Raw genomic sequence first — 58,602 nt, 5'->3', positions numbered from 1 at the left:
TAGTAGAAATTGAAAAGGTTGGAAAGTCACAATCTCACGCTATCGAGAATATGTACTATGTTCAGGGACTGCAGCACAACCTTCTTAGCGTTTCTCAAATGTGTGATAAAGGAAATAATGTGTTGTTCACAGCAAAAGCATGCCTGGTTACCAACTTAACATTCGGGAACTAGGTTCTTCAGGAAAAAAGGCACAAAAATATCTACAAAGTAGACATAATGAAGTCTCCTGAAACACATCACAAATGCATAAGTTCTGTTACAGAAAATAATTTTATATGGCATAAAAGATTGGACACGTCAACTTCTCACAAATGAACAAACGTGTTAGCAAGGAGCTATTTCTAGGATTGTCCAAGATTCTCCTTCAAATCAAAAAATGTGGTTAGTACATCAAAGCCTCTTAAACTACTACACATAGACCTCTGTGGTCCCATGAGGACTCAAAACAGAGGAGGAAAGAGGTATATTTTTGTTATTGTTGATGATTACATTAGATTTACTTTGACACTTTTTAAAAAAATAAGGATGAAACTTTTGATGTGTTTGTTATTTTTGTAAAAAATGGTACAAAAACAACTCAATCATGAAGTTCTAAGTATTCGATCAGATCATGGTACTGAATCCGAAAACCCAGAATTTCTCAAGTTTTATGCTAAGCAAGGAATAAATCATACATTCTCAGCCCCTAGAATACCACAAAAAAAGGAGTTGTAGAAGAAAAAAATAAAGCCCTAGAGGACATGGCAAGAACTATGTTAATTGCCAGTGGTCATCCCATGGGATACTGTGCTGAAGCAGTAAACACAACGTGCTATATCCTAAATCGGTGCATTATCAGATCAATTCTAAATAAAGCTCCCTATCAACTAATTAAAGGAAGAAAACCAAATCTTACCTATTTACGAGAATTTGGATGCAAATGTTTTGTACACAATAATGGAAAAACCTCTCTATGTAAGTTTGACATCAAAAGTGATGAATGAATCTTCGTTGGTTACTCCTCCCATAGTAAGGCTTATAAAATCTTAAACAAAACAACAAATTGTGTTGAAGAAAGTGTTCATGTAATCTTTGATAAAACTAATCACTTAGCCAAGGAAGGGATACAGGTTAATCAAGACAACATTGGACTAGCAAGAAATGATGATGAAGAGCAGGACACAACAAAGGCACCGAAAACTGATCCCAACATTTCAGAAGAACCAGGTGCTGAGAAAACTCAAAACACTAACTTAAAAATAAGGCAAGATGATCCTCTTAATCTTGAGAAAGTACAGGTGAAAGGGGGAACATCAGGAGAATTAATAAACGTAAGCGTATCGTCATCCTTCGCGAGCTTAAGGCAACCAAGCTGGAAGCAAAAATGTTCCCATCTATCTGAGAACATCATCACTCCATTAAATACAAGCATGCAAACTAGATCAAAAGAAAGAAATATGTGGGCATCTAATATGCTCAAATTACACCTCCTTAAAGAAGTATAAAGCGATCATTAATCAAATATAGAACCTAACGAAGGTTAGGGTCGATCCCACGAGGAATATGGTTTAGACTTTAGATCAATCTTTTATTATTTTCTTTAGTAATCAAGTTATTCCTATAAAAAGAGAAAATAAGGGGGGTTTATAAACTAATCAATAAATCAAATAGCAAACGTCAATGAACGTAAGTACTGTTTAATGTGATTTAAATCAATAGGAACTGAAAGTAGGGTTTTATGTGTTCCCCATGAATCCTTAACTAAGTAGACCCTTTTTTATTAGTAACTCTTTCCTAGTGTATTACATATACAATCGGTAAGTTAATTTCATCTAAGTCCTTGATCTGGCAAATAGGTGAATTTCACAACTCAACTTGATCCGTCTACGAGTGTATGTTTTACTAACCCTTACCAATGATTCCAGATTTAGCTATCCCTTGATCCTTTCAAGCTAATTAGATGAGGATGATTAGCCCCAAATCTCGTTGTTTAATCCCTTTTTTCATCCGTTACCTCCTTGATCCGGTAAGTAAGGATAAGGCGAGTTCTAACGTTGTCCACCATTAAAAGCAATCAAAAAAATGTAACAACAATACATGCATGCACACTACTCAAGAATTACTTTTTATTAAGTTCTACGTCGTTAATTCTTCATGGTTCCCACAATCCTAGTTGTGGAATTATCTATTCATAACTACGTGTTCACAATTAATAATATTCAATTTAAAAGAAATCATAAACTTACAATGAGAATTATGAAAACCTAAAAAGGTTCAATAAAATCCAAACGTAAAATATCGATAAAAAAACCAAAATTCAAGAATAAAAACTCAAAAGTAGTTTAAGCTATATTCTCAAACCCAAAAATGTACCTCCCATAATCTGAACCTAAGAAGTGTATTTATAGACAAACTTTCCTAAATAAATATGGATTTAGAAACCATAGGAAACTAAAAGTCGGTGTGAGTTTACTGCTCGTTTACTGCTCGTTTATATGGGTCGTAACAATTCAGACGAGTCGTAGACCTAGCTCGTAATCTTTCACATTGCACTAAGGAATTCTTCTTCTTCATGGTCAATTTCTACGGCTCGTAACTTTGTGGACGACTCATCAAAATGGGGTCGTAGACACTGTCTTTTCTACACCACTTGTAACTTCTAGCTACAACTGAGTCCTACGACTCGTATGAATGTAGACGAGCCATAGACAACACTCGTTTCCTTCACTTTGCCTTGACGACTTATGTGAACGACCCGTACATATGAGAATGAGTCGTGCCCTTTACTCGTAGTCTTCAGTTAAACTCTTAATTTTCTCTTCTTCCTTTTGATGACTGACACCTATGACCCGTATAATTAATGCCGAGTCGTAGGATGAGCCCATATAAATAGCAAAAACACATTCCTTCAATGTTGTGATTTATCAACCAATTCTTCGGCTTTGTTTCCTGCAAAAATAAGTACAACCAACATCAAATATGCTAACATAAGCTTAAAACACATGCACATTCTTAAGTTTTAAAGCATTAAAAGTACCGTAAATCCACGGTACATCAGCATCATCAATTTTCATTTCAATGCACGAACCTAAAAATATCAAATAAGCCTTACAAGATGATGAGTGGATCATAGGAATGCAGGAAGAATTAAACCAATTTCACCACAACAAGGTATGGAACCTGGTCCCTAGACTATCAAATCGAACAGTTATCGGCACCAGGTTGGTCTTCAGAAACAAAATTGATGATCAGGAGTGGTCACCAGAAACAAACAAAGAATGATTATTCAAGGATATAACCAAGAGGAAGGCATTGACTACGATGAAACCTTCGCCCTTGTAGACCGAATGGAGGCAATTAAGATCTTAATTGCATTTGCAGCATATATGGGATTCGTCCTTTATCAAATGGACGTCAAGAACGCTTTCTTAAACGGCTACCTTTAAGAAGAAGTTTATGTTCATCAACTGTTATGTCGGAAAAAGACGGTTTAAAATTAATTTCAATTTTATAGAGAAAAAATCAATTTTAGAAAAGAGGAGTCGCCACTTAATTTTTTAAAGAAATTAAGAAAACTTAATTGAAAAGACCTTAACAGATTTAAGTCTTAAAAATTCAAAGAAAAAGGTACGAGGTTCATATTTCCACTTTGAGAAGGTGTTAAGGATTCAAAATAGCCGCTAACGCGCGGTTATCCGAAGATTTGAAAATAATTTCACTAACTTTTAAAAATATTAATTTAAAAGGAAATGAAGACTTTAAAATTAAAAAAAATCAAACTTAAACATTGAAAATAATATACATGTATAAAAAATAAAAAATAAAGTAAAGTTTACCAAATGTCTAAGTAAAGGTAGAAAATCATCTAAAGAGTAAATTAACATGAATTGAATTATCTGTAAGGGAATCTAATTAAGTTAAAATAAATTAAAATTAATATCTAAGTAAGCATAAATAACATAAGTGAATAAATTATTACAACCTGAATTAATATAAATAAATAATAAATAACACATTAAAATATTATCCGACACTTAGTTTTTGTATGTCTAGACTAAGTTGTTGGGTTATCTGTGTTTTGGGCCTTAAGCACAATTTCACTGTATATTGCAGTTGTATATACACTGTATATAAAACTACAATATAATAATAATAATAACACAAAAATAAATTCCGTCTTATTAACATGGAAGGCCTTGGAAATCAACGGTAATTTCTTCATCGGCCAATTTCAACTTGTAATATATAATATGCAATATAAATTTAAACAAAAATTTTCGCCTTTTAAAATGGAGAGGCCTCGAAAACCGACGGAGAGATTTTTTCATTGGTCAATTTTAACTTACTAAAATATAATATATATTCACGGTTGATTTAAATAAAAATTTCAAAGGGTAAACAATCTTCTAAATACAAAGCAATAACCAAAGTGGGTCAACCCAAAATTAGTCATAGCAATAAAATATACATATATCATTAATGGTTTAAAATCCTTTAAGAAGTAATCTAACAATATGAAAAGTAATAGCAATAAGTATAAAAAAAATAAGAACAAGCAATGATACAATAAATGTGTGTCAATAAAATATCATATATGTGAAATTATGAATTAATTAATAATTTTACCCACTACATATATCACTTTACATAAAACAAAACTAATGCTCTATAACTAGGCAATTTATTAGAAAAAGAAGAAAATCTAAAATCAGTTCACTAGCAAAAGTTATAACTAAATGAAAACATAAATTAGTCCGTTCAAATAATAAACTTAAACTAAATTTCCGTCTTTTAAAACGAGGAGGCCTCAAAAACCGATGGAGAGATTTTTTCATTGGCCAGAGACTTGCAAACAGTTTAAAAAGGAAACAAACAAAAGTGAAGTAAAAGAATAACATTAAAGACGTTCAAATTAACTAAAAATGCCGAACAAAATGACCCAAACAAAAATAGTAAATAAAAAAAACTCAACGGAGAATCATGAATAATGACCAGAGAATATGAAAATACAGAAAACAATGTCTGGAGTTTGAACCCCTCCGTACAGATCTGAAACAGAATAAAATATACGTGAAAATGCAACAAAACATAGCAACAAGAACAACAAATCATAAAACAAAGTGAACCAACATTTATGTCTAGTTAGATTTGGGAGTGAAAGCTCAAACCTCACCAAAAATGAAGTGTGTTTGGCTAGAAAAGAAGATATTTTGGTGGTTTGGTGGTTGTTGGTTGGTTTTAATGGAGAAATGTGAAGGAGAGGGATAAAAGTAGTAAAAAAGAGTTAAAATTGGTGTTATTTATAGTGAGGGTGAGAGAGAGAGAGTAGAGAAGAAGAATAAATATTATGGGTATTTTTTTAGGAAGAATTAGAGATGAGAGAAAAAGTTTGAAAATAGTTGTATAGGTGTGGAAAATTGTAGTGTATAGATGTTGGACTTTTGTTGTAGTTGTTGATGGGTGTGATTTTTTAGGAAGAATAAGAGAGGAAAGAGAGAGAGAGAGTTTGAAAATGATTATATAGGTGTGGAAAATTATAGTGTATAGGTGTTGGACTTTTGTGGTAGTTGTTGATGAGTGTATTTTTTTAGGAAGAATAAGAGAGGAGAGAGAGAGTTTGAAAATGGTTATATATGTGTAGAAAATTGTGTGTGATTAGTGGAGTAGGTAAAATTATGTGGAAATTTTGTGTGATTAGTGGAGTAGGTAAAATTGTGTGGAAAATTTATGTGATTAGTGGGGTATGTATAATTGTGTGGATAATTTATGTGATTAGTGGGGTAGGTATAATTGTGGGAAAAATGTGTATGATTAGTGGGTAGGTATAATTGTGGAGAAATTTTAATATTTATCTGTATTTTAATATATTTCTAGACTGTGCTAAAAATACTAAAATGAATATGAACAAATATAACAAATGACATGTAAAAATGCAAATTAACGAGATATGATAAAAAAATAGCTATAACTAAAATTTTAAAAAAATAAACTGATAAAATCCTCATTTAAGGATAATTATCGATGAAATTGATTTAAAATTATAAAACTGCACTTTTGAACTATTTAACAAAATAAAAATTAAAAATATTAATTTTACAAAAGTCAAGCTAAAATTGAATGTCAACATCAACCACCAGGGTTCGAGAGTCATGACTATCCATACCATGTGTACAAATTTGACAAGGCACTATATGGACTAAAACAAACATCTAGGGCATGGTACGATAGGCTATCGAGTTTTCTTTTGTCTCATGGATTCGCACGCGGAAAGATTGACAACACTTTCTTCGTAAGAAGGTGAGAAAATAAGCTTTTAATTGTTCAAATATATGTGGATGATATCATATTTGGTGCTACGGATGAAACTCTATGTGAAGAATTTCCAAAAATGATGAGTGTAGAATTAGAGATGAGAATGATGGGATAACTCACCTTCTTTTTGGGACTTCAAATCCAACAAACCTCCAAAGGAATATCCATACACCAACAAAAGTATACCGAAGAGCTAATTCAAAAGTTTGACATGAGCAACTCTAACATAAGTGACACTCCTATCAGTATAAGCACGAAGTTAGATCTAGATGAAGCAGTAGGTCCAATCATAGAAACCAAGTACCGAGGCATGATTGGTTCACTATAATACCTTATAGCTAGCCGTCCTGATATTGTCTACAGCGTTGGCTTATGTTCCCGGTTTCAGTCCTTTCCTAAAGAATCTCACTTGAAGACAGTCAAAAGGATCTTATGATACTTGAAAGGTACTCAGAACCTGGCTCTATGGTACCCAAGAGGGGTTCCCTTGATTTGGTAGGATACGCTGACGCTGACTATGCTGGGTACCTTGTCGATCGAAAAAGCACATTAGGTATGGCTCACTTTTTAGGCTCATGCCTCATCTCATGGGCCACTAGGAAATAAAATTTAGTAGCTCTATCCACTGCTGAGGCCGAATATGTTGCAGTTGCATCATGTTGTGCTCAGTTGTTATGGATCAAGCAGCAACTTGAAAACTACAACATTCACATGGGATGCATCCCTATCATGTGTGACAATATAGGTGCAATGAACATCGCCAAGAATTCGGTTCACCACAAACGTACAAGACACATTGATATACGTCATCACTTACTTAGGGACAATGTAGAAAAGGGAAATATCACGGTGCGATTCTGCAAAACAGAAGATTAGCTGGCTGACATATTTACAAAAGCCCTTGGAAGAGAAGCCTTCAAGAAAAATCGTGTCGAACTTGGTCTTCTTCCCTTGCTCTGAAATTTCTTTTTTTGGATCTGTAAAGTGTTAGCCAAGCCCCTAGTATTGCCTTGTGTTCTTGATCATGTCTTATGTTTTGGTCTTATTTTACTAGTTAGTTTGGTGGAGTACCTATTTGTGACTGCAAGTTTTTGTGTACATGCTTTTGTGCTGATGTTTTCTATTTTGTCTATGAACAAATTATGTTTTTTGTCTGCCTAATGTGGTCTTTAGTTTCCTATGCTAGTTTCAAAAGGTGTTACACTGTGTGCTCCTTATTTCACTATTTTAGATCTTTTCAATGATGTCAAAAGGGGGAAACAAGTGTCATACTATAGCTTCATTGACTGTAAAATGATTTGTCATCATCAAAAAGGGGGAAACGTGGAGACATTAGGTTTTGATGATTCCTACAAAAGAAAGGATTATGTATGCACACATCATTGAAAAGAAGACTTAAGTGTAAAAACGAATCCAATAGAAACAAGGAAACTTTGTCTAATAAATTCCACAAACAGAGATATAAAAGAAGTCCTCCTCCAAGAAGGACTCGGATGAGAAAGCCTAGACAAAGGAGACGAAGGGTATTTTGCAAGTCTATAAAAAGAGATATTCTTTACAGAACAAAGTCACCTTTTGGCAATAATCTGATCGACAAATTACATAGCAAGGAGGAGAAGAACTCTACTTAAGCAAGCTAAGGCAAACTACGTGTGGAAACTGTTAGGTTAAGGAGAGTTCTTACTTTCGAAATTGTTACTGAGTTGTAATAGTTTCTAGGGAGTGATTTAGAGTTTAGAGATTGTTAAGAGTTTGTGTCTAAAAGCGAGTTTGAATTTTTGGAGAGTAGATACTGTTGATGTGAGGTACTAGAGTTAGTCTGTTATATCACTAAGTTGTAATCAGAAACTTTGCTCTTGTTATAAGGTTGAAGCTGAAAAAGCCTACGACCTGTAGGGCGTGAGATTTTTCTCTCTTGAGCAAGGAAATTTTACTTGTCTTTGTGGTTATCGTCTTACTGTGTTATTACCATCTATGAACTAGGTTTTAGATTTAAGAAGTAATTATAGAAGTTAATTAGAAGTTAGAAACTTAGAATTTATTTAGAGCTTCTAATTATAACTTAGAACTTAATCATAATTTTTATTAAATTTAGAACTTGAACTTTAGGCCGGATTTTTTAAGTTCAACTTAGAAAAAATTTTGGTGTAGTATTTACTTATTTGAACTTAGGTTGTGAACTTTAGAAATTGTGAATTATTTATGTTGTTCATGAAGTTATTAACTTTGGTTTCATAAATTGTAGTCTTTAAGAATTAATTAATCATAAACTTTCAGAAATGTTGAATTATTGTAAGATATAAGAACTTTAAATTGTGAACTTTCAACTTAAATTTTGAATTTGGAATTAGGATTGTTTAAGTTGAAATTTAGGATTTTTAACTTGAACTTAGATTTTAGAACTTGAATTTTTTATTTTTGAAGTACTTAGGAATTTTTTTGGTTTGTATAAATTCTCAACTTTAGATACTTGAACTTTAATTAACTTAGAAAAAAAATCCAACTTGAACGTTAGGAATGTTGAACTTGAGAATTCTTGAATTTTTGTAGCATATACATGTAAACTTTAAGTTGTGAACTTTGAACTTGAATTTAGAACTTGAACTTTAGGATTTTTAAGATGAACTTAAGGATTTTTTAACTTGAACTTAAATTTTAGAACTTGAACTTTAGGATTTTTTAATTGATTGGCTAGAAATTATTTTGGTTTGTATAAATTCTCAACTTTAGATACTTGAACTTAGCATACTTGAAATAATTAATTAAGGTTGAATATTTTTGTACAAAATTTTAAGTGCAGGGGTAAAATCTAATTAAAGATTTCAATATTCGACGCCGCCAAGCCCACTGCCACCAACCCCTTCATCTCAGTCATAATTGAAAAACGTCGAGGTAGTTTTTCGTCTTAAGTTTTAATTTTTGTATATATTAGATTTTTTTATTTAATGTACAACACTTGCATTTTGCTTAGGGTTTGTTTGATTTCTTAGGATATGTTTGAATTTTTAGATTGTGCTTTAGTGATAATGTGTTGGATAGGCTGATAAATGATAACACTAGTTGATCCTATTGATGACAAAATTGATTTTCTTGCAAGATCAATTTGTGTCCATCTAGTGTTGACACTTAGCTTTGATTTGGTTTAGTTATTGGAATTAGTTTGTACTTTAATTGTCGAAAAAAAATTAACTTGCACTTTAAAAATATTGAATTAGTGTAGACTAATATATGAACTTTAAGTTGTTAACTTTGAAAGACTTTAAAATGTTATAAATTATGACTTTATTCTTTTTGAGTGTTTAATTATGAATTAGAACTTGTAATTACAACTTAATTATAACTTGAATTAATTAGAAGTTGAACTTAATTATAATTAACTTGAATTAATTTGAGTCTTATGTCACAAATTTTGAGTAATTTGTTGCACGTTCTGAGTATTATGTCGCAATATAAAGTTCATTTTAAATCTCTTGACTAATAAACATAACTATAATGACTAATAAAACATCAAAGAATACATGAAGTTGTCAAAGTGAAAGAAAACTAGTAAATACAAAACAGTCATTAACTACTTACAATCTAGCTCCCAGATATCACTTTACAAACCAAACTCGATAAACGCAAGCGAGTATGATCCTATCCGTATGATAACTTATCAACATAAATTTATGATATTTAATCTTGTGATAAACGATTATCATTTCTCCCTAAAAAACATCTAGACCTCACACCTAAATTTGCCTATATTCGAAGGGGAGGCAGCAAAACAATCAAGTCACTCAACTACATAGAGTGGTCAGACCAACGAGATTAACAAAAACGGAGCAACTGAGTATCATTTCAATTTTATTTAACATAAAAGTTCTCTTTATGATATACTTTGTGCATGAATTCATCGGAAACCAAGTATGGCAACTGCAATAACAAAACTAAGTAGCCTAAGCTATGTCTACCCCAACAACAGATATAGTCACCACTAAAAAAAATCATCGAATGAGTCAGATATGAAGTCTTGACCGTGCATCCAGTATAGAGATCTACAAGGAGTCTATGAGGCATGAGCAACTTATTTCTCTCCACTTCCGCTTCAATTGGGGAAAAAGGAATACTGGGGAATAATAATTAAAAGAAGGAAAGCTTACCTAGTTCTTCAAAGAAGGAATATAGACTCCAGTTCTCAATTACATCGTCATAGAAAAATATCTTTGCATGGAGGGTTAACAATATTGATCATCCATAGGAGAACGAGGATAAGACTAGAGTTCGGAGAAACAAAATAAAACACCAAACAAAACATTCTCGGCCAAGGCAAGAAGAAGTTAGAGAAGAAGAGCTTAGTGAGAACTTACTTAGGAAGAACACTATTTTTCATGGTTTAAGTTTGGAATTTTGAGATGATTTTTAAATCAAAATCTTTTTTGTTGGGACTTGTCAGCTCAAAGCCATGTGTCAATGATTTAACTAAACATGTCATACACCATAGTGCATATACCAGCTGATATTATGAGATTAACTATCAGTTTATTTTCAATAAATTTATCTATTGGTATTAATAATATTAAAATCACAAAATATTATTATAACGAATTTGTTCACAACTCTTACTTGTCTTACAAACAATAAGAACAAGCTTTACTCCTTTTTCTTCATTGTAATTCACGACATAAGTTATTATTAGGTGAACTATCCCTTTTTGGTGACTGATCATGACTGCTTATTTATTATGTAGTATCGCATATGTTACCACATAACATCCAAGAATTTGGAACATAAGAATCAAAGTTTCAACAGGTGATAGTAATGTTGTAGCATACGTCTCATACATTTCAACATATCACTCATATGTTCCACATATTACTCATGTGTAGCAACATCCATCCTCTACATCCAGAAAAATCATTGAAGCGACATACTGATTGTATCGATTTGCTTCAATTATTTTTTGGACCATGGTATAATATATTCATCTTTAAAATATTAATCGTTCTCGATCAAAATTAAATCAATATATAACACAAATGGACATGATTTAACTACTCAAATATAGTATTACTTTCTACCTCAAAACTTTCTACATCACTTCTACCACCTCTACTGCCTTTACCAGCCTTTTTACGTCCAACCCGTCTTCCACCACCCCTCCGATCTTGACTAGTCTCACCCTCTTGGGTTGTATCATAATAAAATGCATTCCATCGACCACCACCTCTTCTAAATATGTTATATCAAGCAGATCTATTCTTGTTTATCTGAGGCCTTCCACGCGAGCGCACTTTTCTTGGATTTCTAATGAATGTAACATTATCATCCGACTCTAGATCACCAATGCTTGGGACAGCCATATCGTCATTCCAATTGGAGTATGCATTGAAATGACCTTTCAAAATATTTTTAAAGTTCACATATTTATCTTTGTTGTCCAACACAACATCACAGTTCCTATCAAATCATTTCTTTAAGGAATTGTACTTCTTGTACTCATCCGTCATTGTTGGATAGCCTCTTGGAAAAAAATTGTACAAGTGAGGCCATATTACATTTCGTTTCCACCAATGCAAAATATACCCATCGTGAAAATTGTTAATTCGGTTGAGAGACATGGTCCTCAAAATATGGCAGAAAAATGATACCTTCGCTTTCAAAATTCTTGCAATTACATTTGAGATATTGGTTGTCTGGTTGATACTCCACAATGTAAGCAAAATGATTGCCATGAAAATCACTCCTAATTGAATGATCCGTTACAATGTACTTTTCAACTCCCTCCACTGCATCAAAATCAGCATGCTTTTCTATTTTGCAGTGGTACAACCTCTTCAAATGCTCGTTGAGGAAGATATCGTAAAAAATTTGGGTGTAATGTGTTTGAACCTGCATCTCCCAATCAAATCCACTAAAGGGCGGTGAATGCGTCTTTCTTGAGTCAACTTCTGCTTGTGGTTCCTTCTCGTATTTGTATTGCAATGCTATCTCATATTGCTCGGTAAACTGCTTGAGAGAGCTTCGCCCATTTATATAGCCATCAAAAAATGCATGCATTAACTCACATCTTTGTATAGACATCATGTCATCCAAAAAGTAGTGTTTAAGAAATACGGGAATCTAGTTTTGCCTTTCAGAATGTAGATTATGGAACTACATTCTTCTTTCAAGCTCATACTTTGGGATGAATGCACCCTATTTTTTCTTAAATTCATTTATGGTGATGCTGTTGAAAATTATTGATTTGAATTTTGATTTGGTTGACATGTAATCCGACACACCCTTTAGCCTTACAGGTAGCTTTGTCACAATGTGCCAAATGCAATATTTATGTATTATGTCTAAAAGCACCTCTCTAATTGTTGCCTTGATACTCTCATATTGATCTGTGAGGATAGCTGTTGGAGGTGCATTGTCCATTGCCACTAGCCAAGTTAAGAACACAAACTTGTATGTCTCAATATCCTCGCTTGTGATCAAAGCGCAGCCTAAAAAAATTGAATATTTGTGCTGATTCACACCAATGAATGAAGCAAATGGCATATGCCATTGATTTACAAGGTAAGTTGTATCGAAACAAACAACATCACCAAACTCGCGATACGCATACTTGCAATGTGTGTGAATCCATACTACATTATGAAGTCTTGCACTATTATCCATGTCGATAACGTAAAAATATTCATCATCCTTTAGTTGCATATCGGAGAAGAATTTCTGTATTATTGCGGCATCGGTGGAAAATGTCTTCATCCTCCATTGTTGAAGAATATAATTTCGATAGTCTTTGGGAGTGCACCCCTTTCTATCAGGACCACCGACTTCGACTTCCAATAGTCTTATGCTCTTTGAAGGTCTTATTCCTGCAATGTCATGACTTTCAAGGCTTCTCTTCAATGTCCGGCTTATCTTCCTGTGGCAGCTAAAAAAATGTGACAAATAAGGTTCCAATTGGTGCTTGTGCTCTGTCACAACTTTTGTAACCCGACATGAACCGTCAGATTCGACTAGGTAGTTAACTCTTTCTCTACAATCGACCGTTTTAGTTGTTGTCCTAGGTGTTGATTTTCTACTCTTGTCACAAGGAAAATACACATACCTAGCATATTCACAACCTCCTTTGTTTGTGCTCTTCTTAACAACACCAAAACCAGTCGGACGACCATGTTCTTTGTAAAATGAGAATAAAGCTTCAACACTATCAAAGTCATAGCTTCAATAGGGCCATCAATATATTGTTGCTCAGAAATATTATCATTATTTATTGGATATCCTTCATCTTCTTCAGACCATAATTCCTCAAATTCAGATTCTTCTTCATTTGAAATACTTATAGATGATTCTTGCTCCGCTTGATTAGACCTATTCAACTCTTCACGAAGCAAGTTTGGAAGATTTCATCTTTTTTTTTTTTTTTTTTTTTTTTTTTTGGGAACAGACCATACACGAGGCTCCCACCTCTCATGCGCGGCCAGGGGTTGAGCCGCTCACCCCCAAGCTGTATTATACATAAAAATAGAAAGATACACGGAGGGGGGCATAAACCTAACCTCCAATCCTATGGTGGTTCATAAGCCGATATTCCTAATAAGGTCAATCAGCTCATCCCCGATACAAGCACACAAAAAAGGGTCCTAGAAACTATGCACCTAAAGGAGAGGACTCCTCTCGATACAAAGAAACTAGAAAAACATAAATAAGGGAGACTCTCCCTTTACATAGTAAAGGAAAAATCTAAATATAAAAGGAGATAATCTTCATAAAAGCTATATATACAACAAAATTTTAGCATAAACGAAAATCATCAAAGAACATGGCTAAAATTATAACATGGGGAATCACAAACACTGCAATTGAGTGATCAATCCAAGGATGCAAAACAAAGTAGTAGATCATGGAGGCTTCTTAATCCGTTTGGTCTTCCTCCGCCTAAAGCTAGGTAGGCCGATTCTATCTAGCATGTAGTATCCTCGAATACCACGAGGTAGCTGCTGGAGGGTAGTGTAGTGGCCTGGAATGGTAAGAGTGTGACTGTGCTTGGAGAGAGCATCCGCAGTGAAGTTTGCCTCCCTGTATACATGTTTGCAAGCAAAGAAGGCAAATAATTTGGTAATATCAACAAGGTCATGAGTTACCTGGTGAAGGCTCCACGGAGGTTTCATCTGGTGACTGATCCATTTAGTGAGCAACTCCGAGTCAACTTCTAGGATAACATGATGGAAGCCCTGTTGAATGCACCATCTAAGCCCATAAGTAGCCGCCTCTAGTTCAGCTTGATTGTTGGTTCCCTCCCCTAGTGGTATGGCGTCATAGCCACCGTCTGAAGCTTCATGTTGTTTGTTATCTGTGCACATCAAACTATCACTTTCAGCTAACCCAAAAACATCATTCAATATTCGGTTTATTTCACTATTGCCATTACTAGAATCCATTTTGATAAAATTGTATTACTTGAATTTACAAATAACCCAACATAAAACAAGGACGAATTTAGAGAAAAATATGTGAAGTTGAGAATAATACCAAAGAAATAAGAAAAGCCAACATAGTATTGATTTTGGAGGGAAAGGTTAGTGATTTTGGAGCCAAAGGTCATAACTGTCAATTGGCATTTCATGCTAATTTGTGACAATTTTTCGTGTCATCTATATTTTCCGTTAAGTAATAGGACATTATTGATTTGAGAACTTTTCATTTTCTTTTTTCAGATAATTGAGTGCGTTTTGGAAAAAGAGAAAAACTATTTTCATTTCCTATGACTTCTCCACTAATTAAGCTGCCCCTTAAAATAGACAAAAGAAATACTCTCTACGTTTTATTTTAGTTGTCATAATTTTGTTTTTAAGTGTTAAACTATATGAACTTTAACTAACATTTTAAGATATATTTTTTCATCATATTGATATGAAAAAAATTATAACTTATAGTACTTTTCGTATATTTTTTTAATATCTAATTTTTTACTTTATAATATTGAGTTAAAGTAATATAATTTAACTTTAAAAATTAATCAAATTGACTTTCAAAAAATGCAACATGACAACGAAAATGGGACGAAGGGACTAGTAATTCAATTAGTCAAAACTTTAATACCCATCAATCCTTGTTTTTTATCTTCTTTTTTGTTTTTTTATCTTTTCTTCCTATTTTTCATGACAAGGCCAGAACTTTTATCAAACAATTGAGAAATTTACTATTTCCTTCTTTTCATATTAGTCAATACATTTTTTCTTTTTAAAGTTAATTTAATTAATTTTCAGAGCTAATTTAAATTTGATTAATTTACTATTTTAAAATTACAGTTTAGATATTATAATATTGTAGGAACTATATTATAAATTGTAATTCTTTTCATATCAATTTAATAAAAAAAACATATAACTCATTGAAGGAAAAAAAATCCCACTTTTGCAATGTCAAAATCATGGAAACAAATATTAGACCACCACTACTATAATGTGTTCAGTGGAAAAAATGAAAAGGTGAAAATAGTTTCCAAAGATCTCAGTATCCTTTCAATAAAAAAATATATTAGAGAATAATTCAAGAGCGGAAGTCTTTATGTTTGATAATTAAGTAGATAATCTACTGTATTAAAAGTATGAAGGTCTTAATAATGTTATTTGAACTTTTTGCTCATCATTAAAAGAGTGCCAAAATCGTCTTTTCCTATCTTTCCTTATTATTAGTATTTATTTTTATTACATTTAATTAGATAGCCACATAATAAGGAGAACAAATTCCAAAATAATTAAATACTAAAATTGTCTATGTTAAAGAGAAGGAATCCTCAGATAATTAGGACAGAACTAAAAAAAGTTAGCGTTCCAAATTACTTGAAAAAGTTAGTTAATAGGGAGGATTAGGCACTAAGATTTGTCTATATTAGGGCTACACTAAAAAAGTTAGCGTCTTTTTAAAAAAAAATTATATATGGACAATATTGCATGTCTAAATCTGCGGATTTATTTTAAATTTATATATGAAAAATATTGCATGTCTATAACTAAACTTCATAAAATATTAATTAATATCCTTTTTCATTTATTTCTACTCTACTTGTATAAAAGGATTTATATATGATTCAAATAACATATTCATGTACGCTGCTTTTCGTCGTTAATTGATATAATTTCAATAACTTATTCATTGTTGTAGCTTTTAGCCGTCAATTGACATCTTCTTCTCAATTTTATCGCATTGTTCAGCTTTTTATCGACGTTTTGTTCTCAATTTTATCGCAATTTTGATTCAATTTTCAGATTTTTTTTATCTTAAAATCTCTCTTTTTCCTTTTTGTTTCATATATATTGTCGCAACTTTGTAAAGTAATCTTCTCATCTCATAAAATAAAATTATATATTAATATTACTAAAAAAAATTGTGAACGATTTATTTTAGATAATCTTGCAATGGATTCTGAAAAGGATTTGATCAGCAAAATGTCAATTAAAATCTTAAGAAGATCCTATTCTTATTGAATAATAGTCATTGAAAGTAGAGCAATAAAAGAGGAGCAAATGAAGGTACAATAGTTGATGAAGAGGTAACAATTATTTTTTATTTGTATTATATTTTATATTTTTACTTATTGCATATATATTTTAACCATTACAATTTAATTTTTTTCATAGGGCACAAAAGTTAATTCTATGCTTTCCAAAAATCATGTTGTAAAAGCAGGGAAAATCTTTACAGCAAGCCAAGATTTGTTACATCATAAACAGACAAATTAATGGTTCTAATCCTAATTTTCTATAGATAAATAAAGAGATTGAAGTTGGATTTCATTTAAATAGATATAATATTTATTTTAACGTCAATTGTTCTGTTTTAATAATTTTATTCTTCATGTGTATAATTTAATTGATTAATATGATTCATTCACTTGATTTATTTCAACTTTTAAAAATTGAAACGTGTTAATTCTTTAATTAAGTGTTTTTTAAAATTAAAAAAAAAAAAAAAGAGGGGGCGGGGGGTGGTAAAGTTGAAAAAGTTGGAGAATTTCATTTTTCTTTCCTTAATTTATCAAGTATTATAAAGATATTAAAAATAGCATCATCTAACTAATACAAATTGATCATCATAATATGCTCAGTATATTCACATAAATAAAATATGTGTCGGTCTTATCCCTATTTACTATCTTGCAAAATTAAAGTGATTATTTTCGAAAAACCATCAATCTCAAGTAATGACTTATTTATCCACCTAACGCATATTAGTGAAAACATAATAACTTATGAATTACACTTTAATGGGATTAAAAAGTATGACTTTTTGGTCCCAAGATGCTTACATTTGTTTGTCAGATTTTGGTAGAAAGTTAAAAGCGCCTTCCAACTAATTTTTTGATTTCCCACTCGTTGTATAGGATTTAAATTATAATGATTTATCGAGTTGTTTTTTAATTTTTATTCTTAACAATTAAATTTATATTTAATAAAATATACTTTTTTAAGGACGCAAAACATAATTTTTGAGATATTGTGATGAAAAAATATAACCTTATGTCCACAAAAAATTATTTGCCTTGAATGATAAAAAAAATTAAAGACAAACCCAAAATAAAAGCAAAAGCGCAAATGACCCGTTATGCGGGACTAATTATGCGAATATACTTTTTTAGGTTACCATTTAAATTTTATTTATATTTATGCAATATACTTTTTAGGTTATCATTTAAAATGTTAGTATACGGTCTGAAAATATTTTGAGCTAACTTTTTCTACGAGATTTTCATTTTGCTTAAAAGATTTTTTGATAATGATCTAAAAAGTTCATAAATTACAAGAAACAAAGGGTCAATCACTAAACAATTATCCTTAAAAAAACATTTTGCTTAAAAGATTTTTTGATAATGATCTAAAAAGTTCATAAATAACAAGAAACAAAGGGTCAATCACTAAACAATTATCCTTAAAAAAAAAGAGTGGTGATTAAAAATCCATTTTAAAGCATTGACTAATTTAATTTACGTCGTGTAAAATCACTAAACAAGAAAATAATATTCCCCACTAAATTTTTTTTATTTTTCGAACTTAAATTTAAAATCTCCGATTAAAACGTGAATTCATGAAGGTGATAGTTACGTTTTTCTTTTTATTCAATTTCAAAAAAAAAAAAAAAAAACATACGATAGTTTAACTTTAACCCTATTACTTTCCAAGAAGTGATCATTGGATTATAAGATAAGAAGTTTTGCTACCATTATATTCAAAGGATCAATAGTAATAAACCCGCCATGTACAACCAATCGATTTGACTTTTTTTTTTTTAATGTTAATATTGTCAAAAAGTATAATGATGGCTACAATTATGAAAAATCCTATAATATTCTCACACTTTCATTGGTCAGCAAAGGTTCACTCTAAGTGGTTCTCTCTTTGTTAAATTAAGTAAACAAACTTTTTGAATCTTAAAATTTTAAATTAAAAATATGTAAAATATATCAAAATATTTGTTAGCCTTATGTTTTGAACATATCATATGAAAAATTAAAATTAAAAAATTATAAAAAAAATTATAAAAAATATGATCTTTTATGTGTTTTTTTTTTACATCTGTACTTTTGTATTAAAATTAATTAATAAAACTTATGTGGAATATTTCTAGGGAACAAAATGTGAACTTTGGCTTGGGAAAAGGTATCACAAACAATAACACCATTTTAGGGTAAAAAAAAATCATCTTATTAATCTCTAATTTAAAAAAGAAATAGTTGCAAGGGCCATTCAATGGTTGTGCTCCAACAAGATGTTTTACATATTCAGAACTCGAACACGAGATCTTTGATTAAGGGTGAAACAATCTCATCACTGTACCACAACTCATGCATGTTGGTTATAACTAATGACGTTGTTGAAGGTGCTCACATATATTGCCATAAAAAAATATACCTCATTCGTTCTTTTTTACCTGTATACTAAAAATAAATTTATGTTTTTGCTAATTTATTTTAGCAAATTGCAAAAAAAAATAAATTAAAACTTTACCTTTAATATTAGGTGACATTTCTCAAACTATTAGAGTATTATTAGTTGTAAAATTTAAATTTCAAAACATCATTAAGAATAATTTAATAAAATAAATCATTAAGTAATATTCCATTAATTATCAATGTGAATGTAATATTGAACAAGTAAAAAAATCCGAAAGGAGTAGTACTGTTGGAACTTTTTAATTTATATTTTTTGTGTGGGGGTGGGGGAGACATTGGCTCGCTTAAATGTTATTGGGTTGAAGTGACTAGATTGAAATGAGCTAAAAATCGGATTATAAATCAATCCGTTCAATTTTTACTAAATTTTAAATTCAAAATTTATTTTCTTGTAATTTTTTTGATAAAAAAAATCTATATTAAAAATATATAAAATTTTAAAAATTTAGATAAAATTTCTTATAGGTTAATCTAGATTGCATATCAATCCAATTATAAAATAACTTAAACTAAGCAGATCAAAATAAACTTAATTAATTAAATAAATAAATTATTAATTTACTCAAACATAAACAAATTAAACTAATCATAATTTTATAAGTTGATTTTGACACCCCAATTCAATCATATAGCCCCTCATTAAATAGAAATCTATGAGTCCGTTTGGATGGGACCAACTTAAAGCCTCTTTTTAACTTTTGGACGTGTTTGTCTAATGCTAACTTTAAGCCATAAAGTTTTTAAAGTCAGTCAAAAATGAAAAGTTATGATTCCTAACTTTTTTTTTTCTAAGTGCTTAAAGTCATTTTCTTTGACCATAGAAATTACTTTTATATCCCTTATATTTTAACTAAATTCTCAACCTTTTTATTCTTTTAACCCTAAAATTCACATCATTTTCCTCATTTAAGCACTTTTATCCAAACATTCAACTATTTTTTTATAAAAATAACTTTCAGTACTTTAAAGTTCTAAAAGCAATTCATACATAAAAATTATTTTTTTTAAGCTCATCCAAACGGGGTCTATATTTTAAATGTTGGCGTTAATTTGTAGTGGCCAGCCTATGGATCCAAGAATTTAATGACCATGGATCCCAAAAAGCCATCTCATTTACTCATTATAATATAAGATGTGATTAGATATTGAAATGGCAAATAAGTATTACTCTCTCAAAATTATTTTACTTGTCATATTTTTTATTTACACATTTGTTATTTATTATTTTTAATTATTTAAAATATTAATCTCTTATCAATTACTATTCTCTCTTTTATCTCTTTTTAATAAATATTTCTTGTTTTTATTTCTCTTCAATATATAAAAAGAGAATCAAGAGAGTGTATTTAATTATAGGGAAAACTACACAAAATAGATCAATTGTGAAATTATTTATCCAAATTAGATTCAACCTAAATTATTTATCTTTAATAGACTCATGATCCAAACTATTTACCCTCTTACCCCAGTTTCTCCCTTTTAATTTTGCGCATGACGTCATGCTGACATCAACATCACTGCTTCTCTTTGATACCATCAGAGTAGGGGTGTACATGGATCGGGTTGGTTCGGATTTTTTACAAACCAAACCAAACCATTTGTGTCGGGTTATTAAATCTATAAACCAAACCAAACCAATAAAAGTCGGGTTTTTCGATATCAATTTTTCTCGGGTTTTTCGTTTTTTTCGGGTTTTTCGGGTTTCTCGGTTTTTTTGAGTTTTTTCGGGTTTCTTATAGTATCAAATAAAAAGCACAGAGCATTGCTTCTTAAAAAGAGTTCTAGTACAAAATATCAACATATAAGATGGAGGCACAACACTGTTTGAAGTTTTAACTTTATAATATAACTTTATAAGATAAGTTTTTTTTTGTATATTATTTAGATGGGCTACTCAAGTCCAAATCTAAATGTAAGAAAGAAAACAAAAATTATGAAAAAAAATTAAAAAACATTTATAAATTACATTTTCATAAATATTTTTATGTATAACATAATTTAAAAGTAGTATATCTATAATCGGGTCGGTTTGGGTTCGGTTTGACTTTTTTTAGTTAAAACCAAACCAACCCTATAATGGTCGGTTTTTTTTTTTCAAACACCAAACCAAGTCAAACCAAACCACTAGTCGTTTTTTTTTTCCGGTTTGGTTCGGTTTGTCGATTTGGTGCAGTTTATCGGTTTGTCCTGTACAGTCCTACATCAGAGTATGTTATACTTTGATGGTATCTAGCAGTTTCTTCTTGATACCATCAGAGTATAATATACTCTGATGGTATCAACCAGTTTTGTTGAAACACTGTATCTTCCTTCTTGATACTATCAAAGTATATATATACTTTCATGGTATCAAACATGTATTTACACCGGTGCCCTATTTCTTGTTCCTCTTTGATACCATTAGAGTATATTATACTTTGATGGTATCAAGCAGTTTCTTCTAAGTACCATCAGAGTATAATATGCTCTGATGGTATCAAGAAGGAACAGACAATGCTTTAGCGAAACTGCTTGATACAATCAGAGTATGTTATATACTTTCATGGAATCAAATGTGCGAGATAGTTAAAAACAAGAAGTATGAAAGTAATGAAGTATCCAATAATAAATAGTTTCTTTTTTTGGGGTATAACAATAATTATTCCTTAATTATATCTTAATTTGATATTGAAAATATGCACTTAATTATATCTTAATTTTTTAACATAATAATTTTTTAAGATCTTTTTTTTTAATAAAATAAGAAGGACAAGTAAAATATTTCGGCGGGAATAGGTTAAGTACTACTTATTTATCAAAATAGCACAAACTATGCAAAGTAAAGTAAATGAAACGTATTGGGTTATAAAAGTCTTGTCACTTATCCTTCAAACTATACTGCTGAAAATATGAAGTTATGAATTTCCTTCAAACTACATAATGAGAATATATTCCACCTAGGTGATGACTCAAGAGTGATGATGATTATAGTGAAACAATTAATCAATAGTTTTAAAATGGGTTGGCATTGGGTTATAAAAGTCTTGTCACTTATCCTTCAATTTTTAATTTCCTTATCTGAAAATGACACAAAATGGTGAACAAATGATGTGTCACCTTTTTTTTGGTTCAAGACTTTTTGTGGGGGTGCACCTAACCCCTAAAAAGGTTGATTAAACCTAACAATTAAGACTAACTTAGATTCATGTGGAATAAAAGAATATTTCATTAAATTTATAAGTTAATTAAATTGATTTATAAATATTTTTTAGCTTATTTTTGTATTCGGTAAAGACTGAAATTGCTTATAAATATTTATTAATAAATCAAAAGTCATAATTTATACTTTTGTTTTTACCAATTTGTTTTTTTAAAAACTATTTCATCATATATTTTTTTAGTTTTCAAAATATCTTTCACAAAATGAAACTCCCAACTTCCTTTTTCACTATGTATCCTTCAATCTTTTTTTTTTTTATAAAAAAGGATACTTATAAAATTTATATAAACAAAATTTAAGGATATTTTAATACTTTTAACAAAAGAATAAGTTATCAACAATCTTTTTTTTTTATCAAATACATCAGCGGCTTATTAACATTTTTAACACTTCTATTCAAACACGTAACTACTTGTTTATAAAATTATTTTTAGAACTTAAAATAATTTAGCTTATCAACTATTTACAATCAGCTAATTCAGACGAATTTTAAATATATTGTGGAATATGCAAAGACATTTTCTCTTTTTCCCCATCAATAAGATATTTTTTGTCAAAAGAATTTTCACTCTCAAATTCTTGAGTTCAAGTTAATGACGGAGAAATTCCAACCAACCCATCACACCTATCTATACACCTATCCATAGGTACTCCTTCTAAAGCAATTTCTTTAACACTAAAAAAGGCCCTTTCAGATCACATGAATGATATTGGAAACAAATTTGAGAATCTCTTAGGTGTTAATACAAGTAAACTTGAAGAAGAAAAGTGTAAACTAAAGTAAACTTCAATTAATTGTGTTGTAAAAAAATTGGAAAAAATTGAGGAATTTTTTATGTATTATTAATTCAAGAAAAAAAACAAAAAGAAAAAGAGAATAGTACTAACAAAGCGGGGTGGGGGGTGGGGTTGCAAATTTAGGAAAAAGACAGATAAATACATGAGGCATTTTGACAGAAAGCAAAACATAAATTGACAATTGACACGTGGATGTTGACTTCTTAACAAACCTAAACCCTAGGTTTAAAGGTCTCCTAAAAAAAACTTCCTCCATTTTAATTTATTTATTTAATTTTAATTTTACACAAAATTTATAAAAATAAAAAAAACTTTTGAATCTTATAGTGTTAAACTAAAGATATATAATGTACCAAAATATCTTTTAATATTGAGGTTTTAAATATGTCGAGTGAAAAAATTATAATTGCAAATTAATAATAAAAATTAGGAAAAATGTTCAAATATGACATTAAACTTTGAGAAAAAGTTTATTTGTACCACCTGTTAAAAGTTTGGTTCATTTATATCATTTTTGTTTAAGAAAAAACTCATCAACGCTATTATTTGTAAATTGAAAATATTTTCAGTTTTGAAAAGCCACTTTTTACACATGGTGAAACATGATTCGGTCACATTTTTAATTAAATCATTTTTTAAAAGAGAGAAAGCTCAAATATGTCATCAAACTTTTAAAAAAAGCTTATATATGTCATCCGCTAAAAGTTTGATTCATCTATGCCATTTCAGTTAATAAATAATTAATGGCATATATGCGCCTTATCTCAAATGAAAATGACATAGATGAATCAAACATAAATAAGTCTTTTCTCAAAATTCAATGACATATTTGAGTTTTTCTATAAAAATTAAATGAATTTAAAAAAATAATAAAACAGGGGTACCTTAATTCCCCCCCCCCCCCCTTTATTCCACGTATGTCAACAAAACCTGTTTTGGTTTTTCTAGACAATATGGATCATATGATATATTATTCAAGATTTTCTTGTGTGGTCATTTACTTGGAATTCTAATTCAATGGGTAGAATTATAAATTATTATGTTTACTGGAAATTCCAATTCAATGGGTAAAATTATAAATTATTATGTACTCCCTCACTTTTGGTTTCTTTTCAGAAGCTTGTCGGAGGGATACTACTCGAGGTGATTTCGTGAAAAATTTTAAAAATTAAAAATTTATAATTTTGGTATTCTTCATGTGTTCTTAAAAAACAAAAAAACAAAAAAATACATTTGATTCAAAACTTCAATAAAAATGTGTTGAAAGTTATTTAGTTGATTTTGCAAAATCAGAGTTAAAAATAATGACATAGATAAGCCTTTTCTCAAACGGCAATAACATAAATAAGTTAAACTTTTAATAGATGATATAAATAAATCTTTACTCAAAGTTCAATGATATATTTGAGTCTTTTCCTTAAATTAAAACAAGAAGGATTATATATTAAAGTAAGATGGAGATGGGAGATTATTCCTTTTTCCTCAAAATGGAAGCAGCTATATTTTCTTCATTTCTAGGCATTTCCAATAAGGGAAATAAACGGTTAGCAACAACATTCTGATGGCTACTACTATTAGAGTTATTTCCGGTGAGGAGAGTTTGAACGTAATTGGTAAAATTATTTTCGTGTGATAAAAAAATTTATATATTTAAATATAGATGTACAAAATTCGCATTGATCAAAAAATCGAACTGATTTTTTTTTTGATTTATTGTTATTGGATTAACGAATTTTTAATGGTTTTATATAAAAAATAATCGAATTATCGATTCGATTTTGATTTTTTAATATTGGGTTATTGGATAAATCAATAAACCCATTAAGACTATAGTAATTTGCTATTTTGCCCTTGTATAAATAGAAATATTAATATTAATATTTTGCTGGTTACTTACTACCTTTGTCTTTTAGCCTTTAATTCACATTGTATATTGTCCTAGTTCTTTTTTTTTGTGTTGGTTAAATCGAAAAGTGAACTGTTAAGGATCAATAAGCGATAAACTAAAAATTGGCAAAAAATATCTTATAGATTTGATTATTAATTTAGCATATTTAAAAATTAAAAATCGATAAATCGAATCAATAATACATAAAATCCAACCGAACCGATCAATGCACACCCCTATATTTGAGTTGTGAAACAATCTCTTATAAAAATAAAGAATAAATGAGAAATGATTATGTATATACAGTTGGGTATAGTAAGAATAAATGAGAAATGAAAGAAATATGAAGTATTCCCTTTTACTTTAATAAAAAACTTTTCTCTCTCATTGATTATGGAAAGAAAAATTAAATATTTAAATCAAAAAACATTTCTACTTGTTGTTAAATCTTATTGGACATGACTCCTAATATACTACTAATATTTCTTATTTGCCTTTAAATAAACAAATTTATTTTTGATAAATTTAAAGAATCCAAACTATGAAAGAAAATTTGTCATTTTCTCACTAACGTCTAAAGAAAATTTTACCAACCATAAGAGGGAAAAGAAAAATATACAACTCGTGCAACACGCAAACAAAGTGACAAAATTCCAACGTAATATTGAAAATAAAAGCCAAAATCTTTTAGAGAGTGTTTTGTAGATGAGATAAGGATTAATTATTAGATATAAAAAACGAAAAAATTGATATAAAAAAATATTTTCATTTATTCCATTCCACGTATCAAACGATTCCTTGCGACTTGCATACTGCTGCTGACATAGCAGACATAATACTTAATTCCATTCTCTGTTTCTGACCAATAGCAGTTCAAGAAATTAAATACTCTTTAAATAAGATTCACAGAAAGAAAAGATTTAATATTATATATCATAATTTTAATAATAATAAATCCCAAGGAGTGAGAAAAGAATATAGAACAGATTGAGAGAGAATTAAATAGTCAAAAAAAGAAAAATACTTAATTCCATACTTTGTTGTTGATAGTATAGTTAAAAAATTAAAATATTTTTTAATAGCTTAAATTTTTAAATGACTTACAACTTTCAACATGATATCAAAACAATCAGAGATTTTAGGATTGAATTCCACTATCACCCATTATCAAAAAGAATTTTTATATGCTTGACCCGTAAAAAAGAATTATCTGCATGTGAATGTCTATCGAATTTCATTGTTATCCACTATCAAAAAGAATTTTCATGTGAATTGTACATTCTCTAACCGTTTAAGCTTAATAAAATCTTACCACCATCCATTATTAAAAAGAATTTCGTATATTTGACACATGAAATTCTGTTCATGTGCTACAATTAAATAATAAAAATATGTTATCTCAAAAATGAAACTTTGAACAAAGTTCTTTCCGAATTATTTTGTGCTTGTAAATAGAAGAACATAATTCCTTTTGAGAAGAAGACAAGTCTCGCTAACTGTATCAAAGTGATAAACATCTCCTTTAGCTCAATGATAAAAGTTCGAATCGATGAAAAAGGCCTTACCTTTCAGATGACCCGAGCAAATCATCAAACTACTAAATCCACCAAACTGTTCATCTTTGACCTCATATTTCAGGTTCAAGCTGTACAAAATGCAAAGTCGTCTTTATTAAAAAGAACTTTACCTTGATATAAAATTTTTAGAAATAAATTCAAAAAAATGCCTTACGAATACCGAAGGTCGGAGAAAAAGAAAAGAATAAAGATCCAGAGGAACAAAAGATTCTAACATTATATTATAGCTTGATAATAAATCCCAATTCTAACCAATGAGTGAGAAAAGAATACAGAACAGTTTGAGAAAACAATTAAATAATGCTAACCAAAGCAAACAAATAAAAAACAGTTAAATAACCAAGAAAATAAAAAAAGAATACACAACAGGTTCAAAAAGGGTGTCATTTTCTTGTACATAAACCTTAAGAAAGAAAAATTGGATAGTGATAGAAAGCAAAAGCTACATAGAAAAAGAGAGTTGTATTTTGTACTATACGAAAAATTTGTATATATGCATGTGGATTTCTATTTAGCTTAGCTGCATGTTAGTATATACAAATAAAAAAAAAAGTATTTTAATGGATTATTTAATGTTAGTTTGAGAAGTGAAAAATGAAATTGAAAGCAAAAGCCATGCTAGGGAAAATGGGAAAGAGAGATAAAATATTGTTCTTGTTGAAGAAGCAGAAGCAGCAGATTATAGTTATAATGTACATGGAGATAAGAGCTACTAGAAAAGGGAAAAACTTCTCTTCTATACTCTTCCTTTTTCTCCTTTTCATTTTTGTACTCTTTGTTCTTTAAACCATTTTACAATCAACCCAAAGAATTCAACTTTAATCCTTTTTTTGTGTTTTCTTGATCTGGATTCTTTTGTTTTGACACTTTTCTGCTTGTGGGGTTCTTGTTTTTTGGGGTTTTAGTAAGTTTTACTAGTTTATTTGGGTACCAAGCTCTGGATTTTGTGTTTCTTGAAACTTTTCTGCTTGTGGGGTTCTTGTTTTTTGGGGGTTTGGTAAGTTTAACTAGTTTATTTGGGTACCAAGCTTTGGATTATGTGTTTCTTGTAATGAAAAATTGGATCTTGGGAACTATTGTTGAAGATTCTGGGATTGGTTGAGCTTGTGTGTTTAGGTTTGAATTTCTATAGATTGGTCAAAAGCACTTTAATTTCATTCCTTATTTGTTTTTCAAGATTTTACACTTCCTAGTCAATGCCATTGGTGTACATACCATACTTGGTGTCACTCTAAACTACTGTAATCTGTTTTCCTCCTTTCCAATATTTAGTGATTTCTGGGGGGATCCTTCTTTTTTTTTTTCTCATACATTCTTTAAAAGAAAAAAAAATACTACTACATGTAAATTGCAGAAAGGAAAAAGGAGAACCCACCATTTTTTTGTTGTGTGGTTTAATAGTTTCATTGTGTTTAGATACAGATTAGGAGAAAAAGTTAAAAACTTTGATAAGTTGAGGCAGAATTGGTTATCATTCTTGGTGGGGGTTTACTCATTACTGTCAGTCTATGGGAGTACTACCTGAAAGTTTAATTCTTAATTTGATTGAGAAAGTTAAATCTTGGATTTCGTGGGGAACGAGTGGATTAAATATGGATGTTGACAGTGGAAAAACCTGTTGGGAATGCAAGATGAAGTTTACTGGTTCTTGCAACAAGTACAATTGCCAAATTTGCAATGGAGTTTTCTGTGGTGATTGTTGTATGCACACTCATGGATCTTTGGATGTTGTTGCATCTGGATCAGAAGGGAAAGTAGTTGATATTAAGTCTTGCAAGTTTTGTTCTGAGTTAAGGACTTGGAATAATGGTGTTGGGAAGTATAAAGACCAAAATTATCCTTTTGAGTCTCCTAGAGAAAGCACAGAATCAACATCACCAAATTTCAATAGTGACAGATTTGATGGTTATTCTTCACATACACCAGTTAAGAGTAGTTTTACAACCTTTTCAAGCCATCCGTCTCCGATATCTCTACGTCACTCGCCAAGCAGGTACCGAGCAAATATATCATATTTGTAGTTTTTGTATCAATTTTGTTATCAATGTGATGTGCTTTTGAAATCTGTTAATATTTTTAATGGAAGAACATATATCCTGGATAACCATTAAATTATCTTATTATTGATTTAGTTTTTTAAGCCTCTGACATTGTTAGTACTAGAGATAAGGAATTATTATGTTTTCTCAAGATTTGTTTTGAATTAGTACCCAAAGATGTTTTATATTGAAGTAGCAGATGGTGCAAATATGAGATGATGTGTCATATCTATGTTCTCTTCTAGGATATTCAACTTATAATTCTTTTGCTCATTTACCTATAGAATTGAACAATACTCACATTTGTTTCAGTTGAGTATGGAGTTCAATCAATCTATTCTTGTAGTTTCTTGTTTTTCGCTTTTGGTTATCGGATGTGTTTTTTGTGCTTCGATTATCACATTATTTTGTTGTCATTACTGTTCTTTACTCTGTGTGTTGTGTACTGCTCTCCATTTCACATTGTTTTTCTATTCTCTTTTTCAAACTGCTTGGAAATGCTTTATTTAAGCCAATGGTCTATCGGAAACGACCTCTCTATTTCTATGAGGTAGGGATAAGGTCTGTGTACACTCTACCTTCCCCAGACCCCACTTGTGGGATTACACTTGGTATGTTGTTGTAAGCTGCTTTTGGGATGCAGAAATTGTTAGTCTTGTTGGATATAAAATTTGTTACTCTTTTGCTAATAATTTCAGGAGTGATGAAGACGAAGGAGGGAATTCAACAAACCAATTTTTTAGTCCGTCAAGTAGCTATTTTCATGATACTTCAGATATAGATTCGAGTAGTGTTAGTACTAGACATGAATTTTACAGCTTAAGGTCAGCTGGATCAAGTCCATCGGACAGCCCCTCTAGGATTCGTTTTACTTCCAATAGAGTTGGGCATTCTGTACAGCAAGATCAAAATGAGACTCCAAGGTCTCAGAGTGATGGTCCCTTTGATCAAGAAGCCTCATATGTTTTAAGAAGGCTTCAGAAAGGGACGAAGGATCCAGAGACTGCTGATGACAGTGTTGGAAATTTGTCCTCGCATCACAATCAGTTAGAGAAGCAGCAAAAGCCATTCGATCTTAGAAATAGTGATCTCATATGGTTTCCTCCTCCACCTGATGAAGATGACGAGGATGCAAATAATTTCTTCACATATGATGATGAGGATGCTGAAATTGGAGTGTCTGGTGCGATATTTTCTTCAAGTGCGAGCCTTACCACCATGGATAAAGAGCCTGTGGATCACAGGGAACCTATGAAAGCTGTTGTACAGGGCCATTTCAGGGCTCTTGTCTTACAGCTATTGCAAGGTGAAGGAATAAAATCGGGGAAAGAAAGCGGTGCTGATGCCTGGGTTGACATAGTTACATCACTAGCATGGCAAGCTGCAAATTTTGTGAAGCCAGATACTAGTGAAGGGGGCAGCATGGATCCTGGTTATTATGTAAAGGTTAAATGTGTAGCTTCTGGAAGCCCAAGGGAGAGGTAAATACGTCTTCTCTTTGAACATTTGCTTCTTAGGCTTGGTTAGTCATGTCTCATCATTCAGTTGTGTTTCAATACAGCACCTTTATTAAAGGAGTAGTCTGTACGAAGAATATTAAACACAAGCGCATGACTTCACACTGCAAAAATGCTAGATTGCTTCTGTTAGGAGGATCACTTGAGTACGAAAGAGTTCCCAATCAGTTGGCATCTTTCAACACATTGTTGCAGCAGGTATTTGGTAGATTTGTCTTTCTTTCTATGATTTGAGAATATGAGATAAGAGTAATTAGGGACAAGTTTATGAGTTCTATTACCCTAACAGGAAAGGGATCATCTGAAGATGATTGTTTCAAAAATTGACGCCCACCATCCTAATGTGCTACTTGTGGAGAAAAGTGTATCTTCTCATGCTCAGGAGTATCTACTGGAAAAAGAGATCTCTTTGGTGTTAAATGTTAAGCGGCCACTTCTGGAGTGGATAGCCAGGTGCACTGGTGCTCTTATAACCCCGTCCATCGATAACATAGCCATGGCAAGATTGGGATATTGTGAGCTCTTTCATTTAGAAAAAGTTTCTGAAGAGCATGAACCTCCAAACCAGTTCAACAAGAAGCCATCAAAGACTTTGATGTTTTTTGATGGTTGTCCGACGCGTTTAGGTTGCACGGTAATTTTCTCTGCTTCAGACTTTAACATTATTTTTTCTTCTGCCAAAACTTTTCAATGTTCGAGATCTACTTAAGACTTATATCATGCATATCTCATACATATATTGGATTCAAAAGGTACCTTGTGCTAGAATTGTGATGTCTATGGCTTAGCTCTTTAATATTCTCTTATTTATCGTCTATGCCTACTATTTACTCAGAACACCCTCGCCCACTCTTACTAAGAAACTGAAAGAAGCCTCTGAAACAGAACAAAGGGTGGATTGTTCTGCTAGTCTTCTCTTTCCTTGAATGGATAAATTTCAAATTTCACTTGCTTGTCATGTAATTTATTTGGAAGTGCTTTACACCAGTCTCTGAGCGCGACATGTCCACTTCTTTCCACACTTTTGAATCCACAATATATAATACTCCTACTGATTATAGTTGTGCTTGCAATTAAAAAATGATTTGAATTCACAGACAAACTTTTTTGCCCTGGACATCTTAATGCTAATTCTGCGGTTTCATGTTCCCAAGAGCTATAATAACAAACATTCGAGAAATGCTTATTCACGTAGTGTCATTTGGAGCATCTTAATGACGTAATTGAAAAGGATCAGTGGTCTTACTATTCACGGCAAACATTGACATATTGTGCGAAGCTATATCATGGAAAGTAAGTATTTTCTTGAAGGGAAGACAATTTTTTCCCCGAGAGCAATGAGAGGTAAAAGAGAAGAAATTATAAGCCAAAGAAAGACATAGATCAACATTGATCAGTTCTCGTACACTCATGTTTATCCAGTGTAAGAAAGCAATGCAATCCAAGTGATTCACTTGAGCAAAATCATCTGCTCTCATCCTTCTGTTTGGTCTATGAATGCTTCAGTACAAAACAGACATATGTCATGTCTAACTCAAAAAATACCTATACTTAATTATATTACCTTTCTCTTTTAATTTTAGACTTCCTTGCCTCTATAGTCTACACAATCTTTAATATTATTAATCATTTGTCTTAAATATAATACTTATATCGGGCTGTCTGATTACTTCTTCCGTGTCACTGAACATTCTCAATTCCAAGTAGTGGACATTTTACAAGAACTTGGTGAAATAGAAGTGATCACTTATAGCGTACACCATCTGCCATAGGGGATTATCGCTCTAGTAAAATTTTTTAAGTTGCTTATGCTTTGATCAGCTGTGGCTAGTCATCAGGTACCAGTCTTAAATGCTGTATTGATTTTTAAAATGCTTAATTAATTTCCCTGTTCTTTAGTCACTAAGTTGATGCCTACCATGGTCTTGAGTTTCCATAAAGGTTCTGTGAGTTAAAAAATATTAACAAAGGGAAAATAAGATCTTCAGACTGCATTGTCATAAAGGATCAGCAATTATATCTTAGTTTAAATATCAAGAAGTTGAATTTGTAAACAGATGTTAGTTATCCTTTCATTTGACATTTTGTAGGTCTTGCTGAGGGGTCTGTGTTGTGAAGAGCTCAAGAAAGTGAAGAATGTCTTCCAGTATGCAGTCTTTGCGGCATATCATCTGTCCCTTGAGACATCGTTCCTTGCTGATGAGGGTGCTAGTCTACCTAAAGTTTCCATAATACCTTCAATTGTTACACCAGAGAAGACATCTGCTGATAATGCTATTTCAGTGATTTCTCATACTGCTTCCCCGGCTAGACAGCAGAGAGTTGATAATGACCCACATAATCATGTAGGATCTGCCAACTGCTATGTGGATGTTGGTTTACCAGTAACGTTGGTGAAGCATCATTACCCTCCTTTTAAAGATCCACCCACCCTAGATGATTCTGGAGACAGAGATGTTCTCTCTACTGCATGCCTTGAAAATTTACCATTGTTTCATGCGCATGATATACCTGTTGAATCTGTTGAAATAAAAAATCATACCAGTCGAGGATCACGAGTAACTTTAGGTCAAGGGGAGAGTCAACCAAGAGAATCACCAGAGCTCTCAAAGCTTGAGAAATCAGATGAATTTGAACCCTCTAATGAATTATATTCAGCTACTGACAGTCATCAAAGCATATTAGTATCATTTTCAAGTCGATGTATTCTAAATGGAAGTGTATGTGAACGTTCTCGGCTTCTTCGCATAAAGTTTTATGGCTCTTTTGACAAGCCACTTGGGCGATATCTTCAGGAAGATCTTTTTGGTGAGGTAAAAGTTGATAGAAATCATCTTGTTATGTCCAATTTTAGTACTTTCGAGCTATTTATGTATTGCACTTCATATTCTAGATACCTTCCTGTCAATCATGCAAGGAGCCAGCTGAGGACCATGTCATTTGTTATACACATCAGCAAGGGAACCTTACTATACATGTTAGACGGCAGCCCTCAGTGAAGCTGCCTGGTGAGTGGGACAACAAGATATGGATGTGGCATCGATGCCTCAAGTGTGTGCATATAGAAGGAGTCCCACCAGCAACTCACAGAGTAGTAATGTCAGATGCTGCTTGGGGACTCTCATTTGGGAAGTTCTTGGAACTGAGTTTTTCAAACAATGCAACTGCCAACCGTGTTGCTAGCTGTGGTCATTCTCTCCAAAGGGACTGCCTCCGGTTTTATGGGTGCGTACTATACCTTAAAAATGTAGTTTGTCTTCTGCCAGTAATGTGCAATCACTCCGATCATTCTATTGTTGATTTGCACTGCTGCTATTTTGAGAATAAAATTTCCCATTTTCCTTTACAGGTGTGGAAGTATGATTGCATTCTTCCGCTATTCTCCTATTGAAATTCTGTCAGTTTGTCTACCCCCATCAACTCTTGCGTTCAGTAGCTACAAAGAGCAGGAGTGGTTACGGAAAGAAACAGATGAGGTGCTATAAGTTCCAAAAACATTTTCCATTATCTTGTAATGATGCTGTGTTTTGGGATTTTTCTGGTCCTCTTTTTTATTTTTATTTTTAGCTTCCAATAGCTCTTACTAATACTATATTATACTTCCTGTAGCTATTGTGCAAAGCCAAAGCCTTGTATGCTGAGATATCCAGTGCTTTTCAAAGGATTGAAGAGAAAAATTCCTCTGTAGAACATGATCTATCTGATAAAACTGAGCTGGATGACTGCATCATGGAGTTGAAAGACTTACTTATGAAAGAAAAGAGTGATTACCATGTAAGCACCAATTGGAGATTAATGTCTAATACTTCCGCATGTTCCTTTTCACGGCAAATTATATGTATTCAAGCGTGTAGGATGAATGTGCTCTTCTTCCTTATATCTGCTGCTTCTGTTTGTTTCTACAACAGGACTTTCTTCAAACTGCTGATGCAGAAACTTCAGAACGAGGTCAGGCAGCGGTTGACATTCTTGAACTTAATCGCTTGAGGCATTCCCTTGTGATTGCTTCACATGTTTGGGATCGTCGGCTTTTATCTGTGGAATCTCTCTTCCAAGAGAACTCTGGTTCAGAGGATACTGGATCTTGTAGTGGGATGATAGATTGGAGAAATGACATGTTTCAGAAAAATGACCCTCTCGAGCATGTCTATGAAGAGACCGAACCTGAATTCTCAAACTTAGATGAATATCCTCAGAAACCTTTTCAGTCTGAACAGGAGGAGACTCATGGGTCACATTGTGGGCTGGAAGACTCCATATTTACCTCACGTGAGTTCGAGAAAACGCAGGACATGCAGATGGAAGGAGAGAATGCAGTTAATGGAACATCCTTGGAACGAGCTCCTTCAGCTGGTTCTGTTCTTTCTGATCAGATAGATTCTGCTTGGACTGGTACTGATCGATCTCCCCAAAACGCTCAGTTAAATATGACATTACAACGAAATGGATCTGAAGCTGCTCCTTTCAGGCAACTGAGTCAACTTGATTATCCTCCTATTGCAAGGCTAAAATCACCAGCAAGAGTTAACTCCTTCGACTCTGCACTGAGACTTCAAGAAAGAATCAGGAAGGGATTGCCGCCTTCTTCACTGCATTTATCAGCAATTAGATCTTTTCATTCTTCTGGAGACTATAGAAATATGATCAGAGACCCTGTTTCCAGTGTTCAGAGAACTTATTCTCAAATGTCACCCAATGAAGCTCAGAAATTTAATCTCCTAATGAATTCATCACCCTCATTTATTTCGTATTCATCTCTTATACATGATGGAGCCAGGTTAATGGTTCCACACAATGGCTTCAATGACATTGTAATAGCTGTTTATGACAATGAACCTACTAGCATAATATTGTACGCTCTTACTTCCAAAGAGTATAAAGACCGGGTAACTGATAAGCCAAATATGGCTGAAAGGGGTTGGAACACGAATGGCATCAGGAAGGAGAATGGAGTGGCTTCTAATGTTTCAAGATGGCAGTCGTTTGGCTCTCTAGACATGGATTATATCTATCATGGAAGCTATGGTTCTGAAGATGCTTCCAGTACAATTAGTTCCCTCTTTGCAGATTCCAAGACTTCCCCTCACCTAAGGATCTCTTTTGAGGACGAATCTTCAAATGGTGGCGGAATGGTGAAGTTTTCTGTCACTTGTTACTTTGCTAAGCAGTTTGATGCTCTCAGGAAGAGATACTGTCCTGATGAACTGGACTTTATACGGTCTTTAAGTCGTTGTAAGAGATGGACTGCTCAAGGCGGAAAGAGCAATGTTTATTTCGCTAAGTCACTGGATGAAAGATTCATAATAAAACAAGTTCAAAAAACTGAGTTAGAATCTTTTGAAGAATTTGGTCCCGACTACTTCAAATATCTAACAGATTCTGTTAGCTCAAGAAGTCCAACTTGCCTTGCTAAAGTTCTGGGAATATATCAGGTTGGACTCCCTTTCTCCTCTTTCTCTTTCTCTCTCTCTTTGTGCGTGCCTGTGCTATGCAGCTTGGTTTGGTAGTGAATACAAATACTTCTCCTTTTATTTTGAAAATGTTAATCTTCATGCAGAATCTTATTTTAATTATGTTGTATATGCTAGGTTTCAGTCAAACATTTGAAAGGAGGCAGGGAAACAAAAATGGATTTGATTGTGATGGAGAATCTCTTTTTTGGAAGAACAATATCTAAGGTCTATGATCTTAAGGGTTCTCTACGGTCCCGTTACAATGCAGACAAAACTGGGGCAAACAATGTGTTGTTGGACATGAATCTTTTAGAAACATTGCGTACCAAGCCTATGTTTCTTGGAAGCAAAGCAAAAAGAAGCCTGGAGAGAGCTGTTTGGAATGATACATCCTTTTTGGCGGTAAGCTGCTTAGCTTCCAACTTTGTGTCTCAAGATTTCTTTTATATATTAAAACAATAACTACTATTGTGCGTCAGTCCCAAACAAGATGGGGTTGGCTATATGAATCTTCATTGATCAATTTTCTCCATTAAATTCATCTCAGGCCATCATTATACAAAATTTTCTCTATATCTCCTAGTGGCATAATAACCTCTAATAGGCTAAAAGACTCCTAGAAAGCATAGTATCGTAAGTACTATGAAAGAAATGTGATGATGGAGGGTACCTAGTCTCCTTTGGTTTGGTGAGAACTTTATCAACTTAATATTACTCAACTAGTGGCATAATAACCTCTAATAGGCTAAAAGACTCCTAGAAAGCATAGTATCGTAAGTACTATGAAAGAAATGTGATGATGGAGGGTACCTAGTCTCCTTTGGTTTGGTGAGAACTTTATCAACTTAATATTACTCAACTAATACTTTAATTATTTGTCTCCAAGTAATTTGAAAACAGAACATAGGATGACCAGTTTGCTTATTTCAGTTGTATTTCCTGTTCATGGATGTCCAAATATGAGTCCGCGTGTAACTATGTGTAGAGACTTTGGGGTTTTAGCAGGGATTAGAGACCATGCCAATATGGTTAGAGAGAAGGGTAGCAAGGAGCAAATGTCTTACAAATTAAATTAAGGAAATCCAGTAGAAATTAGCCATCCTACTGAATTGAGCTTTGAATTTTCAGTCTATCTTATGTTGCTCGGACTCTCCAAAATGTTGCCCCACCCATGTCGGATCCTCCAAAAATGTACTACTTCTGGAGGATCTGACACGCACCCAAAAACATTTTTAAAGAGTCTGAACAACATAGATTCTGTCAGTTGCCATGAATATTATCCGGAAACCCAAGTGTTGCTGTTTTGATCAAGAATATTTAATTGCGCAGCAATATACAGTACAGAATTCATCTGAATCATTCTTTATAACGGGAGATGTATGATTTACTGTTGAAAGTTGATGCATTGTGATAGTGATACTTTAGTCCGACAATGTTGTATGATCATAGGAAGTTCCCCTAAAAGAGTTTTTCTCTTGCCCAAGTAATGTTTAGGTTGGCACACTACTATATGGCAAAACGTTTGTTGGAGTGGAAGGCGGTAAACTGATTGAACATGTTCTTTTAGCTCGTTTATAGTTGTTTATTAGTACTGAAGTAAAATGCTTTGTACTTGAAACCTGCTCCACGGAGTTCAGTTGCCTCTTTCTCTTCTTTATGCATTTAGTTTGAGTGATGACTAATGAAGTTTCTCTTCTTGTCAGTCGGTTGATGTGATGGATTACTCTTTGCTAGTTGGAGTGGACGAAGAGCGCAAGGAGCTAGTGTTAGGGATCATTGATTTCATGAGGCAATATACTTGGGACAAGCACTTGGAGACATGGGTCAAGGCATCCGGCATACTTGGGGGACCAAAGAATGCATCACCAACTATTGTTTCTCCGAAACAATACAAGAAAAGATTCAGAAAAGCGATGACAAGCTATTTTCTCACCGTGCCTGATCAATGGTCATCTTGAACATCATTACATTCATTACAAGAACTTCCTGTCAATAAGCAAATCAAAAATGGTATTTGCAAAGAAAAGCAGGAAGGGAAGTTGATAAATTCCAATTGGTCCATTATGTTCTTTTTTTTTTTAGTGTAGTATAGAAAAAGTCCCTTCTAGTATCTTATATGTTGAAAACTCTAGCAAAATGTACATTTGACCATTTGTTCATTTACAGGCTTCATCAAGAAAATTGATTAAGTTTCTTTTATCAAACTACTTTGAATTACTTCTTCCCATTCTTTGCTACTTTCTTTTGATATTGCTGTTATTAGACATTGTATTATCAATGTTGACATTGTGCATTTCTTACAAAATGAGCTCAACGGCCTGCAAGGAACCACATCATGTGGGATATCCGCGTCTCATTGCAGCCTTGCAGGGAGCATTTTATAGTTGTGGGTCATAAGACGAGCAGCTTTATGTGATCATGATCGGTGCGCGATGAACCTATGTGAAAATATGGTGTAAGGGAAAAAAGTGAAAGAAAGGCAGTCTTTTTTATGATTTTATGCAATTTAAAAGCTACGACCTTTTTATTAGAGTATTTGTCTATTTAGCAAGCATTCCACTAATTAGAGCATTTAAGATAGATTTGATAAAATAAAGTAAAAAGTAATTAACGAATACTGCTTCCTTCGTTCCTATTTATATATCGTACTTATTAAAAACAGATGTTTCATGAAATATGTCATTTCACAAAATCAATACATAAATAACATTATTCTTTCTATTTTATCCTTGAGAGTTATTAGCTTTGAAGCAATGAATTTGACCAATATAGGAAAACTAAATGATTAATTCATTTTCATTTGTCAATTTTATTAATTAAAATATTTATTTATTGAAACTAACTTCATGAGAACACTAAATAAGAGTATAATATTAAATTTACCTAATTTCTTAGGGGACATAAATCTAAAATGGTGACATAAATAAGAACGGAGGGAGTAATAATTATCTTCTTGTTCGTTTAAGACGTCAACTACTTGAAAATATAATTTATATTTTAATATATTTGTCATGAATTTAGTTTTCCTTTTTATAGTGATGTTTTCTAAAGTTGCATGTGAAAGAGTACTTGGTTTCAAAGAACTGACAATTGTAACAGCCTTTTTAATTTTATTTATATGTGAATCACATTTTCGGCCAAGCACATGTGATCCTACTGGATATTGACAACTCTAATTTGATACATACAATATTTGAATAAAGTGTATCATATTTTAGCGTTATATTCTTTTCGGTCGAGGATATCTCGGAAACAGTCGTTTTATCTTGATAAGAGTAAGGTTTGTGTACACTTTACCCTTCTCAAACCCCACGTTGTGTGATTTTACTAAATTATTGTTGTATATTTTAGCATTATATAATACCGCACATCATTTTAAGTATAAATCTACTAGATAAGTAGAGCATGTAGAGTAAATGATTAGAAAAAATAATACCAATTTAGTCGTTATAGAAAATAAAATTTTTTGTTGTTACTTAACGATGAATTAAATAATACAATATAATAAAAATTAAGTAACAATCAAAACCGTATGTAATATGTATTTAAACCCTAAATTTCAAAAAAAAAATCTTAAATTTTATGTCAAGTCAATAATACCACATAAATCTTACACGAGGAAGTAGTATTTAGTACTACAGCTATTAATTAGTAGGTGGATCCGTAAATTGGTGAGAGATTCCGTTCCATCATCATCATGTTCTTTTGCCTTCTTTTTTTATTTTATTTTTTGATTACAAAGTATTTATTTTTTTTTGCGTTAGAAATGAGCAAAACAGTTAATTTCAACATGGACTTTAATTTTCTGACTGTATAACTGGTTCCAATGAAACCTACGTAAAATATACAAATCAAAGTAATTATTTTATTTAGGGTTTAAGTTATGTACCAGGTTAGTTTAATTAGATAATTTTTTATATTATTAACTCGCAATCATAGAGGCCTGCCTAGGAGGTTAGAGTGGTCTCGATAGAATCCGTCTAATAATTTAATGACTTGCTAGGGTCATCTTGCTCTTACCATTTTATCAAAGTTTTGGGGAACCTTTTTAATGCATGTAGAATTATTAGTACATTTTAGACCAACATTGTGTTATTTTCTAAGTTTGAGACTTTGAGTAATGAATGGTTAACGTGGAAATTTCTTTCTAGTTTTTCCTATCCATCACTACCAAGCAAAAAGTCGTTTGGACAAAGAAAAGCTTATGGACAATGTTTTCTAAAAAAAAAATAAGTGGAGTTTTTATTTATTTTCTAATATTTAGTAAGTAAATAAAATATTATTTTTAGAGAATTTATTTATAATCTAGCAAAACGCTATGAAAATGGAATATAATGGTAAGTGAAGGTTTGGAGAATCGAGATTGGGGGGGGGGGGGGTTGGTGGTGGAGTGGTAGTTGTGCTACAAGAAAATATGAAATTGGCTACGAAATTTATCAACAATCCCTAGTTAATCCGTAGCTAAATAGGATTAAGATAAATTTTTTGTTTAGATACGAAATTTTTTCCATTGATAATTTCTTGTTTTCTAGTGGTGTTGGGCGGATGAGGAGGAGATCGGTAATGAATTTCGAATGTCACTCATAACGTTTATTTTTCTTACTTTTATTAGTAAAGTTATTTTTCTCATTTTCAAGAAACTTATTTTCCTAGAGATTGTCGAATCAAATATGAAAAAATTGATTGAGAAGTAATCAATTTAGGAAAGGTAGTTTAAAATAATTCAACTTTGAGATGTTTATTTATTTATAAAGTTTGAGCCTTTCGAATGTGCACTTTACAACTCTTCTAGCTTTTGAGCTGGTGAAGATATTTCAAGAAAAAGAAGATTTTGATTGCTTGTGCATTTCAAAATATCGACAATAAATCAATAGCGTATCCGTGAAATTAAAAGAAAAAAAGGAATATTATAATGTTAGAAGTTTTGTGAGTGAAAGTGAAAATTTTCAAAGCACATGTGATTTTACTGGATATTAACTCAAATAGAGGAGAGTGTTGTATTATACTGTATTATATTGTACTGCATTATAAATAGAAACAATTGAACTTTAAAATTTCACATTTACCTTTAATAAAACTACACAAATATTTAACATGTATTTAAACCATAAATTTCAAAAATAAAATAAAATTTATGTCAAGTTAATGATCCACGTAAATCAATACTGAGGAAGTAGTATTTAGTACTACTGCTACTAGGGTGTTCACGATTTAGGTAAAAATCGATCAAAATAAAAAAATCAAATCAAACTGATTTTTTATTTGGTTTGACTTAGTTTGACTTTGCATTTTTAAAAATCGATAATAGTTGGTTTGATTTTGATTTTGTTCAAAACAACCAAAGAAATAACTGAACCAAACCGATAAATTATACACATATTTTTTTTATAATTATATATACATACTATATTATTTTTTATGAACACTTTATTATGCAAAGAGTACAAACACACCAATTTAAAATAGTAAGGTATTATGCGTCTTTTATTTGTACAATCATATCATTAGTTTGTGCATTATTCATAAGTTTATGTTGTTTAGTACATTAGATTACTTATCAATATAAACAGAAAGTTAACCATAATTAAAGTTCTGGTGATATAAGAATTATAAGATCCAAGATGTCACGAAGCAAAAAAATTTTGAATGAATTTTTCTCTTTTTTTTCTCTTTTAAATGAATCATTTTTTATAGTTAATAACCGAATAATCGAACCAAACCAAACTGAAACCGATCACAACCAAACTGATGGATATATATTTTATTTAGTTTGATTTGATTTTAATAATTTTAAAATAGATTAAATTAGTTTGATTATGACTTTGATGAATAATCGGTGCAAACGGACGAGTGAACACCCTAACTGCTACTAATTATTTAGGTGGATCCGTAAATTGGTGAGAAATTTCGTTCCATCATCATCATGTTTTTTTTTTTTTTTTTTTTTTTTTTTGCGTTAGAAATGAGCAAAACAATTAATATCAACATGGACTTTAATTTTCTGATTTTGTATAACTGGTTCCAATGAAACCTACGCAAAATATACAAATCAAAGTAATTATTTTATTTAGAGTTTAAGTTATGTATACAGTTAGTTTAATTAGATAATTTTTTATATTATTAGGTAAGAATCCGTCCAATAACTTAATGGCGTGCGTGGGTCATCGCGCTCCTACCGTTTTTTATCAAAGTCTTTGGGGAACCTTTTTAATGTACGTAGAATTATTACATTTTAGACCAACACACTGTTATTTTCTAAGTTTGAGTAACGAATGGTTATTGGTTACCGTGGAAATTTCTTTCTAGTTTTTCCTATCCGTCATTACCAAGCAAAAAGTAGTTTGGACAAAGAAAAGCTTATGGACAATGTTTTCTAAAAAAAAAATAAGTGGAGTTTTTATTTATTTTTTAGTATTTGGTAAGTAAATAAAATATTATTTCAAAAATATTTATTTGTAATCTAGCAAAAACACTATGAAAATGGAATAAAATGATAAGTGGAGGTTTGGAGAATCGGGATTGGCAGAGGGTTGGATGGTGAAAGGGTGGGAGTTGTGGTAAAAGAAAACATAGAATTAGCTACGAAATTTGTCGGCAATCTGTAAAGATCTGTTCCCGTCGTTAGGGATAGGCCAGTGGGGAAGGATTTAGGGCCAGAAAACTTCGGATAGTAACTTTAGCGAATTTAAGCCTAGGCCAGACTTGGATGAGTTTTGATTCAGGTGAAGTCTAGGGTGATCACGTGAATGATGGAAAGTCAAATTTATAATTTGATTGGACAAGCTGATATTTTAATACATCTTTAAAGGGGGGAGTGTTGTGAAAGGGGAGATTGGAGAATAAACTCCGAGCTCTCTGTTTCCGCATATCCCTCCAGGGCGGAATTATTCCCGCCAGAGCGGGACAGTCGCGACTTAAGTCATAAAAAAGACCAGAAACAGTCTTTTCTGCAACATTCACTTTCTAAAATCCCAAGAGGCGACCTAGGGGGATTTTCATTGATTTTCCATGGATTTTCACGCTTAAATAATGTTTTTACTCCCTAGATTCATACCTTGATTCTTAGAAACTAGAAGTATGGGTGGTGATCATTGGGGGAGGGTTTGAAACTGAAAATCCATGGTGGGAAATGGCCCTAGGGTAAGAGTAGGATCATGAGTTTGGCTTAGGGAATGAAATTATATTATATTTCTTGATAGTTAAGCCATTGTATTGATCCTTGATATGTATTTAATGTTTTTAGACCAAGAACGATAAGAACGAACCCGAAAAGGGAAGGCTATTGTGTTGTAAGGTTTTGAAAGCTTGAATTTGAGGTAGGTGATGATCTAGTTTTCTGTATGTGTTTCATATACTTGTTAAATTGCTTCATGATATGCATGTGAATATATGAATAGGGAAACATGCTAGATTATGTGTGAAATGATCAATTGCTAGCATGTTATTGTGCTGACCTGTTCTTAGTGGAATAAATGTTGTAAACATTGAATGTTCTTGTGATTGTGATATCTTGGGTTCGGGTGTCACCTTCCGACGCATAATCCGAATTGGATGTCACGTTACTATACGTATTTGAATCGGGTGAAACGTTCTGATACATATTTGGATTGGGTGTCACGTTCCTACACAAAATTGATTATTTGTAGGTCCCTTGAGAGGACCTTATGTAAAATTATAGCATGTGAAAGACATTGAGCTGTGATATTAAAATGTGGTTGACTTATTCTGTCTATGCTTATTGTGTTGAAATTTACTTGTCTATGATCCGCTTACTGACTAATCGCGTGATCTTACCAGTACACCATTATTTTTATGTACTGATGTTACTCTTGCTTTGCCTTTTGTTGAGTACAGGGCATATTCATCCAGTAGCAGAGAGACCTCGGTTGAAAGATTAACAGGTTGTTCAAAGTCCAAGGGTGAGCTATTCTATCATGCTACCGTGGACTTTTCTATCTATCTCAATCCTTCTTTCGGGACTCAGATGTTCAAACAATGTTCCTGTTTATTTATTTGTTTCTATTTGGAGTTGTACTCCTATTCTAGACTTGTTAGTTAGGGTTTTGGTACGATGACTTTCAGTTCCTAGGATGTATTTACTTCCGCACTTCATTGTTATTAACATGGTTGGCTGAGTTTATAGCATGATTTATAGTTTATTCCTGTTTTCGCAAGTCTTTAACTATTATCTCCTAAAGTTTGATAGGCTGGTCTGTAGAAATGGTTCTCCCACTAGAATAAGTATTGCGGATGCCAGTCACGGCGGGTTAGGGTCGTGACAAAGTTGGTATCAGAGCCTAGGTTTGTTGATCTCGTTGTACCAAAATGAGTCTAGTAGAGTCTTGCAGAACGAGAGGCTATAATATTTAGGAAAGTTTCATTGTTTTTCTCCTTTCGTGCTATAACTTGGTTTCAATTGGTATCTGGTGATCTAAATTGGTATCTAATCTCTTTTACTCTCTTGTCCACAAATGGTTAACACACGTTACAACGGTGTTAAGCCAATAGCTCCAATTGAGCTCAAGAAGGAGCTAGCCGATTGAGGGAGTGGCAAAGGGAGAGGCAGGAGAGGTAGGTGAGGCAGGGGCAGTAAAAGGGTAGCACCTGCCAGAGTAAAGGTCCCTATTGAGGAGGTACTGGTAGGTGAGACCCCTCCTACTCCCCAAAATAAGTTTGAAGGAGAAGTAGAAGCTGAAGAGGAGCAAGAGAAGGAGCAGGCAGGACCAGAGGAGGATGCCTAAGCTGAGGCTGCTGATATTCCCCCTCTGAATCCAATCTTGGCCCAACAGATCATGGCATTCTTGAGTGGGCTAGCGGGCACTGACGCCATCCCACCATGCCCGCAGCACCAACTCCTATTGACCGTCTGCTTTCTGCTGTAGTTCAGCCAACAGAAGCATTCTTCAGGCCCCTAATGGGTCTGGTAATGACTGGTACTGAACATGACATGCTCACCAAGTTCCTCAAGCTCAAACCTCCTGTTTTCTAGGATATTGAAACTGAGGATGCCTACGAGTTTATTCTGGATTGCTATGAGAGGCTACACAAGCTGGTCATAGTGTATCAGCACGGAGTAGAGTTTGTGACTTTCCAGTTACAGGTGAAGGGCAAGCAATGGTGGAGGGCCTATGTGGAGTGTCGTTCTCCTGTGTTGCCCCTACTTACTCGGGATCAGTTCTATGCTATTTTTTTTAGAGAAGTATGTGCCCCGTACTTTGAGGGACAGGAAGAAGGACGAGTTTATGGCCCTTGAGCAGGGAGGGTTATCAGTGGCTGCTTATGAGGCCAAGTTTCATGCACTGTCTAGGTACGCTACTCAGCTGGTCACTACTGAGGAAGAGAGAATCAGGTTGTTTGTGAAGGGGTTGGACCCCTAGTTGCAGGTATTCTCTGTTTATATGACTTCGTCCGAAGGAGCTTCAACGAAGTCACAGACTTTGTTAAGAAGGTTGAAGGTGTGAGGAAGGATGGGAAAGCCAAGGCTTTTGCTAAAAGGCCCAAGAGTGCAGGTAACTTCCAGGGATCCTATTCTAGAGGGTCAGGCAGGCCGATGATTGCTGCCCGGCCAATTCAGTCAACATTGTCGGCTTCCACTAGCGGGTTTTTAGGTACTCCATAGAAGCATCAGGCTCATAAAGGTCAGAGAGCATCATTCCCAAGTAGCCGCCCGTCTTTTAATCGCGGTTGTTTTAATTATAGAGAGCCGAGCCATATACGGAGGGAGTTCCCTCAGCCCCGTGGAATAGTTTCAGTACCCCAGCAGGCCCGAGTTGTGGTCCTAGCAGCTAGAGGAAACAGTGGTAGAGGATGTCCGCAAGGTGGGCAAGGAGGAAATCTGAGAGGTCATGGGGGCCGAGGCAGTAGTAGTGTAGGATAAGAAGCAATCCATCCAGGTAGGGAGGTGGCCCTCAGGATGATCGGGCTCAGTTTTATGCATTCTCGGGAAAAACTGAGGTAGAGGCGTATGACGCAGTTATCACATGTACTATTCTTTTCTGTGATCAGATGACTACTATTTTATTTGATCCGGGTTCTATTTTTTCTATGTGTCTATGAGGTATGCCCTGGGTTTTGATACATTGTGTGATATGTTGGATGCCTCTGTTCATGTTTCTACCCGTGTTGGAGAGTCAGTCATAGTCACCCATGTGTATCGTTCTTGTTTTGTGGTGTTTATGGGATACCATACTTGGGTGGACTTAGTGATCCTAGACATGAAAGATTTTGATGTAATCTTAGGCATGACTTGGTTGTCCCCCTACTTTGCTGTACTTAATTGCAATGCAAAGACTGTGGCTCTAGAGATCCCAGAAAGGAAAAGGTTAGAGTGGGAAGGAGTGTACAAGCCTAAGCTAGCTAAGGTCATATCCTTTCTCCAGACTAGAAAAATGGTGGAGAAGGGTGGTTTGGCCTATTTCGCCCATATCCAAAATGTGAAAGTAGAGTCTCCTTCTATTGAGTCTATTTCAGTAGTGTGTGAATTTTTGGAGGTCTTTCCTTTAGACTTGCCTGGTATGCCTCCTGACAAAGACATAGACTTTTGCATTGATTTAGAGCTGGGTACTCATTCAGTTTCCATTTTTTCCTACCGTATGGCTCCGGTAGAGTTGAGAGAGATTAAGGTTCAAATTCAAGAGCTTCTTGATAAGGGTTCATTCGTCCTAGTGCTTCCCTTTGGGGTGCTCCGATGTTATTTGTCAAGAAAAATAATGGTAGTACAAAAATGTGCATTGACTACCGATAGCTGAATAAAGTTACTATCCGAAATAAATATGTTCTACCTCGTATTGATGACCTATTTGACCAGTTACAAGTTGTTTCAGTCTTCTCAAAGATTGATCTCAGGTCTGGGTATCATCAGTTGAAAATTAGACCAGAAGATGTGCCCAAAATGGCTTTTAGGACCAGGTAAGGGCACTATGAATTTTTAGTAATGTCCTTTGGGTTGACCAATGCACCTGCAACTTTCATGAGTTTGATGAATGAGGTGTTCAAATCGTGCCTGAATTTGTTTGTGATAGTGTTTATATATGATATATTGGTGTATTCAAAGAGTGAACAGGAACATGCAGATCATCTTTGAATTATATTAGGAGTTTTGGGCAGACAAAGGTTGTATGCAAAATTGTCTAAGTGTAAATTTTGGCTGCCTTTAATTGCCTTTTTAGGCCATGTTGTTTCAAAAAAAGGAGTGATGGTAGACCCGCAAAAGATTGAGGCAGTTAAGAATTGGACTAGGCCTAGTTTTGTAACGGAGGTTAGAAGTTTTGTGGGATTAGCCCGTTACTATCTACGATTTGTGAAAAACTTTGCTTCTATTGTTATGCACTTGACCAGGTTGACTAGAAAGAAAGTACCATTCGAGTGGACTGACTAGTGTGAAGAGAGCTTCTAAAAGCTAAAAAATCTTCTGACCATAACCCCAATTTTGACCCTGCTGGTCGAAGGTAAAGATCTAATTATTTATTGTGATGCTTCATATTCTGATTTGGGTGCTGTGTTGATGCAGGATAAGAATGTTGTAGCATATGCTTCAAGACAATTGAAGGTGCATGAGAGGAACTGCCCGACTCATGACTTAGAGTTGGCAGCGGTAGTGTTTGCACTAAAAATCTAGAGAAATTATTTGTAAGGTGTCAAGTTTGAGGTTTTTACTGATCAACACTGCTTACAGCACGTGTTCACCCAGAAAGACTTGAATTTAAGAGAGAGAAGGATGATGGAGTTGCTTAAAGACTATGATGTCACGATCCAGTACCATCCAGGCAAGTCTAATATGGTGGTAGATGCATTGAGCTGGAAGCCGGTGAGCATGGGCAGTCTAGCTTGTTTGAGGGCGTTTAAGCATCCCCTGGCTAGAGAAATTCAGGCCTTGAAGGCCAGATTCATGAAGCTATGCATCTTAGAGAAAGGTGGGGTAATGGCCGGAGTTGAGCTAAGACCCACTTTTATAGAAGAGAACAAAACCAAGCAGTTTGAGGATGTATACTTAAAATGAAATTAGAGGGAAGATGTTGATGGGCAAGGCTCCATACTCAACACTAGATGCAAGAGGGGTGCTCCATTTTAGGGAAAGAATTTATGTTCCCCGAGTAAATTGACTAATTTAAAAGATACTGTTTGAATCTCATGGTTCACGATACTCTATTCACCCCGAGTGACTAAGATATATCAAGACTTGAAATGGCTATATTAGTGGCCGGGTATGAAGAAAGACATAGCTGAATATGTAGCCAAGTGTTAAAACTACTAACAGGTGAAATATGAGCACTAAAGACCTACAGGTTTGTTGCAAAGAATGTTCATTCCTGAATGGAAGTGGGAGAGAATAGCCATGAATTTCGTGGTGGGACTTCCTAAGACTTTGGGAAAGCATGAATCTATTTGGGTGGTGGTTGATAGGTTAACAAATTCATCACACTTCATTCCGGTTAGAGTGGATTACAATGCACAACAGTTGGCCAAAATTTATGTGAAGGAGATAGTAAAGCTGCACGGGGTACCCCTTTCTATCATTTCAGACCGTGGTACGCAGTTCACTTCCAAATTTTGGGGTAAGTTTCATGAAGAGTTGGGAACACACTCACTTTCAGCACAACCTTCCATCCATAGATAGAAGGGCAGTCAGAAAGAACTATCAAAGTGCTGGAAGATATGTTGAGGGCGTGTGTGATAGACTTTGGAGGATATTGGGATAGGTTTTTGCCCTTGTGTGAATTCTCCTACAACAATAACTACCACTCCAGTATTGGTATGACACCATTCGAAGCCCTGTATGGAAGGGGATGCAGGTCTCCCATAGGGTGGTTTGAAGTGGAGCCATTGGGGGTTGACTTAGTGAGGGATACCCAAGATAAGGTAAGAAACATTTAGGCTAAGCTTCTAGCGGCTCAAAGTCATCAGAAGGAGTATGCTGATGGCAAGGTGAGGGACATGACATTCGAGGCTAGTGAGCAAGCACTTCTAAAGGTGTCTCCCATTAAAGGGGTGATGGAATTTGGCAAGAAGGGCAAACTCAGTCCTAGTTACATTATCCCTTTCGAAATTTTTGATTGTGTGGGGCCAGTGGCGTATAGATTGGCTTTACCACCTAGCTTATCTGGAGTACACCCAGTGTTCCATGTGTCTATGAAGAAAAAGTATCATGGGGATGGGGACTACATCATCAAATGGGACTCGATGTTATTAGACAAGGAACTTCAGTATGAAGAAGAATAGTGGAAATTCTTGATTGTGACGTCCGAAAATTAAGGACTAAGTAGATCAACATGCTTAAAGTGCAATGGAAACATTGTTCGGTAGAGAAATCTACTTGGGAGACTAAAAATGATATACGAGGCAAGTATCCTCAACTATTCGACAAAACAGGTACTACTCTATTTTTACTTTAGCACTATTTTCCCTAATTAGTCACTCGGGGATGAGTGATGGGTAAATTGTTATCTATTGTAATGACCTTCTCCCTTCATTAGAGATAGGCCAGTGGGAAAGGATTTTGGGCCAGAAAACTTTGGGTAGTAACTTTGGCGAATTTGAGCTAGGCTAGACTTGAACGAATTCTGAGTCAAGTGAAGTCTAGGATGATCATGTGAATGATGAGAAGTCAAATTTATAATTTTATTGAATAGTCTAATATCCAAGGTGATACAGAGCATTTACAACTTTGCATAATCACATTCGGACGAGTAAAACTCCCGAAATCAAAGTTTGCGTGAGAGGTATATTTTAATACGTCTTTGAAGAGAGGGGTGGTGGTTTTGTGAAAGGGGATCTTGGAGAACAAACTCCAAGATCTCTATTTTTGCATATCCCCCAAGGTGGGATTATTCCGGCCAGAGCTGAGCCGCCAGAGAGGGATCTTTTCCGCCAGAGTGGGATAGTCACGATTTAAGTCGTGAAAAAGACCAGAAATGGTCTTTTTTGCAACATTCACTTTCTAAAACTCCAAGAGGCGATCTAGGGAAATTTTCATTGATTTTCCATGGATTTTCACGCTTAAGGTAATAGTTTTACTCCCTAGATTCATACCTTGATTCTTAGGAACTAGAAGTATGGGTGATGATCATTGGGGGAACGTTTGAAACTGAAAATCCATGGTGGGAAATAGCCCTAGGGTAAGAGTAGGATCATGAGTTTGACCTAGGTAATGAATTTGTATTATATTTCTTAATAGTTAGGTCATTATATTGATCTTTGATATGTATTTAATGTTTTTAGACCAAGAACAAGAAGAACAAACTCGGAAAGGGAAGGCTATTGCATTGTAAGGTTTTGAAAGCTTGAATTTGAGGTAGGTGATGGTCTAGTTTCCTGTATGTGTTTCATATACTTGTTAAATTGCTTCATGATATGCATGTGTATATATGAATAGGAAAACATGCTAGATTATGTGTGAAATGATCATTTGTTGGCCTGTTATTGTGATGAACCTGTTTTTGGTGGTATAAATATTGTAAACATTGAATGTTCTTGTGATTGTGATATCTTGGGATAGGGTATCACGTTATGACATATAATCTGGATCGGGTGTCATGGTACTACACATATTTAAATCAGGTGTCACATTCCGACATATATTTGGATCGGGTGTCACGTTCCTACACAAAATTGATTGTCTGTAGGTCCCTTGAGAGGAATCTTGTGTAAAATTATAGCATGTGAAAGACATTGAGCTGTTATATTGAAATGAGGTTGATATTCTGTCTATGCTTATTGTGTTGAAATTTACTTGTCTATGATCCGCTTACTAACTAATCGCGTGATCCTACCAGTACACCATTATTTTTGTGTACTGATGTTACTCTTGCTTTGCCTTTTATTGAGTATAGGGCATATTCATCCAGTACCAGAGAGATCTCGGTTGGAGGATTAGTAGGTTTTTCAAAGTCCAAGGGTGAGCTATTCTATCATGCTACCGTGGATTTTTCTATCTATCTTAGTTCTTCTTTCGGGACTCAGATGTTCAGACAATGTTCCTGTTTATTTATTTATTTCTATTTGAAGTTGTACTCCTATTCTAGACTTGTTAGTTAGAGTTTTGGTACGATGACTTTCAGTTCCTAGGTTGTGTTTACTTCCGCACTTCATTATTATTAACATGGTTGACTGAGTTTATGGGAACTCAACATTATTTATGGTTTATTCCTGCTTCCACAAGTCATTAACTGTTATCTCCTAAAGTTTGATAGGGTGGTCTGTGGAAATGGTTCTCCCATTAGAATAAGTATTGTGTGTGTCAGTCATAACGGTTTGGGGTCGTGACATAATACCTAATTAATCCGTAGCTACATAGGATTAAGATAATTTTTTTTATTTATCTATAAAAAAATTTCTGTTGCTAATTCCTTGTTGTCTAGTAGTGTTGGGCGGATGAGGAGGAGATCGGTAATGAATTTTGAGTGTCACTTATAAAGTTTTTTTTTTTCTTACTTTCATTTGTGAAGTTGTTTTTCCCATTTTCCTAAAGATTGGCCAATCAAACATGAAAAAATTGGTTGAGAAGTAATCAACAGCCCTTTTACTCGGTCTTCAGCTCTCATCTCATATATGGAGGATAGGGACTGATCAGGACTGGACTGAACTGTCCTACCCTACCTACGGGTTAAGACTGTTTTCTCGTTGTTCTATCTAAGACCTCCCCTATACAAATAAGGTGAATTCATTGGAGAAGAAAGAGGAGTCTTGAAGGTTGACCTCTCGAGCTGGGACATCATCCACAACGTCATCAACCTTTAGGAAGTCTATCGAAAGAGAAAGAGGACGAGGTCCTCTTCCTAGGAATTGACTCTTTGATTAGAGACCGTTCACTCTCTTCGCTCCCTCTAAATTACTTTTTTTGTTTGTCTTCCTTCTTGTTTTACTCACTAAGACCCCCCCTATGTTGATCGAGTGGAGTGACGGAAGAGAGTATGGGTTCATGGACGAAAGGAGTTTGATTTCGCCTAAAGATCAAAGTCAGAATCTATGAGTGACAGCTCGAAGAAAGGGCCCCTTCCTAGTCTGGAAAGTGAAAAAAATGCAACACGATAGAAGAGTTCGCTCTGCCGTGTAAGATCCTCGAATCAAAATTAACCACGATTACTATCTGCGGTCCATTTTCGTTCTCTTCCCTGCCCGGAAAGGGGGATCAAAAAAAGGTAACCAACCCGCGAAGGGTTGTGAGGCTGGACCAGGTACGAGGAATGAATCTATATCTGTGCACGGAAGTTGCTGGCCGGCGGCCGCTCAACTGTTCGAGCGCCTGTTGCCAGTTCCGATAGAAGGAAATGAGTAAGGTTTAGGCTTTACCCAATATTTGTGGAATCCGAGGTTGGTAATAAACTGAAGCTGCTTAGTCTTCTAGCATAGCGGAGTGAGATATATCAAAGAATGAACTTAGCCTTCAACCACCCGGCAAGGACTTTCACTTTCTAAATAGAAAGGAAGAGGTCAGACCCACCTTTCACAAGAGTAGAAGCTGGTACTCAACACTTGTATTCTATTCCCCATGATATCCGACGATCAAGACAATTCCCGTGAAACTCGCTAAACTTTCTCTACTTTTGAAGATAGACTGGAAAGCAAGATCAGAGAATAGCTAAGTGGAAGTCAGAGACTCCTTTTTTTAGGAACTTAGACTACCTATGTGCTGGTAAACTCCACCTAGACGGAGATTCATCAGTTCGATCTGAAGTGATCAAGAGAAGTTGTCCCTCGTGATCAATCTGAAGTGCTACTAACTCTTCTTGACGATCAAGTAAAGGAGGTCAACATCATCCCGCGCTCGAGAAATACGCCGCATCCCCGCACAATGACATTCTTTGTTTGTGCGCCCCTTACCGTTCTCGCTCAGTCTTTCAACGGCTTGAGCAAGGATCAAACTTTTTTTTTGAGTATGATTGGGCCCTGCAGTGGTAGAATCGGGTGAAACGGGAGTACTATTTTCCAATCTTCTGTGAACTTTTCTTCTCTTATGATTTTTGCTATTAGGAAGGGCACTTTAAAATAATTCAACTTTGAGATGTTTATTTATTTATAAAGTTTGAGCCTTTCGAATGTGCACTATACAACTCTTCTAGGTTTTGAGCTGGTGAAGATTTTTCAAGAAAAAGGAAGATTTTGATTGCTTGTGAATTTCAAAATATCGACAACAATAAGTCAATAACGTATAGGTGAAATTAAAAGAAAAAAAAAGAATTATTATAATGTTGAAGTTTTGTGAGTGAAAGTAAAATTTCTCCCAAAAATTGATCTGAGCTAGTTTTAAAACAGACAAATTAAAATGGAAAGAATAGTTCTTGGAAATGATGCTCATTGATTGAGAGATGAAAGAGGAAGGAGAATCATTCCCTGGAAATGGATAGCCCTGACATATAGAAGAACATGACAATGGAGAACATACTTAAACTTTTCCCTTTCAAAAGATGTTCCCGCAAGCTTGCACTCATCTTGACTAATTTTACGAGATATCTGCTACCTCCCACCAACACAAATACCGAGTAACTCTTTCTCATAGATAGAAAATAAGGCTGCTGGCCATTAGTACTCCATGGGAATGAAGGATCTGAGTAATAACTAAGGTTCATCAAGCCACATTATCCAATTTATAGATCTATAGAAGAATTACAAGTAGAAGGCTAGTACAAAGGAAAAGAAAGTACAATTCTCCACATATCAAAATGTTTCATTTATACAGAGTTGATAAATTTCCGTCACACCTTAGCGTGGCAAACATCAAATTGATCAATTAGTAACAAATAATGAAAAAAAAAAAACACAGGTCAAATGAATCCGTGGCTCACTCGAAAACAGACTAAATAGATACACTGATACAACGAGAAATGAGAATGAATTATTTTCTCATGCTCTTTTTCTCAGATTTTATCACACTATAAATGGAATCGTCTAATTCACGATCAGGTAAGAATGAAAGAAGCAATTAGTGAATCCTTCACTGATAGAATACCAGTCAAGGCTGCAGAGGTTTTCTAAGGTGTTCCAACAATGAAGTAGCCTTCCTCTTGGCCCTCTCTGTGCCACTATTGGCAAGCTCCGAAAGAGGTATAAGTGCACCAAGCCTACGAAGGCAAGATAAATTCACAGTATCTCTTTTGCACAAGGAGAGCAAGATAGCAGCAGCATTCTCTTTATTACGAGGTAGACCTGTCCTTAGTAGATCTATCAATACAGGGATTGGGCTAGCTTTTGCTATGGCAGCCTTGGCCTCTTGGTGGCTGGCAAGAACTGAAAGAATAGTCAAAGCTTCATCAACCATGCAGCTGCTTGAATCTTTCAGCATCATTAACAGTGCTGGTATAATCCCTGCCCGAACAGCCCTACCCTTATTTCCTTGATATATGCATAAGTTAAATAACGCTGTTGCAGCATCTTTCTTCCCTCTGGTGCTTCCAGTCTGAAGCAATTCTACCAGAGCTGGTATGGCCCCCGATGCACCTATTATTATTTTATTCTCATCTCCAAGTGATAAACTAAAGATGGTCGCTGCTGCATTTTCTTTCGCTTCCATGCTTCCAGCTCTTAGAACTTGAACAATTGAAGGAACAGCACCGGCAAGCATGATAAGCCCCTTGTTGTTGTCAAATATAGAAAGGTTAAGAATTGAAGTGACGGCATTTTCTTGGATTTGACTGTCTTCAGATGTCAACAAGTTAACTAACACCGGGATTGCTCCAGCTTCAGCAATCAAAACTCTGTTGTCTGTGCTTCTTTTGGATAGAGACCGGATCTCCGCTACTGCAGCTCTCCGATCGTCAGTGGACCTGCTTGAAAGTTTGCGTACAATTGCCTCAATAGCTGCTATATCCCCAGTAACATCACGAAACGATCCATCACTTCTCTTTATTCTCCCATTTGCTAATGCAGTTGGCTGCTCTACATTGTTCTTTGCACACCAATCAGAAATGAGACTTCTTAAAGCAATATTTGGTGTCAGCGTAAGATCTTGGAGTATTTGCTGAGTTTTTGGGCATCTTGTGTTGCTACCGTCTATCCATCTTTGTATGAAAGATCTCTCGTAAGTCTGTAGGAATAAGAAAAGTCTACATTAAGCATTACTTTAGCATAGTACATTTGATGATTTTCCACCTAAAAAGAACCAATTCCAAGAATAATTTCCATCTAAAAGACGTAGGCAAATATGCAGTCAAATGAAAATGTATCAGACTGATGACGGTACCTGTCCAGTGGCCACAATTACAGGATCCCTCATGAGCTCGAGGGATATAGGGCAAAGATACTCTTCAGGAATTATAGGAGAATTGGGCTTCTTACTCTCCACAAGATTCTTGCTGGGTAAGTCATCTTCCCTGGCCAAACCAGGACATTTGGGAGAGGTAACCTCAGAAAATTTGGATGAATTCCTTGGATTTTCTGGTTCCTGAACTATCTGACCGCAATCATTGCCATTTGGGGTGTTTCCTAAGGGAACGCCTCCAAGTTTTGGCCTAACTTCATGATCAACATTGCCAACATTTTCAAGATGCAAACTTCCAACTCCCCTACTGCCCGACTGAAGTGGATCAATCTCCTTATCTAAGGGTTGGGACAATGCTCGAGATAATAGATTCGAAGTCACAGGCCCACCATACCTCTCTTTAGCTCGTGTCAACTGTGCTCTGACCAATTCAACCTGGAAAAGCCGAAACATTAGGGGGAAAATCCAACGGAGAAAGCAACACAAGCAGGAAAAACTAAAACCTCAAAACGAACCTGCTCTTGTACTTCTTCTGATATGTCGAACTGGTCATATGGTAAGCTGCCCAGGGATTTCACCAATTTCCATGTTACACATTGAAATTGAAAGACAGTTTTCTTCTTTGCCGCGTCCTTAAGTCAAGAAATAACACACTTTTAGAAAGGCACACAATATTTGCTTGAATGAAAATTGCTACAAAAGAACTTCAGTGAACTGTTAGAAAATTGAAGATTTCAATTAGAAAAGTTCCTTTTTATCAAATGCCACCATGAAGAGAAACCTTGCATCATTTTCTCATAAGTATAAGAAAACTTAACACAATTAATTCATGTGAAACTAAAATCATGTTTCCCCTCTCCAAAGGTAAAAATGACGAAGTCAATCCTATCCTCCGTAAATTCATTTAATCATAAATGCTTGGTTACTAAGGAATCAACCCCTTAAGGTTCTGTGTCACTGTGGATTTTGCACAATGTGGTCAATGTATCTTAATTCTTAGTTGTATCAAACAACTTTAAATCTAAACAACCCCAAAGGGATCTCTTGCAAAATCTTCCATCCAAATTATCATATCTCCCAATTCCTAACACAGAAAAAAGTCAAAGGACCCTTGATTATTTTTACCAAACTTTATCACCTTCAAACGCACAACCACAAACGGAGAGCAAATTATTTCTTTTGATAATCCTAGTGTTTGGGATAGCTTGTGCACACCTCAACTAATTCTACGAGATAACTATCACCTCCCACCACCAGCAACAGATACCACATAACTCTGCCCGACAAATAGACAGATATCACCTAGCATTTTCTACAATTTGAAAATGAGACCTTGTGATTTTCCACCCGCTTCTTTGATCACTTAGCCACGCATTTGGGTGTCAAAATGAGATAAAAATGATCAACACATAACAGGAATAACAAGTACATTGTTAGATTTCACAATTTTCAACTAAAAACTTAGAAAATTGGGAATTCACATGTCAAATCCCCCCACCCCCACCCCCAACTTAAACTACCCAAGTGCCGATACAGAAATTCAATACAACAAAGTTGACTGAGGGTTACTATACACTTACAGCTGAGATCTTGGGATCAAAGTCATTTGCTGCTAAAAGGAGTCTTTTTGCAGCTTTGAGAGCTATGGAGAGATCATACAAGCATGAATAGTGGGAAGATGATGAAGAACCCAAATGGGTGTTGGAATCCCTGATTTCCTCAAGCAAATACGCCAAAAGGGACACTCTTCTAGCTAAATCAGTACAATCTTTCTTGAAAAAACCAGCAAATCCGGCACCTGAAATACGACAGACGTCGTGAACAACCTGGAGAGGAATTTTGGTGGAGTCGCCGGCAACGGCGGTGGGTTCTCCGCCGGCCATGGTGGTGGTTGGTGGAATTGGAGTTGGATTCCTGTATCTATACAACCACAATGCAGGGACAACTATGTGGTGCCAATGGGGTTTATGAAGCATGGGTTAATAGGTGTGGGGGTTGGGGGTGGGGTTTTTAGATTATTTTTTTTATTTTATTTTTATAGAGAAAGAGGAAAATTGTTGGAAACAAATTATTTTGGGGGAGAGGAAATTAAGGGCAACTTGGTCTCAAATATTAATCTTTCTAACAAACTTAATTTTAAACCAAGGTCGAATACATCGACAATTCTTTTAACTTTATTGATAAATTTCATTTATACACTCAAGCTATGATATGTACCAATTAAGTATGTAAATGCATGATAAAATATTGATATTAAATATTTCTAACTCAAATTTTGAAAATATTTATGCGTGTGTTTTCAAATGTCCATTGCATAAGTTAACGACATAAAATGCACGTCACTTCTTTTAGTTATACACACTAACCACGAATCGAAACAATCTAAGTTTTACGATTTATTGACGTAATGTATGTAATTAAAGAAGACGACGCTTGAGAACACGTACAAATAAATTTTAAAATTTAAACGCAAAAATGTTAATCATATGTTTGGGTGATCAATTGATACATGTACTAATTTGAACCTATAAATGAAATTTACTAACATGTTAAATGGATATTCAATATATTCGGCCTTCAAAATATTTTATGTTTTTTTAAAAATAAAAACTATATTCATTATATTTTTATATTTATTTTTCTTATTTCAATGAGTGGAGTATTAATTAAATGACAAAATTTACGAATAGATCAAAAAAAAATTAGATAAATATTTTATGCTTAATTCTCGTGATTGTCTTACTTAAGAGATCTACAAAACCTTAAAAAGATATAAATAATATAGGTGAAAGTATCAAACAGAATATTTGATATACATCGACATTTTGAATAGGTAAAGAAATTTGGATATTGATAATGTTTCAATAATTGTTTTGGGTCTAAAAAATATACTATGACATAAAAACATTATACTTTAAAATTAGATAGGTTACTTATGGAACGCGAATACATGTGGTGCACGGCTATCATCAATTTATATGATAAAATATTAAGTTAAATTTTATAACGGACTAATTCTCATATTTAATTATTATTATTGAGTTTGAAATACTGAACAAATCATAGAAAATTTATCGCTAGTAGAAAATTTACATGCAAGAGAAATAAAAAGTTATTTTTACCAAAAAAGGAGAAGTACTTTTGAGCCAATTTTTTTTTTTAATTTAAATTTGGTTATACAAACTAGGCTTTGAAAAGTCCAATTGTTTATTTCTACATGTTTTAACTTCATATAGTTGGACAATCGCTATTTCCTAATCTTTTCAAGTTAGTGTTGAACAAGGTCACACATCATGTATGTCTTTTTTTCCTAATCGGTGTTTGTATTCATATTGAGATTCGATTAAATTTAAATTTACGTTAAAAACTTTTAAATTGGTTCAAACCCGAACCTTTTAGTTAAAAATGAAGAAAAACTTACGCCATCATAAACCTAATTAAAAAAGTTTTAAGAAGCTTTTTTAAAACTTATTTATACTTCTAAAAGAATTAATTGCAAGGATAAATAGAAAAAATAATTAATTTTCTTTTAATTTTATAAATTAATAAATAATTTAAAATAATTATTTTAATAAAATGAACAACCAATATAAGACGCAGGGAATAGTTGATAAGCACACAACATGTGTGAGTTTGACTTCCGCAATCCTTTTTCAATGAGAAGAAAATGGTGATAAAAACATAACAACTAATAAGAGAAGCAGTGTAAAACCTATAAAAA

The 58,602-nt window shown here is 33.7% G+C and overlaps 2 protein-coding genes and 1 pseudogene across 2 annotated transcripts; 2 read left to right on the top strand and 1 right to left on the bottom strand.

Moving 5' to 3' along the window:
* The first annotated feature begins 27,154 nt into the window (after nt 1–27,154).
* On the top strand, nt 27,155–37,896 carry LOC129870052 (putative 1-phosphatidylinositol-3-phosphate 5-kinase FAB1C). The gene is made up of 11 exons (XM_055944631.1): nt 27,155–28,673; nt 29,418–30,200; nt 30,281–30,434; nt 30,526–30,870; nt 32,327–33,049; nt 33,130–33,461; nt 33,586–33,712; nt 33,846–34,010; nt 34,145–35,668; nt 35,825–36,091; nt 37,393–37,896. Exons 1-11 carry the CDS (start codon nt 28,189–28,191, stop codon nt 37,645–37,647), a joined length of 5,160 nt encoding a protein of 1,719 aa, XP_055800606.1. The 5' UTR covers nt 27,155–28,188; the 3' UTR covers nt 37,648–37,896.
* A 6,629-nt stretch (nt 37,897–44,525) lies between these two features.
* Nucleotides 44,526–49,580, top strand: LOC129869888 (uncharacterized; annotated as a pseudogene).
* Nucleotides 49,581–53,308: 3,728 nt separating this feature from the next.
* On the bottom strand, nt 53,309–56,839 carry LOC129870560 (U-box domain-containing protein 11-like). Its single transcript, XM_055945381.1, has 4 exons — nt 56,462–56,839; nt 55,397–55,513; nt 54,864–55,316; nt 53,309–54,707 (listed from the first exon to the last, which is right to left on the bottom strand). The coding sequence occupies exons 1-4, from the start codon at nt 56,762–56,764 to the stop codon at nt 53,637–53,639; spliced, it is 1,944 nt and encodes a 647-aa protein (XP_055801356.1). The 5' UTR covers nt 56,765–56,839; the 3' UTR covers nt 53,309–53,636.
* Nucleotides 56,840–58,602: the final 1,763 nt, after the last annotated feature.

This window comes from Solanum dulcamara, chromosome 10 (assembly GCF_947179165.1).
Source record: "Solanum dulcamara chromosome 10, daSolDulc1.2, whole genome shotgun sequence".
NCBI lineage: Eukaryota > Viridiplantae > Streptophyta > Magnoliopsida > Solanales > Solanaceae > Solanum > Solanum dulcamara.
This window is presented reverse-complemented; position numbering and strand designations above follow the sequence as displayed.

What these genes read in the sequence shown, in the direction of transcription:
- LOC129870560 (XM_055945381.1), bottom strand. Translation starts at nt 56,764, where the DNA reads ATGGCCGGCGGAGAACCCACCGCCGTTGCCGGCGACTCCACCAAAATT. An exon ending in CAGAAGAAGTACAAGAGCAG is followed by an intron (nt 55,317 to 55,396) that starts GTTCGTTTTGAG and finishes CGGCTTTTCCAG; the next exon opens with GTTGAATTGGTCAGAGCACA. An exon ending in TAATTGTGGCCACTGGACAG is followed by an intron (nt 54,708 to 54,863) that starts GTACCGTCATCA and finishes TTATTCCTACAG; the next exon opens with ACTTACGAGAGATCTTTCAT.
- LOC129870052 (XM_055944631.1), top strand. Translation starts at nt 28,189, where the DNA reads ATGGGAGTACTACCTGAAAGTTTAATTCTTAATTTGATTGAGAAAGTT. An exon ending in TCAACACATTGTTGCAGCAG is followed by an intron (nt 30,435 to 30,525) that starts GTATTTGGTAGA and finishes TTACCCTAACAG; the next exon opens with GAAAGGGATCATCTGAAGAT. An exon ending in AAGAAAAGAGTGATTACCAT is followed by an intron (nt 34,011 to 34,144) that starts GTAAGCACCAAT and finishes TTTCTACAACAG; the next exon opens with GACTTTCTTCAAACTGCTGA.